Raw genomic sequence first — 72,089 nt, forward strand, 5'->3', positions numbered from 1 at the left:
TATATATATATATATATATATATATATATATATATAAAATACAGTCACCATACAAACAGAATTACAACCTGTTTTCATTATTATACAATTTCCTCCCTTTTTCCACATCACGCATCCCACGCACATTACGAAGGAGAAAGGGACATAGCAGAGCAGCCGACATCAGCAGAGACCAGACCACCGACGACGAAGGAAGGCACCTTGAGGAAACCAGCCCCGCCCAAGCTTACCACTAGCTATCTCAGAAAACCGACTTCCGGGGTGCTCTCGAGTTGAACATCCCTGGAGTTTGTACACTCACTACAATGAATATTGATGTATTCAACTACATAAAGTATAAGGGCTGCTTTTTACAAGTCCAATTATTAAATTAAAGTGACCATTTTACGTGTTTTTAGGCTATTATAGTAATAATAACTTTTTAATCCAAACCAGAATGAGAATAATGCAATCTCCATCGTCCATATAAATCTAATATATAATTCCGAAAGAGACTTTGTAAGTTTGTATCTTTGGTTGGGAACTTCGTAAACAAGACAAAGTTTCTATAACGAAAATTTAATTGGTTGAATATTATATGTTTTTCGATTAAAATAAATTTAATAAATAAACAAATGAAAATTTACTATGAGATTCGCCATGTTTAAGCTGTTTATATTACAAATACTGAGCGAAGCCGGGTAAAACAACTAGTGATATATGTATATAGATAATACAATGAATGATAAAATAAATAATAAATCTAATATATAATTTCGAAAAAGACTTTGTATGTATGTAAGGATTGGTTGGGAGCATCGAAAACAAATCAAAGTTTCTATGACGACGATATCGATTCTGTTTTCGATTTCGATTCCGTTTCCGGATTACTTTTTCAATTCTTTTTTATTCAGGTTTTAAGATTTTAAATTTTTCAAGTTCTAAGATTTCGTCCATCCAAAATCATGTTGGGAACAAAATGAAGACCTAGACCGTATAGGAAAATCAAAACCATTGATTTACTCGTATTATACTGTATGTTATGTTCTGCATCACAACACGAGCAAACTTCCAGAAGTCGATCCAAAACCAGGACATTTTTTCAAAAGAATGTTTCTAAATACTTGAATTATTAAAAACGATAATGAACATTAGAAAATCATGATTGCACATTTATAGAAATAAAAAAAAACAATGTCAATAATTATAAACAGGCCCATCCCAAGGATTCTGCAGGACAGATACCCAAAAAACCAGAACTGTACTGGTAGAACCAGTATGAACGGTCACTTAATATTAGAAGCAATCATACTTCAAAACTTATTCTATCCATCTAGTATTGCCATGCCACACTTATCAAGTTCTTACAAGTAAAGCAAAGAAGTAAGCAACACCTTCCCATGATGATGCTGGCACAACCTGGATGAGTTGAAAGTGAACCATTAAGAATGCGTACCCTATCAGATGATGAGTGACGCGGATGGGACTGCGCACCACAGTTTGGATACCACTCTCAAATATCCACCCAGCATTGAGCGGCTATATAATACGAAGAGGTGGTTTCCAAGCGAGTGACAAATGCACCAACATTCTCCGACAGTGGATTGGTCAGTTCTGTGCAACGGTCATGTTCAACGCAACACTCTACCACAAGGCCAACAGTCTTCAGCGTCGCGACGCCACCGACGTCCTCGACAAATATCTGCATCTCGTCCAATGGAGGAAAGATGGTAAAGATGTGGTGCTGGACGTCAGATGCGGAGAGGGTGACGTCACTATTAACATCTTGCTGAAAAGGCTTCCGATTGATTTCCACTCGTTGACCGGTGGCGATTTGTCCGTCGAGATGGTGGACTACGCCAAGAGCTTCTACGCCACTGATAAAATTGATTTCGTTCTCATGGATATCGTGGCCGAGCCAAGCCTGAACACATTAATAAATACGATCATCTATTCTCGTTCAACTGTTTGCATTGGGTGCAAGATCAGGCGTGAGTTTTCAAATGGCAATTCCGTTGATTCCTTTCATCTAATATATCATTCAATGTTTATATCTATTGCAAACAACCGAAATACATTTTGCAGTATTTGAATTAAATTTCTTGATTGTTTATTAACATTTGAACTATTACTAAGATGAGTCTAATTTCAGTCCTTCAATTAAGGTCAGCTTAATTTTAAAAAATTAAATCAATATGTAGTAAAATTGATAGTTTTTGTCACATCTATTTAAACTGTTTTTCTTTTTTCAAAAGTAATGTAATATTTTTAATGTTTATATGGCCAATTTATTACATACATAAACCAATTTTTTTTACAAATCATTTATCCGTTTATTACTTAGTCATAATAATAAAATAAATAAAAATGCATATCTTATCAGAATTGAAATAGGTTTTTCATTCCAAATTGACCATTTTTCATTTCAAATTGACCCCTTTTTACTGTCTATTTGGAATGAAAAACCTATATTAATTTATTCTAACTACAGTATGAAATGTTGACTTTTATTTCATATATTTTTGTTTTTAGTTTTTCGGTAAGTACATGCGTACATACTTTTTGATAAAAGCCTGTCTTTCTATGAAGAATGTAGTATAAAATTGAAATATTCAAAAATTAAATTCAGATTTTCTAAATTTATTTAAAATGCTGAAATACTATAATAATTTTATTGTTCATTAATCATAAATTCAATTATGCTGAACATATATTTAACTGTGTATAATTCTATATTACATGTACAATTATTTATTTTCAATAAATAATAAATAATTTCCATGAATTGAATATATTTTCAGATCTGCTTTACGATCGATGTACAATATGCTAAACCACACGGGCGATTGTGTAATAACTTTTATAGCAAAAAGTAGTATTTTTGATATACGGAAACTTATGTCGGAAGATCCAAGGTGGGAACAGTACATGAGAAATCATGAAATCTACGGATCACCATATAATAATTCCTTAAACCCTGTGGCAGAATTTAGGAAATTACTATTTGGAGCTGGATTTAAGAATGTGAAAGTGCAAATTAAACATAAAACAGACGATATCATCGGATTGAAAAATTTACGAGGTATTTAAAAAAATGTTACAAAAACAATTTTTAATATAATGAATCATCAAATATATTTCGATGTTGTAAATACATATTTCACACATCTGTATGTATCTTCATTTCACCCAGTTTATTTTTTCATAGATTTTGCAGCAGCAGTTGACCCATTCTTAAAAGATATTCCAAAACATTTTTTTTTTTTTTTTGGTGCCATCTTATCGATTCCCGATAAATCATCACCAGCGATATCGTTGCTCTTCAGATCATGTACGGGCACTACGGAATCATCACTCCGTCCCCAAAATTGTGAATTGGGCTTCTGAATCTCTCACATTCAGAACACCAATTCATGAGGCTTTTTTCGCTTTAAACGCCTCTGCTGGTGAGTTGTGTCCAATAGCTGCAACGCTTCTATGTTAGGGTGACGGTGCAGTCTCAACTCGTGCCTCCCGGCGCATTCTCGAATGACTTCTTTTACTTTTTTGATTTTAAGGTCCTTGTGGATCTCTTCATTTGTGACGAAGCGATATGCATCGGTGATAATCCTCAAAAACTGGTTTTGACATCTTTGCATTTTTTCGATATTGGATGGCTTACTGCATCCCCACAGTTGTATGCCATATGTCCATATTGGCTTCACGATTGCCTGGTATATCAGTTTTTTGCATTGTAGGTCTAATTTGGAGTTTCTTCCTATTAGCCAATGCATTTCTCTTTGTTTAATTCGAATCTGTTCTATTTTTTTTTATGTGATGCCTCCACGTAAGCTTTGAGTCAAGATGCAGTCCTAAATATTTGGCTGACAAAGCTTGTGGAACTTGGATTCCGTTTATGAAAGTCCGAGTGCTGACACTATTTCGTCGCAGTGCAAATGTGACCTGCATTGATTTTAGCTCGTTGAGTTTCATTTTCCAGTCCTTGGTCCATTTGCTGATCTTGTCCAGTGCACGCTGCAGGCGTTCAAATGCTTCCTTCTGCGACTCGCTCGATGACATAATGACTGTGTCATCTGCAAATGTTCCAATGAATGTCTCTTCGCTTGTCGGAAAGTCAGCAGTGTATATCAGGTAGAGTATAGGCCCTATTACGCTTCCCTGTGGTACTCCTGCAGAGGCTGTGAAAAAGTTAGAGAATGCCTCCTCATGAGCAACTCTGAATTTGCGTCCGGATAAGTATGATTCCAGTAATTTGACATAATTTCCAGGTAATGACTTGCTGATTTTGTGGATAAGTCCTTCGTGCCATACCCTGTCGAAGGCCTGTGAGACATCAAGAAATACAGCCGGACAATACTTTTTTTCCTCTAGCGATTGCTCTATTTTTGAAATAACACGGTGCACTTGATCGATGGTAGAATGTTTCGACCTAAATCCAAATTGGAAGTCGGGAACATCGATTAAGGGCTTGAGTCTTTTTAATAATAGTTTTTCGAATAGCTTAGAGATCGCAGGCAACAAGGATATTGGTCTGTATGATGTTACTTGTTCGGGTGACTTTTCTGGTTTCTTCAACATTATGATTTGAGCAGTTTTGAAGCACTCTGGCACATGCTTGAGCCGGAAACATGAATTGTATAAGTATGTTAGCATGATAATAGCCTTTTTCGAAAGTTCCTTGAATAGTCCCGGTGAGATTTCGTCAATTCCAGGTGCCTTTTTAGGATTTATATTGTCATCTATTTCTTTAGCTACTTCCATAGGGGTGACAGTTTTGATTAGTTGCTGTGGTTGATACATTGGTGTATAATCAGCATCAGATTGAATATTGTGTGGTTGGAATACTGTCTCTAAGTGTTGTGCAAACAGCTCAGCTTTTTCTTTGTTGCTTCTTATCCACTCTCCTTGCGCATTTTTCAGAGGTGGTATTTGTAGAATTGGTCGTTTGAATTTCCTAGTTGCTTTCCATAGTGAATGATTTTTATCAGCTGCAGGGCCCAAACCTTCCAAATATTTTTCAAAACAATTTTGTTTGTGCTCTTTAATAAATCGGTTAACTTTGTTACTTATGTGGTTAAATTCTCTTTTGTCTGCAATATTTCTGGTTCTATGCCATATTCGTCTTGTTCTACGTCTTTCTTTAATCAATTGTCTAATTTCCATGGGGTAATTAATAATTTGGTCTGGTTTTTCTTTTGGTACAGGTGTAGCTTCTTTCGCAGCCTCTCGTACAGAGTCAATAAAATTTTGAGTGTGTAGTTCGAGATCTTCTATAGTTTTAAGTTTCACTATTAAATTTATTGATTGGTCTAGTTTTTTCCTGAACATATCCCAGTTAGTGCGTTTATTTGTCAGGTTCTGTCTCCTTATTCTTTGAATTACCAGTGTGCTCAGTGTCATTAGCACTGGTGTGTGATCAGAAGTAAGGTCCTCTATTCCTTCGACCTCAATGTGGTTTGGGGCTATTCCTTTGGATATAAAAAAGTCAATTAAATCTGGTACCTTTTTACTGTCGGTCGGCCAGAAGGTTGGTTTTTGTGAGGAATGATACTCGCACGAGGAGCTCTGAATCGCGTATAGAAGGTTGTTTCCTTTACCAGGAGTTATAAGTCGTGATCCCCAAGCTGTATGTTTAACGTTGAAGATGATAATAATATTAGTGAAAAAGTACTTATACACTCAAATTATAGATCCTTGATTGCATACGCCTCAAAAAGGTAAAGGTGGCCATCGGTTTTTGTTCAATTACAATTCAATATATAAGAATTTCTGCTATTTATTTATTATATTTACATTAATATTTATGTAATTGCCATAAACTCGAGTTTTGATAGAAATCTTGAATAATAGGTAGTATACATTTTATTATAAATAAAATAGAAAAATGTTTACTTCGAAAATTAAAGGCGAAAGTAACCGTCAACGCTTTAATAAGCAAATTCTTTTCAATGGTTTTTAATTTATGTCTGTTTTTTTGTTTGTTTGTGTTTTTAATTTTAATTTATAATTTGTAAATAAATCTATATCAAAATAAAACATGTATATTTAATTATCAAAAGGACTTTTATTTCTGTAATAATATGTGATGACCTTGATTCTATTCCGAGCGTATTAATAGTGTACGCATTTGATTTTTAAATGCTTTTTATTATTACTAAATTATGTTCACAATACATCTTATATCTATTTTAATAGCTACTGATCTACTGATCATTTTCTATTTTACAATTTTAAATTAATTTTGTTAGTAATCATAGTATTATAATGTTAATATGTACAGCGTAATAGGAAAAAGATATCGAAAACCTATGTAGTGTACGCATACAATATTGCGTAGTTATGAAAACGGTAGGCGTGTTATTGACACAAGAAATGTATTGGTAAATTGTATTAAAGGCACTTCTATTATTATAACATTTCTCTGCCCTCTGCAGTTACGAAACTACAAAAAAATGCATGAAACGCAAATCTTCAAATCCACATCTATGATTAAAAAAGCGAGATTGGCAATATATAATTAATTTCATCTAATATTAAAATAATAATAACTAAATAAACTGGAAAAAAAGAAAGGAAATACTAGCTTATAAAGGAAGGATTTTAAATGTTTGTTAAGTTTACGCTTTTTACAAGGTTTTTTTATAATTCTTGTAATATGCCTATGCATCTTCTTTAATTTTTGTTTTATTTTATATTTATTTCATAAGACTAAAACGCCAGAGCGCCCAAATCTTTTGTAAAAGGTAAAAAAGATTCATACAAGGAAATAAACAAATCTGGCAGCCCTAGTATATTATCATGGCTAGAGCGCGGATAGAGAGCGTGCTTTTTCCAGGAATCGGGGCGGTTTGGCTCTATTTACAAAGCTAGAGTGCAAAAAAAAAGGTTCGGTGAACCTTTAACAAAGCATTTACAACAATTGAACAATGGACGGCGCGCTTTGGGTCCGCTCACTAGTCATGGCTACTGCCAGCATTCTTCATAAACATTTCTGTGTAAAACATTTCTATGGGTGGCACCGAATATTCAATTATATTCATAACTAATTACACCGAGCAACAAAAAATCACGTTTTTGAGTTACCAGAGCGGAGACTAACCAATCTTTACTAAGTTTAACCCACTTAATTTGAATAATTGATAATGATTTTTGTTGATTAGTGATCGTTTACGAAATATGAGCGTTTAAAAAAATACGTGATTTTTTCATTTTTTTGGCTTGATTTCATCGTCATCATTGTTGGCTCAGAGAAGTGTTATACAATAGAAGTGCCTTTTTGAACAAATACCCTGTGTCAAACGCGTTCACAGTACTATAATAAGTAATAATAGTTGTCTCTGTCACGCTCGTAAGCGTGTCCGCGCGCGAGAAAGAGTCAGAACATCGTGTCTACGCGCCAGCTTTTAATTAACAGACCTTTTTTCACGAACGCAGTGTGGCTACAGCCACACCGCAACCGTCGACACTTTTGATGCCTTAGGGCACTTCTATTGTATAACACTTCTCTGGTTCAACTCCCGTATTTCACTTTCAATAATGTATTTATCGTATGCAGATTTTACTATCACGAATCTTAAATCGATTTGTGCGAGATCTCCAGGATTTTGTAGCAAATTGTGATAGTCATTAAATACCAGAGAAATGTAATGCGGGCTCTTCACTCGCGTGCGAACACAGCGCGAAATCGCGCCGCGAATCTGCGAGTGAAGTGACAGCTTTTTACTAACATATTTTTACTTTGTTCGTGCCAGTGGCGTAGCTAGAATTTTGGGCCCTGATGCAAAAATTTCTCCCCACTTCCTGGCCAGTTTGTTCGCTTCTGATTTTATTTATTCGTATGAATTTCGTAATTTACTAACATTCTCATATATACGATCAAACACCAAAGTGGCTTCGTCTAAACTTTAAAGTAAGATCTCGTTTTTGCAATCGATGTTCTACTCGAGGGCTACACGCCTGATTTGTTATTGACACGCCTACTTGCCACGCCTTAGCAGTGGTGTACGGTGAAATTGTTTCATATCGAGCATGGGCCGTATGCTTTGTATCATTTATGCACAATGGTAATTACGCCACTGGAAGTGTTGCAATTTGGAATTTCCCCGCTAAAAATGGGGCACGCCTCCAGCCGCGAAACGTAAACACTCACACACTCAAACACTCACATTTCCGGCTTACGGCGCGAGTGAAGCTTTCCAGTTTAGTTTGGGTGCTCAGAGTAGAGGTAGGATAGTCACAGTGCTATCCATTGTTCGACAAAATTTTAACAATGAATTTACAACCTTTGAACAATACACGGCCCCCTCAGGCTCCGGTGACTAGCTCAGAGAGAATGGAAATATTTGGGTGCTCAGCGAGAATGGAAACCAGTCGATTCAATATCTTTAACTTTATTTTTATTTGAGTTTCAATTCCTTTTCGAAACCACCCGTTGAAATCAACGGGCCCAGCACTAGTAATATATATAAAAACGGACTGTCGCTAAATATACATGTATATATGTATATATATTTGTATTTGACGGACGATCAACCATCAACCAGTATGGGGAACAATTTTTTTTCATTTTTTTCATATTTTTCATTTTTTTCAGTTTTTTCATTTTTTTCATTTTTGTGCTTCAGGGCGCCGAGGGCGAAGGCCCCGGGGTGCCGGAGACATCGGGGACGCTGGGGGCCCTGTGGGCGAAGCCCCCGGGGTGCCGAAGGCATCGGGGGCACTGGGGGCGAAGGCCCCGGGGTGCCGAAGGCATCGGGGGCGCTGGGGGCGAACCCCCTCGGGGTGCCGAAGGCATCGGGGGCGCTGGGGGCGCCAGAGGCATCGGCGGCGCTGGGGCCGAAGGCCCCGGAGCGACGGAGGCGCCGGGGGCGAAGGCCCCGGGGTGACGGAGGCATCGGGGGCGTTGGGGGCAAAGGCGTCGGGGCGTCGGCGATGCACAAAATGTAATTCGTAATCACTTCGCAATTTGTAATTCGTAATTTCTAATTCGTGCATCAATTTCTTTCCAAAACCAGTCGATTCAATATCTTTAACAACTATTTTTATTCGAGTTTCAATTCCTTTTTGAAACCGGTTCGGTGATTACTAGTCAAATGTGAACCTGTCACAGGACAACTGGTCGCTCTAGATCGGTCACTCGTGATCATCCGTCACGCTAAAACTGGTCACGAGAAAACAAGTCACACGCTAAAACTGGTCACGAGAAAACTGGTCACACGCTAAAATCGGTCAACCAGTTTTAGTGTGACGGGTGATCACGTGTGACCGATCTAGAGCGACCGGTTGTCCTGTGACCGGTTCACATTTGACTAGTAATCACCGAACCATATACTTGAAATCAAAATAAAACTATTTAAACATGTTTGCATAAATAATGAGTAGATATCGATTAATTATATTTATAGAAATTTTTTATGAACAACTCAATAATAACCGATAGCATTATATTGTGTAATTAACCGTCAATTATTTTATTCCAAATAGCCATAAATTGCATACCTTTAAATAATAAAACTGATTTCATACGTTATCCTAAACTAATGTTAAACTTTGATCCTGGAAACTAAACAATTGGTAATATGAGTGAAGAGTTCTATACTTCACGGTATCTTCTAATCTGCCATTAACTATATAAAAATGACAAATATTATAAATAAATATCATCCTTTTCTCATAATTATATCTACCGTTATTCGATTAAATATAACAAGCCATAAATATAAACAGTCAGCCGAATTCTTTAAATATGAAAAGAGAAACAAACTAGGTGTTGTGAATAGCACCGAGTGCATAAAATGTACAAATAAAATGTGGTAGCACTGCGGAGTATTTTACAAATGGCAGCAATATGCAACTTGACTAACAACCGACAAATAAAAGTATACAAAAAGAGATAAAAAATTAATATCATTTAACGGTGAGTGACGATGTGACGTCAGGTACCCGAGATTATCAGCTCGCGTTGCAGAACAGACGGAAATTGGTGTGGAGAACAAATACGTAGTCGATGAAAAAATCGTTAACTTCCTAAATCTGGAACTATCGGACTATAACTTTTAATAGATTGTTTTAAAACTACATAACGTTACAGATAGGGCTATTGTGTATTATTGAAAAACGTAAAGGAGGTATGTAAAAAGGTCAAGTTTGTTGTATTTTTAATGTAATGTTTTATAACCTTTGCCAGCTTGAATAAGAATTGCGACAGCAACCATTATGTTTCGAGATCTTGGAATCATCTATTTTGATCCTATTGTAACTATTACCTATGAACTATTGAATTTCCGTTTTGTGTACTGTTTTGTTTGCATAATTTAGATGAAATTGTCAATCCAAGGTGAGCTGGCGAAGGAATATTAGGATTCTAAGTGAAATTATTAAGTTCAAAATAAAAGTGAATGCTTTCAGAGATAATATTGATAATATTTTAAGAGATATATTATTAATATATGTAATTGCAAATAGCTCTGCAGAGGCAGAACGAGGATTTTCGCTCATGAATACTATTTGTTCAGAAAAAACAGGGCAAATTTAAGTATTAGACACATATCAGACTTAGGGCCGGGCCGCACCATAGTTGCGCGACACGAAAAAATGTATGGAAATGTGTGCGACGAACAAGTTGACGGGTGTGGCATGTCCCATCTACCTGCATGCATTGGTCTGGTCGCTCGCAAGTCGCACGGTGCGGCCCGGCCCTAAATGAACATTCATTTGATATATTTGCAACTAACTTCATGGGATTCCGCACCATTCGTTAAATCATAGCTCAGAAGTCACCATAACTTTCGAGTGAAAATCAAAACACTATTTGGAATGAATCTGATAAAACCAGTACGAATGGTCAACTTACATGTAATAGATGTAGTTATACGTCAAAACTTATTCAAAATTCTTTATAACGGTGAATTAAAATGTAAGGAACACCTTCTGGATAACTTGAAAGTGAACACCACAACCAGGATGAGTTGAAAGTGAAACAAAACGAAAGTGCACCCCATCGGGTGAGTGACGAGGGTGGGACTGCGCACCACAGTTTGGACACCACTCTCAAATTGAGCGGCTATATAATACGAAGAGGTGGTTTCCAGCGAGCGACAAATGCACCAACATCCTCCGACAGTGGATTGGTCAGTTCTGTGCAACGGTCATGTTCAACCCAACACTCTACCACAAGGCTAACAGTCTTCAGCGTCGCGACGCCACCGACGTCCTCGACAAATATCTACATCTGGTCGAGTGGAGGAAAGATGGTAAAGATGTGGTGCTGGACGTCGGATGCGGCGAGGGTGATGTCACCATTAACATCTTGCTGAAAAGGCTTCCGATTGATTTCCACTCGTTGACCGGTGGCGATTTGTCTGTCGAGATGGTGGACTACGCCAAGAACATCTACACCACTGATAAAATTAATTTCGTTCTCATGGATATCGTGGCCGAGCCCAAGCCTGAACACATTAATAAATACGATTAATAAATACAATCGAAATACATTTTGCAGTATTTTAATTAAATTTCTTGATTGTTTATTAACATTTGAATTATTACTAATATAAAATCTAAGATTATCTTAATTTTAAAAACTAAAACAATGTATGGTAAAATTTATAGTTTTTGTCACATCCTTATTTGAACATGTTTTTCCCTTTTTACTTTATCTATGTACGTAGTAACAATAGATGAAGTTTTATGATCATGCGAAAATTCGAAATCGAGATTTTGACTGATTCGAACTCAGAATCGATCACTGATCACGTTTTCATGATCTAGAAAAAATGTGTGTGTGTGTGTGTCTGTGTGGTTGTGTATTTTGGGGATATTTTTAACACCGTTAGTCCTATCGAACTGAAACTTAGTATCGGTTACTGAAATTCTTACTGACACGACGTAAATTTTTTTCAAATTTTTAAGTTGACCGGAAATGGTACCTCGCCTTATAGGTGTCCTCTTTTTTTAAGTTTTTGAATTCAATCATCTCCCAAACCACTAACTGAATCGGACTGAATTTTTTTTAAATATAATACAAATAATAATTTTTATAACCTCATATTTTTTAAATATTTCTGAATATATCTGAACCGGAAGCAGTACTTTTACTCTAGAGAATCGAAGTTTTTTATGTTTTTTTCAGAAACCTTTTGGTTTATTGAACTGAAATTTCATATCTAGAAGTTTAAGTTAAATACCAAGTTAATTATAAAATTTAGTTAGCATCCGTCAACCGGAAGTAGCAGTTTAGTCTTGTTCGATTTTTCTTCCACTATTTTTTTCGACCCTTTAAACATGTGTGTTCGTCACAAAAAAATTCAAGTATAATTCTTGTATCAATTTGATGAAAATAAAAAAAAATTATTATATTTTATAGACCGGAAGTGGGATTTTTTTCTCTTAGAAAGGTCGAAAATGTTGTGCCCACTACTCTGTCCACACCCCTGAACGTATTAAGCTGAAAATTTATATTTCTATCCTTTATGTACTAACTTAGAGCTGGTAGGGTTTTGGTCAGAATTCGTAAACCGGAAGTAGTATTTTTTTTTAAAACAATAATTCATTATTTTTCAATTATTTTATTTTGACCTTTTAAATTGTTTTAAGCTTCTTGATATTTATTGTGTATAATAAAAATAGTGGTTTTAAGTAAAAATAAAAAAAAAATTACTTAATTTAATGAACCGGAAGTGGGATTTTTTTCCTCGTAGAAAAGTCAAAAATGTTGTGCCCACTACTCTGTCCGCGCCCCTAAACGTATTAAGCTGAAAATTTATATTTCTATCCTTTATGTACTAACTTAGAGCTGGTAGGGTTTTGGTCAGAATTTGTAAACCGGAAGTAGTATTTTTTTTTAAAACAATATTTCATTGTTTTATTTTGACCTTTAAAATTATTTTTATTTTCTTGATATTTAATGAGTATAATATTGATAGTGATTTTTAGTAATAAAAAAATTTTGAACAAAATCTGACAACCGGAAGTAGATCTTTTGTTTTGTGCAAGTTTCCATATATTTGCGCTCAATTTGTATCGCTATCATAGTCATCAGTTCAATATCGAATTTTGTTTTGTAACCTTCTTATATTCATCAAATACATAGATAAAGTCATGGGTTGGTCACACCCGAATTTTTTCTTTTTGTAATCTAATCTATAATTTGGAATACATCTATATCAGACAAATTAAACATTCTATACATTATCAAAGATTTACTGCAAATGTCTTCTATCAATTTCACTATTCTCACGTTACATATTTTATATTTATTCAGAATCAGTTGGATCTAAAATTCAAATTACAAAACATGTTAAATATTTAATGACAATAAAAAATAATGTGAATGATTTTTATAAATTACATAATTGAAATAATACAAACAAATTCGACGCTCTTGATACAATTTGATAAAAATGAGTCGGAATCAACTGAGTTCCACTTAAATTTTAGCATTCCATCACTTATTTTTGCTAAACATTCCTGGAATTTATCTAAATTTTTAACAACATACTTACAGAAGAATGAGATAATGTATTCAATTCAACATTATTGTTGAACTCAATATAATGATAGCGTATTCAGTTCTACATTCTTGTCGTACTCATTACATTTTAATTTATTTTTTAATGCGGCATTTGATTCAAAATTTTAATTTAAGGTGTTTTTCTGTCATACACTTATTTTATATTAGTTTCAAGTAATATATGTGACAAAAACAATTAAATTAATCAAAGAAATGTAAAATAAAAATTGTATTAATGTATGGACAAGTTTAAAATTTAAAGATGAACAAGTGCTCATTCTATTTATTCACTGTCAATTTATTGAGAGTGAATAAATACAAACAATGAGTAGATATCGATTATTTACGTTTATAGAAATTTGCTATAAACAAATCAATAATAGCTGATAGCATTATATTATGTAATTAACCGTCAATTATTTTATTCCAAGCATCTATAAATTTTATACAACTGTATAAATCGTTATAACTGTAGGCGGGGTAGGTAGTGTTGATCGTATCCCAGCCTAACGAAACACTGTTGTGCTTGTTTTAAGTTGTTTTATTGTTTGCCTAAATATTGTACAAGTGTATTAGAATATTTGAGGAAGTTTTCTCGAAGCGGCTATTGGCTGTTGACTTGGTGTCGTGATGGCCGCTGAATCTGCAATGTGTCGTTGCTCTGGATCCGGCTATGTTCAGATGTCTCTGGATATGGCAGTGTGTTGCTGGCTCGGCATTCGGCTATGTTCAGAAGGTCTCTGGATATGGCAGTGTGTTGCTGGCTCGGCATTCGGCTGAGTTGCAAGCGTTCTTCCATTGTAGGGTAGTGTAGTGGTAGCTGTTCAGATGTTGGATGTCGACTGGTCCGCTACTGTGTGTCGACTCTTGTTGCTGTGGGTTGACTGAAGTTGTTTGGGTGGACCTCCTTTTATATTGTTTTTGGGGATCCACGTGACCTGTGTTTGGCGATTGATTCCGAGAAGTGCACGTGGTGTTTACGTGTGCAAGTTATGCGAGGAATATGGTTTGTTGTTTAGGGTGGACGTTTCTCGAATGTTTGGCGTCGTTCCACTCGATTTAGTTTAATGGATGCAGATGTTCTTCGTGTTGTTCTGCTTGGTTTGTTGGGGTGGAATATGCTCTAATGTTTGGCGTCGTTCCACTCGATTTAGTTTAATGGATGCAGGTGTTCTTCGACTTGGTGTCGTTCTGCTTGGTTCGTTGGGGTGGAATATGCTCGAATGTTTGGCGTCGTTCCACTCGATTTAGTTTAATGGATGCAGGTGTTCTTTGAATTGAGATGACGTCAATGGCTGAGTGTGAGAAAATGTATTCTCCGTCGCACTAGATGTTTCGATGGCGATGACGAGATTCCTACATAACTAAATTGATTTTAAAGTACTACTTCCGGTACAGGTAAAAATATTTTAAAAAAAGGTTCTATTACATGTAAAAAAAATCCAGTCCGATTCAGTTGGCAGTTTGGGAGATAATTGAATTCAAATAATTACACCTATAAGGGGAGGTAGCATTTCCGGTCAACTTAAAAATTTGAAAAAAAAATTATCTCGTGTCGATAAGAAATTCAGTAACCGATACTAAATTTCAGTTCGATAGGACTAACGGTGTTCAAAAAATCCCCAAAATACACAGAAACACAGACACACACATTTTTTCTAGATCACGAAAGCGTGATCAGTAGAGACACGTATTTTGGGCATTTTGCTTGTTCGAGCCAAAAGCCCACATGGCCGTGTTTTGGGCTCTAACGGGCTGCGCGCTCGTCTGCCGGTGCGCGCCAGTTGTCAAACCAGACGCTCGCGAAAGGCCAACCGAGAAGGTCTTGGTGTGGCTGGTCTACCTTTCCTGACCAGCCCCGCCATAAAGGGGCAGAGGCGCCGAGAAAAAAAGTGTAGTAGTTTTGGTGGTGTGGTTTTGGTGCGCTAATGACGCTTTACCCTTTTAAGTTTGCTTTTTTTCTTTTGTTTGCAATTGACGCTTTTCCCTTGTAGTAGTTGGTTTGTTTCCTGTCGGTGTGCTTGTGACGCTTTTTACCCTTGTAGTGTGGTGGCTGTCTTTAGTTCCTAAGAAAATGTTTGAAAATCACGTTAGAAATAGTACCTCCATATCCAATGCTTATGTCTTATGTACATACTGCTTATACGCATGTACTGCAATGTATTCATTTATCATTTAAATAGGCTTAAATAATATCCGTTCAAATTGAATGTAGTTTCAAGTGTGGAACTTATTTGTTAACAATTTATATACCTCCCAGGATGAAGATAAGAACATTTCTTTTAGTGAAAAATTCACATTTTGTATTTGTTGTGTATTCTTGTATAGAATGTTGATGTTTGTTATCATTGTTCGGACCTCAACGTGGACCTAAATATTGACTACTCGTTCGGAGGAGAATGAGTGTAATTAATTACCATGGAAATCTTTTGTATACGTGTTCAGGATAATCTATCACGGATGCGGAATGTACGCATATTTTTTCGATTCACATATTAGCTTTGCAAATAATTCTTTATCGATATATAATACATATTGATATTAAATAAGATATTTAATTGTAACATGTGTTTGGTTTTAAGTATATGAATAAAATATTTGAATCAATTGGGTTCGCACGCTGTAATGTTGAATTTATTTCGAATATTTTAAATAGATATAGTGTAATAATTTGACGATGTCCGTCATTAAATTTAAGCAAAGTCCACTATCTGAATCAAATGAATTGTATATTGAAATCTTTGTTAATATTCCAACCCGGGGAGATTGTTCGAGCCAAAAGCCCACATGGCCGTGTTTTGGGCTCTTACGGACTGCGCGCTCGTCTGCCGATGCGCGCCAGCTGTCAAACCAGACGCTCGCGAGACGCCAACCGAGAAGGTCTTGGTGTGGCTGGTCTACCCTTCCTGACCGGCCAGCGTACTCATCCACAGCCCCGCCATAAAGGGGCAGAGGCGCCGAGCAAAACTCCTCGGCTCGGCCATTCAACTGTCAATAAACAGGTTAAGCTAAACTGACTTTCTAATTCCCCCACGCCGCACCGTTCCAGAGCGAGCTGATCGAGACGACGACGACCACATACACAGTCGCTGGTCATCTACCCACACACACTCAGCCCCCGCAGCTATCGAAACATTGCTATTAATGCTTAATTGACGCTTCTCTACGCAGCACCGATCTGGGCGGATTCCATGGAAATAGAAAGGACGAGGAAAAAGTATGCCTCAGTACAGCGGAGGAGCGCACTCAGAGTAGCCACGGCGTACTCGACTGTCTCCGAGAACGCTGTTCTGGTAGTTGCAGGAATCAACCCGATCGATCTGCTCGCAAAGGAGAGGAAGCAACTCTTCGACGGCTCGAGAGGCAATGCATCGGAATCCCGAGAAGCAGCGACACGCAGGCGGAAGGAAATACGGCTAAAGCTGATGAGGTGCTGGCAGAGGCGGTGGGACGAAGAATGTAAAGGACGCTTTACCTACAGGATCATCCCATCCGTGGGCGACTGGGTCGAGAGGAAACACGGCGACACCAGTTTCCACTTGACACAGCTGCTGACGGACCACGGCTGCTTTGGCAAGCACATCCACAGGATACAAAAGGAGGCCGAAACAAAATGCTACCACTGCGAAGCCGTAGTGAACGACGCAGAGCATACCCTTTTTGAAACCCAAATTTATAAAATTAATAGACAATGTAGAAGGGTCTTCCTATCCCTTTGCCCATTTATTATGTGAAGAAATTGAAAGGATAAAACAGAGCTTGCAGTTTACTACAGACGATGTTTTTCCTGTCGAAACCAAGCGACTGCTTTTGTCTACTACTGCAAACAAAAGAAGACAATTGGAGCTGTGTATCCAAAAGGCTGCTCAAAAAAGCGTTTTAAAACTAGACTTGCACTCAAGACTAAATGAGAAATCTATTCCTCCGAACATTGAGTAAACTATTCAATCCATCTGTGGCAGGTTCAAAATCTAATATTAATGTTAAAGAAACAGTTTTGTTTTTTAGAAACCTGCCATTGTTTAATGTAATGTAACAGAGGCTGAATGTTTGGAAGGATATCAGCACTTGGAAAAGACTTCGATAATGGTTTGATGTAGTTTATTGAAATGTAAAATTTGCACGTGGTGGTTCAGCGGAGCGTACGGAACACAAGTTGTCCGTACGCCGTCTGCTCGAACTCTGTCGACCGTCGCGTATTTCCGCTTGGGCCGACACTAATGCCAACTCGTCAATAATGCCAATCGACAATCAGTTAATAAGACTGTTTGCCACACGTCATTACAAAAGTCGGAACATAGTCCCACATAGGAAAACTGTTGAACAATACAGTTATTCTACAGAGTTACAGCATTACTGACGAGTCGTTTACAATAAATCATAGCTCTTAAAATAATTAAATAGAGGGTGAATAATGAAACCTTTGCCTCATCCAGTGTGAGGATAAAATCAATTTATTGGTTCAGTAATATTTCAACTTATAGGTATACCTCTGGTGAATGTTGTTTCTATTTACATTAAAGTTTTTGAAATCTCCTTTGAAGCTGTGAATAAGCATTACAAGATAAGTTTACTTTAAAGAAGAGAGAGTGGACTGTATATGGTTTAAAACTTAAGCATTCCTCATCTTGATGTTAACTTAGACAATACAATGTTGACACTGTTACAGTTGTCACGACAGATCAGCTATTACCGATCAATTAAACTTGATTAATGAGTGTAATGCTCCTAAGTTAACTTGATTTCATCAACAAGTAGCATAAACATTGCTAAATTAAAAGTAAATTGGAAAGTCATTCATTCATTCCTACAAGCAGGAAATGAAGGCGAACTATGATTATAGATGTCTCTACGTTAAACATCGAAATGTTCAGTATTATAATATTTACTTATTCTATGATTCACATAAATACTATAAACAGTAAGAGTTAACTTATGTTTTCATAACAAGAAACATAAGACCTGCGGATGACTCCCGGCAGGTTATAATTAAGTAGACATGAAATAATTTAAGATGCTCCATTAAGTGTGGCTTGGAGACTAACATTAACAAATCATGAATCTAATTTTAACTGTCAAATTTGAACAGTTTATTTTAAACTCGGATATAATCCTTCCGAGTGATGACATGAGACAAGTCTTATATTATAAAGACAAAATGATTAGATTAAATTCGGAGATATATACTGCCGAATGTTAAAATGAAAATAGCTTAAATTATACACACGACACAATTAAAGTGAATTACGGAGTACTACTATTAACATTGAATGATTTAAACTCATGATTACATCTAATAAGTAATATGAGTTGGGGGTAATGTCTTCGGGTTAAACTAAGCTACCGAAGTTGACGGAATTGAAGCTGCTGTTTCTCCTCCCTCTTGCTGATCTTCCTTCCTGTCAAGTGGTCCTTGTGGTAGAATCGGCAATGGCGCCACTAGATGACTGGACCGACGAAACTCTCCGCTGGCAGTAAAGACGTCGACGACTCGAACTCTGCCATCTGGTCCGGGATACAATTTAGTGACTCGACCCAAGACCCATCGGGTTGGCAGCATGTGTTCCTCCTTTAACAGGACCATTTGACCCACACTCAGATTGTTGCTCGAGTCCTTCTTCCATTTGTGTCGTAACTGCAAAGAATGTAAATATTCCGCCGACCAACGTTTCCAAAATGCTGCTGTGGTCAATTGTATCTGAAGCAGATTGGCATGGACATTAGTGTTATATTTAACCTCCATTGGAAGAGCGAGTAAGGATCTGCCAATTAAGAAATGTCCAGGTGTGAGGGGTAAAAGGTCTAGTGGATCCGAAGACAAGGGACTAAGAGGACGGGAATTCATGCAAGCTTCTATTTGAGTCAATACCGTACAAAATGATTCGAAATTTAAGGTGGTGGCCTTTAACACCTTGTTTAAATGAATCTTCATGGATTTAACCGCTGCTTCCCACAGCCCTCCCATGTGAGGCGCCCTTGGCGGGTTAAACTTCCAACGAATCCCTTCGGAGGCTACATACCGTAGTAGCTTCTCCTCATGAGGACGTTCGTAAATTAATTTTACTAAATTAACGAGTTCACGACTTGCACCGACAAAATTAGTAGCATTGTCGGAATATATCGTATTGGGCCTGCCACGTCTGGCTACGAATCTTCTTAAACAATTTAAGAAATTTGAACTCGTTAAGTCTCCGACAAGTTCCAAGTGAACTGCCTTACTGGAAAAACACACAAAGACACAAACGTAACCCTTAATTATCTTAGAATTCTTATTGCAACCACTCTTCACAGGAAAAGGTCCTGCGAAATCTATCCCCACATGACTGAAAGGAAAATTCGCAGTGGTACGTTCAAGCGGGAGTAATCCCATTAATCTATTGTGTGACAGTGGTTTATTTCTGAAACAAATGACACATGAACGCACCACTCCTTTGACAGTATTATGTCCGGCCAATGGCCAATAGGTCTGCCGCAATAACGACAGTAAGGCTTGAGTACCCAAGTGAATATATTTCAAATGCGCATCTCGGACAATCATGTGTGTAAGTTTATGCTTATTTGACAAGATAATGGGTGACGTTGATAGAGTTGTTCCCAGAGGAAGTCTACTTCCAACACAAATTAAATTCTCGTGGAATAGAGGGGACAATTTAGCTAATTTACTGCTACTGGGAATTGGATGTCCCTTGCTCAGCAAACGATATTCCAATGGAAATGATTCCATTTGCGATAACCTTATCAAATTATTTAAAGCATCTTTTAATTCTAAAGCGGACGGTTCGTTATTTTCTTTAACGTTTAATTGTTTATTCCTTAGTGGCCGACGAACATATGATAAAACTCGAAGGAGTCTTGGAAGATGAGAATATTTATCTATCCAATTATTTTCCCTCACAAGGGTAGCGTTAGTGACTACCCTTCTCTCTGGAAGATCTATTGTGATCTCAGGAGGTCTTCGAGGCCATCGTGATTCGTCTAATTTCAACCAACTAGGGCCGTCCCACCATAACGAATTATGATTTAATTCTGATGGTTGAGTCCCTCGAGAAATTAAATCTGCTGGATTGTCTGTAGAGGAGACATGGTACCACTCAATGGGTTGAGATATTGATTGGATTTCGGCCACTCGATTGGCAACGAAGGTGGTCCATTTACATGACTCTCCTCTAATCCAATGCAATGCGACGGTTGAATCCGTCCAATAATATTTTTCATTAATATGAATTGTTAATTGGTCTATTGTTGACTTCATTAACTTTGATAATAACATAGCGGAGCACAGCTCTAAACGCGGAATAGTTACAAAACTGAGCGGAGCGACTCTCGAACGAGAACACACAAGATGACATTTGGAATTTCCCAATTGATCAGTACATTTTACATAAATACAAGCACCATAAGCTTTCTCGGATGCGTCACAAAATCCGTGTGCCTGTATATTAATGACATTATTTAGTATTATCAATCTAGGAATTTTATAAAGTTTCATGACTGTATTGGATAATTGACAATCTTTCCATTTTTTGAAGATTGTCTGAGGAATGAATTCATCCCAACCAATGGTTTGTTGCCAGACAGATTGCATTAATATCTTATAATTAATTAACAATGGAGATAATAGTCCTAATGGGTCGAAGATCTGACTAATTACTGATAAAAAGTTTCTTTTTGTTATATTTTCAGTCTCGACTTCGGTTTGAACCTTAAATACAAAAACGTCTTCCCGCGGTTTCCAAAATAAACCTAAAGTTTTGTGTGATTCGTTAGAGAAGTTAAAATCTGAACAATCGTCAGCTTTAACATCCGTGATTATATCGGAGTTGTTCGATGTCCATTTGCTTAAGGGCATACCGGCTGATAATAATATGGTTTCCAGTTGAACCTTTAATAATTTACCAGCTTCAATAGTATTAGTTCCCGTGAGCAAATCATCAACATAAAAATCACGTTCGATCACTTTACTAGCGATGGGATATTTGTTTCTATTCTCCTCTGCTAACTGATTTAGACATCTAGTAGCTAAAAATGGGGCTGAAGCAGTTCCGAATGTTACTGTATTAAGCTTGTAATGCTTGAATTTACTCTGGGGATCTGTTCGCCAAATGATTCGTTGTACATTTTTATTTTTCTCTGCTATTTGAATCTGTCGGTACATCTGCTTAATATCCGCAGTAATCACGTATTTATGGAGTCGAAAGTTGAGTAGTAAACTTAACAAATCTGATTGGACATTAGGTCCCACCATCAAAATATTATTTAGTGAGATATTAGACGTTGTCTTTGCGGACGCATCAAAAACTACACGATATTTAGTGGTAAGGCTAGACTCCTTAACCACGACGTGATGAGGTAAATAACAATGAACCTCATGTGCCTCCGGAGGTTCACACTCTGACATATGTCCTAAATTTATGTACTCTTCTAAAACTTTATTGTATTCCATTTTTAAATTATTATTGGCTAAAAAACGTCTTTCCAAAGTTTTGTGTCTTTTCTCCGCAATGTGTAATGAACTTCCTAATACTACCGGGGAATTTTTATATGGTAAAGCTACACAAAATCTACCGTTTTTATCTCGTGATGTGTGTGCTTGGAAATGTTCCTCACATCTTTTCTCCTCAAGAGATTGATGTTTTACCATAGGAACCTGGTCGATCATCCAAAGGTTTTGAATGTGACTGTCTAATTGACTTAAGCCTATGTGGCTCTTCCCTGGAGCATTATTTACTTCGGGATATGGACCAACTATTGTCCATCCGAATTCGGTATCCTTTAAGATAGGCATACCTTTTCCTAACTGGATGGTTCCTGCTTTCATAGCATGAACGCAAATCTCGGCGCCGAGCAAGAAATCGATTGGCGTCGGTTTATTCCAAAGGGGATCTGATAACTTGATTCCCGCTGGTATTGAAATTAACTGTTGATCCAGTTTCACAGTTGGAATTTCGCCAGTAATTTCTGGTAATACCAAACACAACACTTTGGTTGAGTAATTAGTGGTTGAAGACCTTATGGTCACCTTGGTGATGTGACGAATGCTACTTTCTTGATTAGCGATACCTACAATTTTTTGAGAGATTTTCTCTAACTTGAAGTTATTCTTCTTAGCGAAAGATGTGGTAACATAGTTGACTTGTGAGCCGGAATCTAATAATGTGCGACCCTTAACGACCGTTCCATTGGACGTTATAATGTCTACTTGTACCGTCGGTAAAATTATCTCCCTTTGAGAGAAATGAGTAGAATGAGCATTAATTGACTTCCTTCCCGTATTATTGGAACTAAATGTATCGTCCTGATGCAACAAAGTGTGATGGTTTTGTTTGCACCTTAAGCAATTATAGTTAGACTTGCAATTTGTTATCTTATGCGATGAATTTAAACATTTAAAACACATGTTATTAGATTTAACGAATTCATTTCTTTCCATACTGGATTTTGCTTTGAATTTATCACATTTGCCTATGAAATGATTATTTCGACAGAATGCGCATGCGTTTACCTTACTTGATGGGTTTTTGTTCGCGACATGAGTTCTCATGATTCTTTGACGACTATGAGGGAATTCCTTCACCGTAGTTACAGATGCAGTAGATTGTAATACATTACATCTATTCTGCAAGAATGTCTCTAAACTTTCATATGGTGGCATTTCTCTGCTAACCAGCGATATTTCCCAGTCTCTTACTATATTAAAAGGTAATTTCCTTAGAACTAAACATGTTACCCATGGATCTAAAATTTCTCTCGCGTAACCCAACGATTCAATGTTTTTAATACACACTGTTACCTGATTCAATAGATTTCTCAATTCGATATGTGATTCTCTTGTGATTAATTTTAAGTCACAAAGTGAATTAATCCTAGTTTTGAGATTAAGTCTTGGTAAATTATATTGCTTGTCTAAAATACTCCAAGCTATTTCGTAATTGTCTGAGCTAATATCTAAACCTGATACAGCTGCCAAAGCGGGACCGATTAAGGATTGATGCAAATATTGCAATTTCGTGACATTCGAATATTCCGTTTTGTTTCCTATTATATTCTTAAAAGCTTGTTGAAACGATTGCCATTCAGATGGATCTCCCTGAAATGTGGGAATGGTTAACGTCGGTAACTTATCTCTAGCAAATTTAATTGTTGCTTGCTCTACCTTTAGTTTACTATCTTGAAAGGATTGGCAATCTAATGCTGCTTTAAGATTTTTAACTGTTATTGTAATTGCATCGTACTCTTCGTCTATTTTGGCCGCTTTCGATATGTCTGTAAGGTTATCTAAATACTCGTAATGGAGTTTTCGGACATAATCGTATGCTTCTTTAATGGTTTGATACTGTCCTTCATCTAATTCGGAGGATTTATCTATTTTTCCTTTTAGTCTTTGTACCGCGCCTGAATACCTTAATTCTATTGACGTCATTATGACTTCTACTTTATTTTCCTTCGCTAATATTTCTATCGATTGAGTCTGACTTCGAGTCTGATGTATTCTAGAGCTTGACCTGTCTCTAATAGGTTCTACGTCCCTAGTTGGATTTCGACCTTTATGCGACTTGGAAGTCGAAGCTTCTATTTCCTCGTTTTCAGCACTTGACATTTGTTTCAGAAAGTTGCACTATTTCGTCTCATAAATACAGTTGTTCTCTACTATAGCTGTCAATTGAACTATTCGTAGAGATAAGGTAATAATATTCAATGATTAACCGTGAATCTTAATATTCTACTTTAACTATTATCACCAGAATCTATCCAACATATTTTGGAAGAAATTACAACCCTAAATTGGTGGGTGCTTGATTTAAACCACTTTGGGGCTACAAGTCTTGTGATTTATTTTAAATCACCACTGTTTCATCACACATTATGAAACAAAGAGATCTACCGATGTATGAATATGCCGGTATGTACTTGATTTAATCCACTTTGGGGCTACAAGTGTAATTCCACATTTATCGTGGAAGGGGGGGGGGGGGAGGGTGTTTCTACACACATTAAGAAACAAAGATCTACCGATATGAATATACCGGTATGTACTTGGTTTAAGCCACTTTGGGGCTACAAGTATAATTCCACATTTATCGTGGAAGGGGGGGGGGGGAGGGTGTTTCTACACACATTAAGAAACAAAGATCTACCGATATGAATATACCGGTATGTACTTGGTTTAAGCCACTTTGGGGCTACAAGTATAATTCCACATTTATTGTGGAGGGGGGAGGGGGGAGAAAGTTTCTACACACATTAAGAAACAAAGAGATCTGCCGGTATATGAATATACCGGTATGTACTTGGTTTAAGCCACTTTGGGGCTACAAGTATAATTCCCCACGTGCTTTGCTAATTTTACACTACATCTGATTTTACACTTTTAATACGAAATTCGATGCGACCGATGAAACATTCCTTCGTAGCGCGATATTATTTTATACAATCGCGTTAATTAATTGTTATACTTTAAAACATATTTTAAAAACTGACCTACCCACATGATTGCCTTTTGAACAGATTGCCTGAGATTGAATACATTCACTTACTTGAATATCCTTTACGATGTTTATGTGATCGTTCCGATAATTTTGGATTACCTCTGTGTCCCATGCGTCTTTGTAGGTTATGTTTTTATTTATATATTTTCTGCGTCAATCACGCGGTCATGTACCTCTGTACATCAATCAATATATTGCTGAAATAGAAGCAAACATGTTATTAGTATTGGAAAGGTATGGATAGTAACAAAGGAACGATACCGATTTCTTAATTGACATCCATTTTTTCTCGACCACGTTTTTTCCTATTGGTTTGTCCGTTTGGTGTTGTGGCCTAGGTTACTGGTGTCCGGTTCGAAGTGACCATCATGGAAAAGACTTCGATAATGGTTTGATGTAGTTTATTGAAATGTAAAATTTGCACGTGGTGGTTCAGCGGAGCGTACGGAACACAAGTTGTCCGTACGCCGTCTGCTCGAACTCTGTCGACCGTCGCGTATTTCCGCTTGGGCCGACACTAATGCCAACTCGTCAATAATGCCAATCGACAATCAGTTAATAAGACTGTTTGCCACACGTCATTACAAAAGTCGGAACAGCACTTTTTAGACAATTAATAGAGAATATAAAAAAGTTGATCCACGCCGGATATATCGCTATTATTGACGACAACAAAAATTAAATATGAAGAGTTTGGTTGTGTCGTTCTAAAATCTATTTGGAGTCCCGTTAATAGTGTGGATGCTGAATGGTATTTTAGTAAATACAATATAATTGTTACCGTTCGTTGCACGAATCTGAAAAAATAATCTGTAGAAATATGCTCCATTTTAAGTTTTAATCAATTTTAATTGGTATTATATTTTTATATTCATATTTTTTCTTTGTATTTTTATATTCATGTTTTTTTTATTGTAATTTTAATTTCAAAATATTTTTGAATTTTTCTAATATTTTTTAATGGTTGTGTTGTCTTTAAATTGAATATGTACATAAATTTTGTTAAAATTCATCGAAATTTTTTATTATTTAAAATTAAACTCTTCATAAAAACAGATGCTAAATTGAACAATTTTAATGCCCAAAAACGCTAAAATGCAAAATGAAAATGTTAAAAATTGACAAAAATAGATGCCCAAAATACGGGTCTCTACCGATGACCATCTATACATATTAAAATACTTAAACAAAATTATTTACTCGTTAATAAGAATATAAATCAGTTAGTTTATTGAAAAAAACGTGTAGTGATAAATTTAAAATATTCTCGATATTTTCGAGATTGTAATTAACGTTTTCTCGAGAAACAAGAATCTCGAATTTTCATAATAAAATATTCTCGAGAAATGAGAATCTCGAAATTTCACATCAAAATTTCACGAGATTTCTCGATCACAACCTCTAGGCGTGCTGTCAATTATGGTGAAATAAATGAATCCTTATTCATAATCATAAATTGAGATTTTGGCTTCCTTAGAAGCATAGTAAGAATTTTATACTTACTCTACTGTGGATATTCTGCTATTTAATCATTTATTCTTCTACTTTTGGGAACACATTGTAAGAGATATAATTAAAAGAATCAGGGTGAAAAAAATACGATAGTGTTCTTTTTTTGTAAATTCAATTTTATTTACATTTATAAAAGCAAAACATCATTTCTGAACAATTAACGGTGAAAATATAATGAAAAACATCAGACTACAAATAATACGACATTGTACTTTTTTTTTGACAAATTCAATTTTATTAACAAATATAAATGTAAAACATCAAGTAAAATTGGACACACGGGGACAACTGCGATCAAACTCACACCACATTTACAAAATATAAATTCAAAACCCATTACAAATAAAATGTAAATTGCAAACGCTATTTTTACTTGAAATTAAATAGGTTACGCTCTTTTGCAAATTTTATTTTTATTTATTTATTTAAATTAATCATGCACAATCTTCTTCCAGATTACTCCAAATCAACTAGTGGACTACATAGATCAAGATATGTACAAAAATTATAAATAAAAACATGATTATTATACATTTTTACAATTACCATATATGTAGATTGCCATCAAACCCATACCAAATAAATTTCTTTTATATTTTGAATAAAATTATACATGCTGTTTTGCAAATGGAATGAACTCTACCTCAAACACATAAATAAGAGATACACATACGTATATATTCATACATAAATACACGAAGAGAAATCGTACACACCTACGTGTAAATTTAATTAGTGGAAAATGTACAGGTCTTTAAAGTTCCATTTGCAGACGAATACAACTTTTTATATACGTAGGTATATTTGTTCACATCTATTAACCACAAAATCTTCATACAAATATAATATATAATATGTATATTATAAAGAATTTGTTTGGTGAGTAGTTGGGAAATAAATATAAGGTTTTGGTACAACTGTTGTGTCACTATGACCCAGTGTGACAAAAACTACATACAAATATTACATATATGATAATATAAGAGGCATGGCGACCGCAACTCCATCACTGATCTTATTCACAATGGCAATGTTTAACTGATATACTCTTTTTTTCTTCAAAAACATATTATTCAACATTAAATCTATGAATGTAATGTAATTTAAAATTAAGTGAAAACTGTTTGGCAACAGTTCCATAACATTAAATAATCGTTTATTTTCTATTACGGTAGATGAATGGACAGATTGCACATTAAGTAGATAATAAAACGTGACAGTTCATGTTATTGGAGACGATAATGATAATTTTGAAAATTATGTATTTGGATTGGTGAATATTAAAGGCAAAGCAAACGCAGAAAACATCAAAATGTTAGTGGAACTTACACTTTATACAAACTTTACACAAAAATTTACAAATATATACGAAGAGTACACATGTATGTAGGTACATATTTATGTATATGTAGGCTATATTACCAACTTGCACTATCGTCATCTCCAGCATCGGTAATACCGGCTCCGGCTTTTATCTGGTTGTGTAAACGATGTTCTTTTTTCTGGCTTTTATCTTGTTGTATAGCCGACAAGTATAAAATATAAAAAATTACTCCGCAAGCCCAAATATCTACTGGCTTTCTGTACTGTTCATTCTTAAGAAATTTTTACACACATAAGTGTAAGTTCGATGAACTCCAAACCTAATCCGCCTACTGTATTCGCTACAAAAGACAAACCGTCGGCAATGTTATCTGTAAAATCCAATGCAAATACCCAACGAGAAGCTCATGTGGGAACATTTTGAAAGCACAACCAAATGAACATCAATTTTGAAAGCGAATATTCTATTGGCATTCATTTTAAAAGTAAACAATTCCGACGGTTCGAACATTTGAAACCTGAGAATTTACTGCTAGCGAGCAAAGCAAGGGAGCTGCTGTAAAATTAGCGGATTTTGGTTCGGCAATTGAAGTTCTTTTGAAAAATTTATAATTGTCTGCTATCCTCCGTTTTGGGATGTGAGCAGCAACATCGTTTATACAATCAGATAAAAGCCAGAGCCGGTATTACCGATGTTGGAGAGGACGATAGTCCAAGTTAGTAATTGAGCCTACATATACATAAATATGTACCTACATGTATCTAGAGATATAAATATGTACCTACATGTACCACTCTATCTAGAGATTTCGTCGGTTGATCTTCTATCAGCCTCGCCAGGTGGTCTATATTCGTCCTGTAGCTGAAAATATATATAATATATATACACATCAATATATTGGCGACGTAATAAGAGACTATTTTCAGCCTTTCACGGCGAGGGATTAATCAATGTTGGCGCCAGCGTTCCGATTGAATTTTCCGTGTGGAGTATTACGGAAAAGGTAATTGAAAAGTCTCGCGATGAAATTTCCTTTCAAGGATCGCCTTTATTGAAAGGAAAAATTAAATCACGATGAGCCCATATCGGAATGGATAGTATTATACAATAAAAAAATCGATAATAGGATTATGAGAAAATTTACGGAAATTATTCTGAATACATTATGTGTACATATTTTATGTATGTACATACATATACATATAATAGCTTTGAAAAACATACATATGTTTAATGAAAATATAATGAATTTACAAATTCAATGTTGAACAATTATGTTTTACAACAGCGTATGGGTGGCAAAAATGCGTGCCGGAATAGCCAGCTGTCATCGCGTCGATCTGACAGATGATTTTGATGTAATTTTTAATGATAAAATTCCAGGGAAATGTAATAATTAGAGACCGGAACTAGTTTGCGCCGTTCATTGTTCATTTGCTCAATGTACCTAGATACATGAGTACATGGCACAGTTCGCAGTTCGAACGATGGCACAGTTCGCCTTTGGGATTTGGCAAAATTAGAAGGAATAAGCTTAGTTAATAGGTAAGCTGTTTGTTATTATAATATTGCCACTGAGATATACATTATAATAAACATAAAGTTATCAAGAAATATATGTGTTTAGATCGAAATCGATGTTTAATCGTGGCGCAGGACCCGTCATCGGTATGGCTCCTTGCGAAAACAATCAATCGTTCGCCGCAGCCACTCAAGACGGTTCAGTATTCATACTCTGAGCCATTAAAGACTGGAAATAATAAGGATTAGTGTGATGCCAAGCGTGTTTCGTAGCCTCAAAAAGGTATGTGTAGTCACTAGTCACACTGCTTGTGTAATGTGCTGGGGAGATTCAGAATAGATATGCGGTATCTACATACATATATAACATATCTCGGACGAGCTAACATATCTCATTTGGCAGAAGAGGAACGAAGAGGGCCAAATCAAAGGACACGTCTACAATAACGCCCTCTAATGATTTTAAATTAAAGCCCTCTAAATGATTTTAAAACAATAGATTTTTTTACATATGTAAACAACATATTATTGTATGGGCTATGGTGAATTTTTTTAGTCATATATACAAATAATAAAAACAAATACTATAGCAAATGATTTAACCAAAATAAATATTTACTTTTCTTATATTGCTCTTATGTGACAAATTGGAATCAGAAGACAGTGTGATTTTTTGTCTAGTCAAACATGCGATCAATCGTAATGATTTACATTCCAAAAGTGAGCAAACTTTTTTGCACAGATTCAAAGCTGAACATTCAATAATTGGCACAAGCCACCGCTATTTGCAGTCGGATAAGTTGTAAAAAAGAACTAATTACACAAAATCACCAACAAACTGATTTTGCAGGCGTCCTTAGTCCAACTATTATAATATCGCGTATGCAAAAAATATAATATAGTAAAACTCTTGTGTGCAATTTAAAGAAGTTTTCCATACCTAGCGGTATGCAACATGAAAATTTCAGCGAATTTTAAAACGGCGGTTTAAGAATGATACGTCAAAAAGACTTTCGTGTTGAAACACGCAACATCAGACTTTCCGACCAAAATATTAACGATGATGTAGATCGTCTATCTGTGTGCAGTAATAGAATTTGCATAGATGATGACGACGTTTATGACGATTGTTACATCGAGCCGTCAATTGTATTTGAACCGAGTATTGCGAGAAGATTAGTTGAAGCCGATTATATACCGTCCCCATGTTCGGTAAACTGCAATCTATGTAACATATAACAGCTTTTAGACGTGAGAAATTTTTTTAAGATAAAAAAAAATAAAATTATGTACTAATTAGGTACATGGACACGATTGACATCCATCGATGAATGATTCAACGCGTTCTCGTTCTAAATTTATTGGAAAAAGATACGTTAGTGATTTGAAGGTCGTCCATCGTGCCGTCGATTCGATTAGACATGAAAATGTGGCGGCAAAAAAATTTACCTAGACTGTTAATGATACATTATTATCACAAAAAAGATGGAAGACTGGTGTCGATAGAGAACAAATAAAAAGTAATTAAAGTAATAAAGGTGGCCACCGCAACTCCATCACTTTGGGATTTAAATGCTACTCCCTACAAACCAGAGGCTAGCAAAAATAGCGACGTACTTTTAATACCCATAGGGCAAAACATTTAGAAAGGAGAGCTTTCCTACAAGTGCCAGGACTACCGAACCATCGTAGAAAGTGCCAGGACCATACATATAGAATAACATATAGTTATTCTATGTCTATAGCCAGGACGATACTTCTTTCTAAAGAACTGTCAGAGAACCATATGAGTAGTCACCGGAGCCTGAGGGGGCCGTGTATTGTTCAAAGGTTGTAAATGCATTGTTAAAGGTTTGCCGAACAATGGATAGCACTGTGACTATCCTACCTCTACATATGAGGCATGGGTTGGAAAAGCTTCAGACCTATGTAAATAGCAACCGGTGAAGAGGCTCCTCAAAGTATCGTAATAGCTACTCGACAACAATACTCATTGCCAAATGATGCCATAGTTTCTTGTAAGTTTAATCAGCTTTATAAGATAGAGCCAATAACGCCGAGTATGTGGGAGAACATTTTGAAAAATATTCCGTAGTTGTGTCTGTGGCTTTTAAAATTTCCTGCTGCCGGTGAAGCAAATATTAAAATTGGTAGCCCAACAATTAGGACGTCCAGGAGGACGAATCATATTTTCCAATGTAGTAGCGAAAAAAGAACATGTGTGACGAGGACAATTAGACACTCCTCTTTGTAATGGATATACTCACAACCACGTAGTATGGATGGTCTCTAGACTGGTACTCAAACTCTAGACTGGAGTATAAAATTCCTTAAAAAAGACAATGCGCGATAAGATACTGTCGAGAGGATAAAAAAAGTATTTCGAATGCCACAATTTTCAAAATAACAATTTCCAAAATCGCTGACAATGGCAGTTTCGAAATGATGCAATATTTGACGAGCAATCTAGGTGAAAAAGTATCTGGTTTCAAGCGCGAATGAAAGGTGACAACCATATTAAGATATGTAGTACATTAAAAGTACCAAAGACCCAATGACACGTTTCAATATTACTTTTATAATGAGCTGTTCCCACTATGTGGATTCACACAGTAGATTTATATATAGTAATAGTAATATAATTGGTCGTATTGGCGTCTCACGACATACGAATCGATTTACTAATATGCAGGTAACTGTACATTTCATTGTACAAATTAATTGCACAAAAACTTTGGAAATAAAATAGACCACACGTGAATGGGTGCGGCACCTCGCAGATACCAAATTCTAAATTATAAAAGAAAAATGCAGCGAATTCACTGGAGAATACGATGAAACGATGACAATGATGGACGTGTGTCGTTTTTGACGTACATACAGCGATGGTACAAACCTCATCACGAGCGAGAATGCATCGGCAGTTCTGGATCGGCTGGCAGTACAGGTTAATTTTCAGGAAAAGACCGCCTTTTTTCCGGTCTCCTTCTGGTATCAGAAACGATCTGAAATAGAAACGTCAATCAAATGAGTACAAAGCCAAAGTCAAACTAAAACACACAATTAAGTTTAACAATATTTGGACTTTCGAAAATACCTGGTGATATTTGGATACAACTTCGGGAAATTTTATCAGCAGTTCAGGATCGGCTAGCAGTACAGCTTCATTTCAGGAAAAGACTGCATTTTTTCCAGTCTCCGTTTGTTATCAGCAACGATCTGAAATAAAAACGTCACTCGAATGAGTACAAATAAAAAGTCAAACTAAAACACATAGGAAAGTTAATCAATCTCTGGATTTTCGAAAATACCTGATGATATTTGGACACAACTTCAGCAAATTGTATCGGCAGTTCTGGATCGGCTGGAAGTACAGCTTCATTTTCAGGAAATGACCGCGTTCTTTCGAGACTCTGTTGGGTGTCAGCAAAAAACTATAATTTTTGACTAGGGTAACCAGCTTTTTTATACAACTTTTTGAAGAGAAAAAAATCTAAAAATATATCCTATGCTATAAACTATGGCAAAATTTAAAATAAAATTGATTTTTTGACGAATAAATTTATTCGCATTTATGAAATTATCAGAGAGCATTTATGAAATTATGTAGATATGACCGACAATTTCAATACAGTAATTATTTTTATACTAGTGTTGGGCCCGTTGATTTCAACGGGTGGTTTCAAAAAGGAAATGAAACTCGAATAAAAATAAAGTTAAAGATATTGAATCGACTGGTTTCGGAAAGAAATTGATGCACGAATTAGAAGTTACGATTGACAAATTACGAAGTGAATACGAATTACGAATTATGTTTTGTGCATCGCCGACGTCTCGACGCCTTTGCCCCCAGCGCCCCCGTTGCTTTCGGCACCCCGGGGCCTTTGCCCCCGGCGCCCCCGGGGCCTTCGCCCCCAGTGCTCCGGACGCCTCTGGCGCCCGTAGCACAAAAATATGATAAATATGAAAAAAACTGAAAAAAATGAAAAATATGAAAAAAATGAAAAATATGAAAAAAGCGGGAAAAACTGAAAAAAATGAAAAATATGACAAAAATGAGAAATATGAAAAAAACTGAAAAATATGAAAAAAGCTGAAAAAATGAGAAATATGAAAAAAGCTGAAAAAACTGAAAAAAATGAAAAAAAAATTTTTTGTTCCGCATACTGGTTGACGGTTGATCGTCCAATATACAAATATATATATTTAGCGACAGTCCGTTTTTATATATAGTATATTTCGAGGCATTCGTCGAAGCGCGCAAACGACACGGAAAGGAAACGACGCCACAGTCGAGGGGGATGACGAGACGCGATTCCAAGGTCGCGGTGGCTCTGATTGTTTGGTGGCAAATGTGCAATCAATCGACGAGCACTTGTGCAATCGATCGACGAAAGCAATCAATCCACGGCAAACGCGACCAACCGATTGAAACGCGGCAACAATGGCTATTTTCCATAACCAGTTCCTAAATAGCAACCACGGGTTGCAATAAAGGAACTGGATATGGAAAATTCGAAAATGTCGGGTGTAGATATCGGTAGTGTGAACGTAGCCAATAAAGCTACAATAATAGCGTTGGGGGAGGGGAGGGGCGGGGAGGGGCAGCTCAGGGCTCAGCGTTGTGCACTCACCGCGATGGCCGTACCACTTCTGCCGGAAAATGGCGGCGAACATTGCGATCTGCATTAGCACAAAATGTAAAATGCGATTGTGGTAATATTGATAGAGAGAGAGAAACGGAAAGGAAACGACGCCACAGTCGAGGGGGATGACGAGACGCGATTCCAAGGTCGCGGTGGCTCTGATTGTTTGGTGGCAAATGTGCAATCAATCGACGAGCACTTGTGCAATCGATCGACGAAAGCAATCAACCCCACCCCACGGCAAACGCGACCAACGATCGAAAGGGCAACAATAAAGCTACAATAATAGCGTACCTGCGGGGGGTTGGGGGTGGTGGTGGGGGGGGGGCGGGTAGCGGCAGCTCAGAGCTCAGCGACGCGCACCCGCCGCGATGGCCGCTGCACTTCTGCCGGAAAATGGCGGCGAACATTGCGGTCCGCATTGGCACGAGCTCAGAGCTGAGAGCCCAGCGACGTGCACTCACCGCGATGGGCGCACCACTTCTGCCGACTGCGAGCAGCGCTTCCGATGTAATGGCTGGGAGTGGGGGTTCACCCACGGCGATAGCGATTGGTCGAATATGCGAACGACGCAGCTCATTTCGACGCACACGCCAACACCACTAATCGACATGCCCGTACACTAGGGCTGCCATACGTCCGCGTTGACAGGGACATGTCCCAGTAGGCTTGGGCATAGTAGTTCGCAAATCAGATCTCTCAGTTTAGTTCGCCGCTCCTAAACGAACTAGTTCGCTCTTCTAGTTCGTCAGCTCCCAGCTCGAATCAGTGAAAGGCAGATCGTTCGCTCGTTCGTTCGCTCGCAGATCGTTCACTCGCAGATTGTTCGCTCGTTTTGGCTCGATGAAAGAATAACACATGACGCAAAAAAGAAAACAAAAATAATCAAATTTTTTATATTTTTTTAGAAATAATCAACAATTATATTACTATTAGGTACTGGTTAGTTCTTGTAAAAAATATCACTTACACTTATAAAGTTGTTACCTAACAATTAAACATAATGACTTGTTTGAGTGAGATCGTATGTATAAAAAAAAAATAAAATGGAAAAATAATATTACATATTACTGTGTAAAAATATCAATTTGGACACTTTATTCGATGACAATAGTGTTCTACGTTCATTAAGGACTTGACCCGTCGCTGAAAAAACGCGTTCGCAGGGCACAGATGTTGCTACGGCACAAAATCTTTTCAAAACATACGCGTAAACGTGAGGGTATATCAAACGACGTTCATGCCACCATTGAAGCGGATCTTCTTTACGATTTAGATACTCTTCATTTAGGTATTTATCTAATTCGCGAATGCCAGCAGCAAGCTGGTTATCTGGCCTAGTAATTTTTTGTATTTCTTGGTCGTATTCATCCCATATGCAGCTATTTTTATTACTAGGTATAGATGTTGATGCGTCGCTGGAAGTAGGAACAGCCTCTGGAGTACCCCCTTGAACTAATTGTACTTGGCCGATTTTATTTCTAAGGGCTTGTACTACCATTTCACAGGCTCTTTGATTTTTGAATCCCCTCGTCTTAAATCGAGGATCCAAAATCGTACACTCTGCGTATAACATATTCTTCTCTATATCTTTTAAACGATCTTCCATGCCTTTCTTTAGCAGAGACTGCACATCAACTATTTTTGTATTGTAAGAAACATGTTTTTGTAAAAAATTTGTTAGTAAATTACACAAAATTATTATTTTAGATAAAGTGACGTTTTTCTCGGCACTTATTTCTAAGGTAATCTCGTAGAATGGACTGAGTAACGGTAAAACTTCCTCTATGACTTCCCAGTCCCCTTCATTTAAAGTTAAATCAGGGCGTAGAAGTGCAACGGTAGCAATCACTGCATCCTTTACCTGTACTATTCGCTTGAGCATGTCAAAAGTGGAATTCCAGCAGGTTTGTACATCCTGCTTGAGCTTAAGAACAGGCAAATTCATTTGCTGCTGCGTAGCAGTCAATTTATGTTTTCCTTGTGTGCTACGAATAAAAAACTCGACAATATTTTTAACTCTTCCCAAAACGTCACATATCTTTTTCGTAGCTTCTTGTACAACAAGATTTAGAGAGTGAGCGAAACATGAGATGGACCGCCAATCACCAAGTCTAACAGCAGATAAGATATTTGCTGCATTATCGCTAACAATGGCAGCAACTGTGTGTGAAATGTTCCACTCCGCCATAACAACTTTCATAAAGTCGCACAAGTTTTGACTAGTATGTCGCTCTTTATAATTGATACAACCAAGTAATACTGAGTGAAGTTTAGTCTCTTCATTTATAAAATGAGCTACAATAGCTATATAGCTGTCGTTATTTCTAGACGTCCAACCATCAGTACTAAGAGACAACGCTGGTGCTGCTTGTACCTTTATTTTTGCTTCAGCCATGACGTCATTGTGAATTCTTGACATTAAATTTTCCGATAACGTTTTTCTTGATGGTAGTTTATAGCCTGGGCATTGAGAAACTAATTCAATAAGTTTACGAAATTCTGTTTCTTCTACGATTCTTAAGGCGTGATGCCCTTTAGCTACCATCTTGACAAGTTGTTTATCAATTTGCTCAATCTTTGGAACTGGCGGTGGTCTACGAATGTATTGGGTCATCGATTGTTGGGAGTCTACTATATTTGATGATGCTGAAATTATATTCTCCGATTCGCATGTGCTTTGACTTGATTGAAGTGAGTTTAAACTAGGTAATATCGGTGTTTGTCTTTCAGCAGTTAATGGGATCAAAAGGTGTTTTGTTTTCATATGTCGGGTTAAATTACCATTCGATCCGCCCGCAATACTTATTATTGTTGAACAATGGTTACATTTCGCTTTTTTATTATCAATGTCTTCTGTAAAATGAGTCCACAAGGGGCTATGTTTTCTTTTTGATGACATCGTAACAAATACCCTATAACAAAACACATTAACCCTATACGTAAACTATTTTTAAAGTATATTAAAGAAATTAATTAATTGTTAATAGTAATTGTTATTATACATTAGAAGCATAAGCTACTTGATAACGACAGTGTCTTATTATTTTAAAATTTATTTAACGTTCGGTTAACGTCACTCTCGTTCATTCGGTCACAAACTAATGAAATTCTTGTGTAGTTCGCGAACGAACTGTCTTGTGTAGTTCGCGAACGAACTAGATCGTAAGAGTGAACAAGACGCGCATGTGCAGTGAGCGAGCGGCAGTATTAGTGTAGTGCCGTCCCACTCTCACTCATTCGGTCACGAACTAGTGAACTATGGAACTATGGAACGAGGAGTGAGGGAACTAGTTCGACTAGTTCACCTGTGGGAGCGCTCTTACGACCTAGTTCGTTCGCGAACTACACAAGCCTATGTCCCAGTTTCGAGGTCTGTGTCCCGGTGTCCCAGTCCGAGAGTCATTTGTCCCCGTCAATTTCAAAATTTAGACATTTAAAAAAATTATTCAATTATTTTTTAATATCTATCGAACAAGACCTTTTGAACCAAGAAATCTCAGGATGCACTCTCTATACTGTGGTCCTAAAAGGAAAGACGTTTACACGTCAAAAATTGTACCCACTTAATATCTAATATAATTGTTGTGTTCGTTGTCGCGTTCGGTCGTGTCGCCAAAGTGTGTTTTTGCTACTTCTTCATTGTTAATAAATAAAATATAAAATGGCCAAGTACGTGCAAAGTGTCTCCAAAATATTAGAGAGTATGGTCCAAGTCCTCATGGACCCTGTCAATAGATTTAGCAAGGACCAAATGGCCAAATTGATGCCTTTCACCTCTGATATCTCGCAAACTGTAGGCGAAATGTCCTGTAATATTGCAATGCTGGAAGGAGAGCTGTCAGCTACCAAAATGTATATGTCTAAAGATACACCCACCACGATTGAATCGACATTGGAACTTGTTAGTGAAATGGAAGAAAGAAAAAATAGAAAAAACAATGTTATCATATTTGACATTACTGAAACAGGTAATAATGACGACAATAATGTAATCGCAAATTTATTGTCAAAAGCCGAGCTACCTAACCACAAATTCACCGCTCATAGAATCGGATTAAAACAAGGTACGAAGCCAAGGCCCCTAAAAGTTAAACTCGATGTACAGCAAACAGCAATATCATTACTTAGAAAAGGACCCAAACTAGGAATTAAAATAAAAAACGACCTAACGTACATGCAAAGACTACATATAAACAATTTGTGGAACGAAATGAATACCAGAAAAGACAAAGGTGAAAGTGACTTAATAATAAAATATTTTAACGGAGTGCCTAAAATAATAAATAAAAATAGTACAAAAAACTAACAATATATTACCAAAATGTCAGAAGCATTATATCTAAAATACAATTCCTTAAAAATGCTATAGCTGCTTCCGCATATGACATCATATTATTAACAGAAACGTGGCTACACAACCTTATAAATGATTCCGAACTAAACTTTCATACATACAATATGTATAGATATGATAGAAACATAAACACCAGTACGAAGACTCGAGGCGGTGGCGTGGCAATTCTTATTAAAAAAGTTCATTCATCATCTGTCATCATCAACACAAACAATTCCATCGAACAAATATTTATATCAACCAAAATTTTCAATGTAAAGTGCATATTCGGTTGTGTTTACATCCCTCCATCCTCTGACATTAGTGTATATAATAATTTTATAAATAATATTGAAACAATCAGATTAAAATATCCTGATTCAAAATTCTTAATAACTGGTGATTTTAATCTACCAAATTTGGACTGGCAAAACCTTGAAATGAATGAAAATTCTCCAATTCATCAAGAAATTATAAATTTATCTTTAAATTTAGGTCTTAAACAATTTAATACTATTTCCAACTTGAATGATCGTGTCTTAGATTTAGTTTTTTCCAATTTCAAAAACACTAACGTTATGAAATCTCATGATGTTCTATCTCCAGTGGATGGCCATCATCCACCCCTAGATATTATTATTACTTTAAATAAATCTACTAATCTACCTTTAATTCAGCAAAATATTTTTGATTTTCACAGAGCCGATTATAACGAAATCATGAACCAATTAAATGTCACTAATTGGTCGTTCTTAAACGATAACATTAACTTTGAATCAAAAGTCATTATGCTGAATGAATTATTAATCTCTTGTATATACAACCATGTTCCTCAATATAAAAATAAGTTGCATTTTTTTCCAAAATGGTTTAGTCCCGAATTAAAAAACCTAATACATAAAAAAAAAAGTGTGCACAAATTATTCAAAATTTATAACTCTACATACATATATATTGAATTCAAAAAACTAAGAGCTTTGTGTAAACTACATATATCCAAATGTTTTAAACTTTATATTAAAAAAACAGAATCATTCATTGATTCAAATTCCAAATATTTTTGGTCATTTACTAAAGAATTAAACAGCAATAAAACATATATACCAGAAAACATTCAATTTAACGGTAAATTTGTTGACAATACTAATGATTCAGTCAATCTTTTTGCTGATTTTTTCAAATCGATCTATGTCAAAAACAACAACAATAATTCTAATTATAGCATTGTAAATAATAATGTCCTGATTTCACCTTTACATTCTATAAATATATCTATTCAAAAATTGATTAACAAAATAAATGCCTTAGATATATCTAAATCTGCGGGTCCTGACAACATACCCCCAATTTTTATCAAGAATTGTGCCAATGTATTAACTTATCCTCTTTTTAATCTCTTTAATCAATCTATTTCCACTGGTATATTTCCCAATTCTTGGAAGTCTGGCTATTTAATGCCTCTCCATAAAAATGGGGATAAACATAATGTAATGAACTATAGAGCCATCTGTCAACTATCAACTATTCCAAAACTTTTTGAAAGTTTAGTATTAGACGAATTTATTCCTTTCATTAATAACATTATTATTCCACAACAACATGGTTTTACTTCTGGTAGATCTACCTTATCCAATTTATTATTATATGAAAATTTTATTTCTAGTGCCTTATCTGTTAAATTGCAAGTTGACTCAATTTACACTGATTTCAGTAAAGCATTTGACAAAGTTGATATTGAGATTTTATTATATAAACTAAACAGTATCGGAATCAGCGGTGTATTACTAAACTGGTTTCGGAGCTATTTGTCCAATAGATCATTATTAGTTAAAATCGGCCATTCTAAATCTTACTCCTTTAATCCAACTAGTGGCGTTCCCCAAGGATCTCACATGGGACCAGTCCTATTCAATATTTTTATAAATGATATTATAAATATATTTAATGATGTTAAAGTGCTCTTATTTGCAGACGATTTAAAAATATTTAAATGCATAAAAGACACTAACGATTGTGCTACTTTACAAACTAATTTAAACTCATTAAACGATTGGTGTTCTTTTAATAAATTATATTTAAACATTAAGAAGTGTTCTGTTGTCAGGTTCAGTAGGTCAAATAACAAAATTATTTATAATTATCATATAAATAATGAATCATTACCATCATCATCGCTAATTAAAGATCTAGGAGTTATTTTTGACGACAAATTAACTTTTAATTCTCATATAAATTTTATCACAAAAAATGCCATCAAAACACTTGGTTTCTTAATAAGAAATAGTACTCACTTCAAAAATGTAAATACGATTAAAATTTTATACACCACTCTGGTTAGAAACCAATTAGAGTACAATTCTATCATTTGGTCTCCTTATTTAATGAAACAAATTAACATAATAGAGTCAGTGCAAATAAAGTTCATTAGATTCATTAAATTTAAATTTTTTAAAAGTCATAATCATTATGTCAGTAACGTTATTATTTATAGGAAACTTAATTTGCTAAAATTATATGACAGAAGGAAAATTAACGATATTTCAGTTCTGTGTGGTCTTCTTAATGGCACTATTAAATGCTCTGACTTGGTGAGTTTAGTGTGCTTCCATGTGCCGGGTAGATCAATTAGATGTAACCATCTTTTTGATATGCCCAGGTTTACCACTAATTACTCATTGAACTCAGCTATGTTGAGACTGCACAGAGTTGGAAACGAATTGTCCATGGTCGATTTATTCATTGTTAGTAAATATAACATGAAATCTATTTTATTTAAATATTTTTTTAATATAATGTAATTTATTTTGTAGTATATGAATGTATGTGTTTTTTTCTTTTATATTTCATTTTAATTTTTTTTTTCTTTTTCTATCTCTATTTCCAACATGTAAAATGGTCAATTTTTTCTTGACCGTAAAATAAAAATAAATAAATAAATAAATATGGATACGCGCGCGCATATTGGCAACACTGACAACGAGAGCGGCGGATGCCCACTGCCGGCCACTGCCCAATTTCGCCAGCTGGCAACACCGACAATGACACTGACAAGTACGAAGCGCGCGCAGTTCGTTTACTGTCTGCTGATAATATCCGTTTGTTCTGTTTGTTTCTGATCGAAGAGGACTGATATTTTGATGTAAGTTTTTCAATACATAGATATATATAATAATTTTCAATAATAGTAAATATCTAGGTAATCAAGCAACCCAGGCATACAATAAACTGAAAAAACACATGGACATTACGACGACACAAGTAGAAGCATTTGAAAAAGATGTAGAGAATTTTTACAACGTTGGAATTAATTATTTGGCAAAGTGGTCAGTTCCACTGGCGAAATATGATGTTTTTTCATGGATGCTTCTCCATGAAGTACCCGAATGGGAACATGTTGAAAAAACTATTGCTTATTTAAGTGAAATGGGAATATTGTTCACGGATTCAATTTATGAGGAAGTAAAGTATATGAAGACATTTATCGAAAATAAAAAAGCCGAAGAATGGAAAACGAAAGATGTGCATGATAAATGGTTATACTATTTCAAAAAAACTGAAGAGACAGAAAGAAAAGCTAATCTACTGAAAATGTGCCAATACTTGTTCGCCATCCCACCGCACAATGCACATGTTGAACGTGTGTTGTCATTAATTAAAAATCAATGGACAGATGAGCGCAATTCGCTTTCTATTGACACAGTAAAAAGCATAATTCAATGTACTTTAAATTATAAAATGTCATGCATTGAATTCTATAATGATATTAAAGGGGAAAAAGAGTTACTTCAAAAAACGAAAACATCGGAAAAATATGATTGGGCAAAGAAGAGCGATGATAATGAAGTCACGGAAATCAGAGAAGAGTGAAGGCGATAGAAGAATAGGCTACAGTACATGAAATACAATGTTAATGTAAGGTTTCATTTAGTTAAATTTATTTGAATCGTCCAATTATCTATATTTATTTATTTTAGATTTGGTACAGACGCTTCCACAAAAAAAACCTATTATCAATCTTTAAATTTTTCTTTCAATTCAATTTTTGTTTAGTTCCAATTACTTGTTGAAATGTTGTATATTTTTTTTATAATACAGCTATGAATATCGATAAAAATGTTTTGTTTTGTTTGTTTTTTTTTTTTTTTTTTAGGGGGCTGTCCCCGTTGGTGCTCCGACACTTATGGCAGCCCTACCGTACACGAAACATACCTAGCCGTTGGTACATACCTACATACATACATATGCATGTATGTCTCAAATGGCCTTTTACATGTACGAAAACGCAAAAATACCTGTTCTGTACGTATCATATTATATATGTATGTAGATATTTACTGTGCATAATCAACACATCGCAATCAAATAAAATAATCGGTGTTGTTTCATTCAAAATAAGCACTACGGTGTTGCAATACGGTCTATTTGAATTTACTGATTATGTACAGCGCAAGGGACTTCATACAACTGAAGAAGAGAAAGGGACATGCACCCACCCCATTGCGATGTTGATGTTGGAGACATTAAACATTCCTGTACAATAGATATGCTAGATACAATATTCAATATTTTCATATTACATTTTACTCGGCGAAACGACTTTTACTCAGCAACGAGTTTCCAGACAGTGTACGTACCCAAACAGCGGTGGTTAGTCTTTTTACGTGCGCGTGCAAAGTTCCAAATATTCATTTACTTGAGCGAAAAATACGCAATTTTTTTTTAAATAAAAACTAAATATTATCTATGCTCAGTTATTTTGGGACTATCTGTTACTCTCCAATTGTGACCATAATAACATGATGTTTATTTTGGGATAGCATTTTTCGAATATAGTTACTAAATTCAATTATTTCAAACCATCATAATTACCAAATCGAACTAAATGATGAGTTTTACACTTCTTGTATTATTTATGACAGCAGTTTTGTATAATAAATGAAAGGTTAAGGTAAACCGTCGTGGATCAAATCGGAATCCGGTTTCCTGGAACGCGATTTAAATATTGAATAGTGTTTCATAGAAGCAATCGCAATTTTATTTTATTAACATACAAATTAAATTTAACATTGAAAACCTCTGTCAACTGCACCTATTGACATAAAAGACGAATAGGATAAGACTACAAAAATGAACTACGCCCAAATGTTGCTCGCGTGGGGAACACCGCTGTGCGTAGATTCAAACAACCTCTGTTTTGTCTCAAGGGCAAGAACATTTGACACGTGTACAGGTAATAGTACGCATTTATGCATGTGTGAACCAGCGTTTCTCGAGCCAGCCGCCTCCGTCTGCCATGTACACACGTATGTACATACCAGTGGCGTGCCGTGACTTTTAAATCAAGGGAACAAGAAAAATAAAAATTATAAAATACATTTTTAATTACAAGTAGGTACAAAATTATATTATATATTATGAAATTTCACAATGATTTTTCAAATTTGTTTCATTTGTATACGAAAGCAATTTTTCTATCGCTTTTTTGTACAAATTTTTGAACTACCATATCATATATTTTTTTTATTGATATCATTGAAAGCATCTAAAGTTTTTTTTCACCCTGAGCATTGCGAATCAACGTTTTTGTGCGCTTTAAAGATGGAAAAGTGCGTTAAACTGTTGACGTACTAGCTAACAAACGCCTCTTGTCGAGCTAACAAACGTCAATCAGCCATTTCATAATATATCTGTTCGAATCAACTTCGGCGATTTGTTTTATAATATCTATTCTGAGCTGATTGTTTGATTGAATGTCAATTCTAAATTTTCCAACAATTTTCAATTTGGTCATTGAAAACAAATGAAATTTAGTTTTTTCGTGACATATTTTCGTTTTAAAAAAATTGTTGATTTCGCAAAAATCAGTGCTATTCTACACACCATTATCTGTTTCAAACAGAATGCAAGACCAACCAAGAAGTTTCTTCTCGATTTACATACAGTCAGCAATTTAGTTGAATTATAATAATAATGGGTGAGTAAGGTGACAAATATAATTTTTTGTTTTCGTGCTAATAGAAATGTTCGGGGTAAGTCTTTATCTTGAAAACTTAATCTTTCGAATGATTTTTCTAGCAATCGGTCGATAATGCAACATTCTGTGCATTATCGTTCTGTGACTTTGAGCCCGCTCCACCGTGAGCGTACATACATATGTACATATGTTTCGCCAAGCTGTTCCATTTCTGTGTGTAAATAAACGTTATTTAAACTCAATATTTTTCCAGAATAATACGTGATGATTATTAATGATACTAAACTGACTTATTTTTCCGTTAATCGAGTAAACGAAACGAGTTAATCGGAATATGATTTGTGTTAGACGCAACGCCTGTGCATTGCGACTGCCTGTATCGTTTACCGTGTAGGCATGGGAAGCGAATCCAGGAAACCAGGAATATCGTCTGACTAATACATGCATGCGCGCACACAGTCGTATAAACCGGTTTCCGAACTTCGCTAACTTCCCGAACAACGTCATTCGCCAATTGTATTTACATATACATATGTACATATCACTTTTTTTACTCATTAATATACATCAATTTTTATAATTATTACCAAAAATTTAAGGGAACAGCCTGTTCCCTCTGTTCCAATGACGGCACGCCACTTATTTCAAATGAATAATTTACTTTTTATCGTACACATCGCGGGCGTTATTAAATTCGTATAAATGACAGGGGTTCTCAACCGTATCCAAAATTTACTTTATTTCAAATGAATAATTTACTTTTTATCGTACACATCGCGGGCGTTATTAAATTCGTATAAATGACAGGGGTTCTCAACCGTATCCAATATTTACGTATTTAAATTGAAAAAAAAAACTTTCTAAGCGTATGAACTGCAGATTACATTGAATTAGTTTATATGGCAGGGCTTCTCAACCGTCTCCAAAATTTACTTTATTTCAAATGAATAATTTATTTTTTATCGTACACATCGCGGGCGTTATTAAATTAGTATGAATGACAGGGGTTCTCAACCGTATCCAATTTTTTCTTATTTAAATTGAAAAAAAAAAGTTTTTATGCGTATTGCAGATGTCAATGAATTAGTTTAAATGTCAGGGGTTCTAAACCGTATCCAATGTTTACTTATTTAAATTGAAAAAATTACTTTTTAAGCGTATGTCATTGAATTAGTTTAACACCTCTTCTTCGCACCTCTGTGAGGGACAGTACATATAAGATAATTATAAATTTTAGAGTTATTTAGAGTTAAGTAATTAAGATGTATTTTTAAAATTAGCTTTATAGCTAAGATAATATATAAATAAATAAACGTCGAACGCCACGTTTTATTTTGATAAAACAGTTCCCAGCCAGCGGTCACGTGTACTTCGAGTTTTAACATTGAATGTGACCTTTACGGCGTTTCTAAATCAAATTCACATAATTTTTTTCCAAAATTTTGTTTAAAAATGCAATTATTTTATTTCTTCTGCAAATAAGTCTTCTAGTGTACATTCGCAAGCTATATGTATAATGAAAGTTTTTTTTAAACTTAATATTTCATTATACAATTATAAGGCAAGAATATCAAATATTAATTTAGATAAATTTAATGTATTATTTTACAGTCAAGTCTCGAATTACGACTATTTGGATTAACGATGGAGAGATTTTACTTAGTGTTTAGCAAAAAACAAATGTATGAATCGGACATTGTATTGTAGAAAAAAGGAGGTATGTAAAAAAGGCAGACATTAGAAATTTACAGCTAAAATTATTTTTACATACCTCCTTTATGTTTCACATTAATATTGCATCATTTACAATTAACTATTTTGCGTAAGGGTTGCATACAAAATTTAATTTTGACATGTAAAAGACAATTAAAATGTAAATGTAAAAAAAATCACGCGCGTTGAATAGAGATGGCAAAACAATAATATATTTTGAAATTAGTTCTATGATTGACAGATGAATTGTCTACACAAATGGACGAAAATATGTAAAAAGACAAATGGGTTATAAAATTTTACTACCCTCATGTTAGAGGCTATTGAATGCATTTTTTTCTTTGCGTAAAACCCTAGGACAATAGGCAAATGGTGGGTTCGAAATCTCTTCAATGTCCTCTTCAACTTCGTAGCAATGGAATAATAATTTTTAGCTATTCACAGTTGATAAGCTCGATCACATTTATTATAGAAAAATATACATATATGTATGTAATTAATTTATAATTACTCTGGTATTATAAAGTTCTAATAAGGTTATCAAGTTAACAATACCAAGTTATATATAAAATTTAGTAAGTATCTGTCAACCGGAAGTGGCAGTTTACTTTTGTACGATTTTTCTTCCACTATTTTTTTCGACCCCTTAAACATGTGTTTTCGTCACAAAAAATTCAAGTATAATTCTTGTAGCAATGTGATGAAAAGAAAAAAAAATTATTAAATTTTATAAACCGGAAGTGGGTTTTTTTCTCTTAGAAAGGTTGAAAATGTTGTGCCCACTACTCTGTCCACACCCCTGAACGTATTAGGCTGAAAATTTATATTTCTATCCTTTATGTACTAACTTAGAGCTCGTAGGGTTTTGGTCAGAATTTGTAAACCGGAAGTAGTATTTTTTTTTAAAACAATATTTCATTATTTTATTTTGACCCTTAAAATTATTTTTATTTTCTTGATATTTAATGAGTATAATACTGATTTTTAGTAATAAAAAAAATTTGAACAAAATCTGACAACCGGAAGTAGAACTTTTTTTGTTTTGTGCAAGTTTCCATACATTTGCGCTCAATTTGTATCGCTATCATAGTCATCAGTTCAATATCGAATTTTGTTTTGTTACCTTCTTATATTCCTCAAATACATAGATAAAGTCATGGGTTGGTCACACCCGAATTTTTTTTAGTAAAAAAAAACCGAGGGGGAGGGTCATAAAAATTAAACACCGACCTGGTTCTTTTTAATTTAGCACTAACAGCACCCTGAGCTTCAATGAATATAGAAAAAACCTTATCTTGCAATATGCAAACCGTACTTGACCAGTTTACGAAAAATTATTTTATAGGCTTTAAAATTATGGCAAATAAGCTAGAACCACAATATTTATCAAGAAGACTATCTTTCAAGCAATGTATTATAATTTTCAACCATAATTAATTTTGTTTTTAAGGTCATTCCGTAGTCCGGTTTTGTGTTACATCGGCATTTTAGGATGGACTGTACATATGTTAATAGATAATTAATATATCAATAATTTATATGAATATTAAAACATGGAAATGTCTACTGTCTTCTTTTTATTATATACTGATAATGATAAATTTTTAAATAATTACATTTATTATTTATTACGTATTCACTCCTTTGTAAATCAAATTCAACTTTTTTGCTAATCAAATTCACACGTTGAGAAAAAAAATGCAGGGTTAAAATAAAATGATTGTAAATCGAATTTTATTTTTCAGCTCAAAAGAACCTATTGTCTTCGAAGTATTGAAGCGCATATGCTTCGACAAAATCTTTTTCTAGGAATCTTAACATTTTTTATGTAGTAAGGGTTGGTTAAATGATTTTCCCAATGTAATTTACCTCAAAATACATGAGGAAATCATCGACCTTCTGTTGGATTTCTCGTTCTTGTGCCAATAGCCATGGGTTGAGAATTTGGAGGAGTTCCTCCCAGCTTTCGACTACATTTTCTGGAGGAACAAATGCTAATGCCAATACCATTTTAAATTTAATTGCATTTTCCTGATTATCGTAAAATTCAGATAATCCCAATTCCTGGATTTTTCTGTAGGTACTTTGGGACAGATGGAAAAAGCAACCCGTTACTTGCGCATTTGGCCATATGTCAGACGTGAACCTCGTGTAGCTTCCATAGACATATGGAATGTTCGAGACCGAATATTACATAATTATGGAAAAACGGACAACGAAGTGGAAGGCTTCCATATGAAAGTTGGCTATACAATTGGAGCCCAATTTCCAAACCTGTGGAAGTTCTTGAAAGCCCTTCAAGGTCTCCAAGCCAAAACCGAGAAGTTAGTACAAGAACTAAACTCCGGAGTTATTCTCGAAACTGTGTTTACCGAAACACTCTGTTCTGGCAATTTTTCGCATGGACACCTTCTTCGCTTTCAAATACGCAGCAATCAAAGTTTTTTTTCGGCGGAAATATCCCTGCAGCGACCAATTTCTGAAGAATCGAATTGTTAATTTAAAAATTCAAAATTAAATATTAAATCCATCAATTTTATAAAATAAAAACTATTAAACCCATAATTACCCTTAGAACAATCATACAGCAAAAGGTCTCAGCTGAGCATGATCTTTTCAATGTTTGAAAGCATTTGACGCACAATGAACAAAGGCGTACCCTTAGCAGGTATATTACGGGTTTTTTGTACCTAATGCTGTTTTATTTTGCATACATACAAGATAACTGTATTTTGTACATAGTTAAAGAGAATTACGTTTTTTTACCAATATACAGAAGAAATAACTAAGATAAATTTACAAATAACGAAGTGATGATTAGAACAAACACGTATGTCGCAAAATTCACAAGCGTTCCGTTTTATGCTGCTGGTGGTGTATATATATATATATATATATATATATATATACATATAATTCAATGACATCTGCAATACGATTAAAAAGTTTTTTTTTTTTTCAATTTAAATACGTATTTTTCAATTTAAATATTGGATATGGTTGAGAACCCCTGACATTTATACTAATTTAATAACGCCCGCGATGTGTACGATGAAAAGTAGATTATTCATTTGAAATAAAGTAAATTTTGGAGACGGTTGAGAAGCCCTGCCATATAAACTAATGCAATGTAATCTGCAGTTCATACGCTAAGAAAGTTTTTTTTTTCAATTTTAATACGTAAATATTGGATACGGTTGAGAACCCCTGACATTTATACTAATTTAATAACGCCCGCGATGTATACGATGAAAAGTAGATTATTCATTTGAAATAAAGTAAATTTTGGAGACGGTTGATAAGCCCTGCCATATAAACTAATGCAATGTAATCTGCAGTTCATACGCTCAGAAAGTTTTTTTTTTCAATTTTAATACGTAAATATTGGATACGGTTGAGAACCCCTGACATTTATACTAATTTAATAACGCCCGCGATGTGTACGATGAAAAGTAGATTATTCATTTGAAATAAAGTAAATTTTGGAGACGGTTGATAAGCCCTGCCATATAAACTAATGCAATGTAATCTGCAGTTCATACGCTCAGAAAGTTTTTTTTTTCAATTTTAATACGTAAATATTGGATACGGTTGAGAACCCCTGACATTTATACTAATTTAATAACGCCCGCGATGTATACGATGAAAAGTAGATTATTCATTTGAAATAAAGTAAATTTTGGAGACGGTTGATAAGCCCTGCCATATAAACTAATGCAATGTAATCTGCAGTTCATACGCTCAGAAAGTTTTTTTTTTCAATTTTAATACGTAAATATTGGATACGGTTGAGAACCCCTGACATTTATACTAATTTAATAACGCCCGCGATGTGTACGATGAAAAGTAGATTATTCATTTGAAATAAAGAAAATTTTGGAGACGGTTGATAAGCCCTGCCATATAAACTAATGCAATGTAATCTGCAGTTCATACGCTCAGAAAGTTTTTTTTTTCAATTTTAATACGTAAATATTGGATACGGTTGAGAACCCCTGACATTTATACTAATTTAATAACGCCCGCGATGTGTACGATGAAAAGTAGATTATTCATTTGAAATAAAGTAAATTTTGGAGACGGTTGAGAAGCCCTGCCATATAAACTAATGCAATGTAATCTGCAGTTCATACGCTCAGAAAGTTTTTTTTTTCAATTTTAATACGTTAATATTGGATACGGTTGAGAACCCCTGACATTTATACTAATTTAATAACGCCCGCGATGTGTACGATGAAAAGTAGATTATTCATTTGAAATAAAGAAAATTTTGGAGACAGTTGATAAGCCCTGCCATATAAACTAATGCAATGTAATCTGCAGTTCATACGCTCAGAAAGTTTTTTTTTTCAATTTTAATACGTAAATATTGGATACGGTTGAGAACCCCTGACATTTATACTAATTTAATAACGCCCGCGATGTGTACGATGAAAAGTAGATTATTCATTTGAAATAAAGTAAATTTTGGAGACGGTTGAGAAGCCCTGCCATATAAACTAATGCAATGTAATCTGCAGTTCATACGCTCAGAAAGTTTTTTTTTTCAATTTTAATACGTTAATATTGGATACGGTTGAGAACCCCTGACATTTATACTAATTTAATAACGCCCGCGATGTGTACGATGAAAAGTAGATTATTCATTTGAAATAAAGAAAATTTTGGAGACGGTTGATAAGCCCTGCCATATAAACTAATGCAATGTAATCTGCAGTTCATACGCTCAGAAAGTTTTTTTTTTCAATTTTAATACGTAAATATTGGATACGGTTGAGAACCCCTGACATTTATACTAATTTAATAACGCCCGCGATGTGTACGATGAAAAGTAGATTATTCATTTGAAATAAAGAAAATTTTGGAGACGGTTGATAAGCCCTGCCATATAAACTAATGCAATGTAATCTGCAGTTCATACGCTCGGAAAGTTTTTTTTTTCAATTTAAATAAGAAAATATTAGATACGGTTGAACATTTTGAACATTTTTGAACATTTTGTCGCTTGAACATTTTTTCCGTTTACATTTTGTCGCGGGTACATTTTGTCGCGGGTACATTTTGTCGCGGGTACATTTTGTCAGTGCACTAATTTTCGGGTACATTTTGTCGTTGAACATTTTGGACTTGCACCAATTGTCGTGTAACCAAAATTATCCAGCGCCCCCCCTCCCCCCCCACAAAAAATTACTCTTCTTTCTATGTATGTATTTCATGCAATGATTTTCTTTACAAATAAAAAATTATAAGAAAAACAAATAAAAAACATGATAAATAATTCAATGGAAATGTGATTTTTTTATTGAGCCTCATGTGACTGCGCTATTTTCGTAATATTAGGTTCAAGTTTAGTTAAATACAGTCTCAAATCTCCTCTTTGGCTTATCTGTAATCGATTTCGGGATTTTTTTAATATATGTGTTACTGCGCTAAAACCCTTTTCTACTAAATATGATGAAGGAAATGCTACGATGATTTTACGATGATTTTACCTCTTTCCACAGAAGAGGGTATCGATGGCGAAAACGGACCCAAAAAACATCATAAACACATTGATTGAATACTATTTTAGCTTCACAGTCATTTTGTAGCTCAATAAACTGCTCTTTAAAATTTTGACGGACACTTTCTACATCTGATAAAAATGGATTAATTATCCAATCTGGTATTAAAAGTTCATACAAGTCTTTGAATGTCTTTCGTCTTGAACGAATAATGAAAGCCACTATAGTGGTTTTCGGATATTCGGCTGCCAGCTCGGAAAGCCAGTATAGTGGCTTTGTTAAGCGGCAGCCGAATAGGCAGCGGTTAAGCGGTTTTGAAGGTTTTATTTTACAATAGTGTACTTAAAGGATACGAGATGCTAGAAAATGTATAAATAGGATAATTACAGTAAAGGCTTACCCTTAACTAATCCGTACGCTGCTAAACGTCCGAAATTATATGCGAACCAGGCAGTATATGTCGGAGTATTTCATCAGGTAACATTCGAGTTAAATCAGGGCACGGCAATACTAGAGTAGTCGCAAAGAGCAACCAATGAGAGGAAGGAGCGGGTCGACCGAGCCTCGCTTCCGAGCCGGATTTTGTATATAAAAGAAAGATGTTTTATAAAAGAAATTCAAAAGTAGAGAAATGAAGGAAGGCCTATCATCTACACCGATGAAACGTATGTGTACAATACATACATATTTTTCTTCTATGTCATGGGGCGATTCATCAAGCAAAGGCATTAGGAAGCCAATATCAAAAGGGTCCAGATTCATAATTGTTCATGCTGGCGGTGAGGCAGAATTTATATCAAATGCCTTATTAATATACAAATCTTATTTGTTGTAAGTGTTCTTAAATAAAATATAATAATAATACATGAGTTGGGAACCAGTGTATGATTCGAGTTTTGCTGACATCTACAAATTCATTGTGATACTAGTATTCTCCGTTTAAGGTAGGTTTAATTTAAACAAAAATTCTCCATATTTGAAGTGAGATTTATTAATGCCATCTATGAAAAACTAAAAAAAGCTGGCAGAAAATTTACTTTTTATTGAATTATTTGTGTTTTTTTTACTGAAAGACTTGCATTTTGAATTTCATTACCATAAAATAATACAAACAAATTTAATTTGGGGAGGGAGAGGGGAAGATTTATGGATACAATTTTGTTTTTAAATTCAATAATTCTTTTGGTGGTAATAAGAATTTTCTCAAAGAATAAAAACCAGTTTTGTTTTGTTATTACAAGCCTCTTGAATAACTTGGTCGTGGTTTTTTTAAACAATTGTTGTATTTCATCTTGATTTTGATTTTCAGATATAATCTTTGAGCAAGATTTACCACAATGGTACCTTCATTTGAAATTCAGAAAATATGTATGTAGGCACAGTGGCGGACTGGCCATAAAAGCGAACATGCCCGATGGCATGTGGGCCCCACTATCTGTTAGAAAATATGGGCCCTCAGTAAAATTAAATAACTTTTTAACTATTTCACGTGTGTAAAAATTTATAGGATATTGCACTTTGGGACCTAAAGTTTGGGTATTTCAACAAAATAAATTTCTTACAATATACACAAACAACTAATACCTGCTTTAACAGCCCAAGGATCGGTTAACTTTTTTTATTAGGCTCGAAATGTAAGTTTCAACATTTGCGTGGGCCCTTTTGCCGGGCCCATTTCTAACCTCAATATTATGTATATACCAATACCTATGTAACAACTACCTACTGAAATAAAAATGGGAAAAAAACAAATTGCCGTGAATAATATAAACTGAATTGCTTAAAACAATTTCGATTCATCATCAACCAGCGATTTAAATTTACTTCATACTTTCAAAATAACATTTTATTATAATTCGACGATATAGTAAGATTTAAATACACAATTTTAAACAGTTTCCGAATATAAAATCTATTCCTAATCTAGACACATCCATGTATATAGAAATATAGGATAGGGGCCCCCTCCCCAAAATCCAAATTTTCGATTAACATTAATTAAAAATATTATGCATTTTTTTCAGGGACGTAATTTGGGGGGGGGGTCATAGGGGGGCATTCGCCCCCCTAAATTAAGGAATAGTGTGAATTTAGAAAATATTATGAACTTAATGATTAATGAGATACTATGGATCTGTGAATGCTACGTTTATTTCTTATGTATGTTACTTTTGGGTAAATAATAAAATAAAAAAAAATTTATTATTTTAAAGCAAGTATATTTTGTTTTTTAAGTGGTATGCTTGGGTAAAATTCTTAGAGATTGTTCATCTTATGGAGCGAATCGTTAGAAAGGTCCCCTTTACTTTATTTTGTCTCAAAAACAGATGTGTAACGTTTATTTTTACGAAATTTCGTATATTTTTTGTTTTCAAGAAAGATTTTAAATTAATATTTTACTGAATCGGTTCAATCACAAATGATTTTATTTCTCGTATTTTTATTTTATTTATTTGCAGACGTCCATTCTCTCACAAAACAACGAATGAGATGGATTTAAACTTCATGTGTAACGAATTCGGTCCAAAAAAAGTTTTAGTTATTTAATAAAATTGCTTTCTGACCAAAACCTTTAGTACATAAAGAACACAAATATAAATTTTCAGCTTGATACGATCAGGGGTGTGGTAAAATTTTTTTTTACTTTTTTAAGAGGAAAAAATCCCACTTCTGGTTAATTAAATTTGATGATTTTTTTATTATATTTTCATCACATTGATACAAGGAATTACACATTGGACACTTCGTGTGACGAGGTTTTGACTCACGTTAGTGCCATCTGTGGATTAAAGGATGGCATTGTGGTTTCCCCTCTTAATGCACGAGGATCTTATACATCCTTTAAGGTATCTGTTCCTGCTTCTGTCGCTGGCCTGTTATTTTCTGCTGGTTCTTGGCCTGCTGGTGTTCATTTTGGTAGATTTAAAGATTGGGGAATGAGCATTAAGAATATAAAATCGAATACTAATACTACTTCTATGTCTGCCACTGACGTTGTTTCATCATTAGAGCTGCGCCCAAGTGTTTCATTTGCTGATGTTTGTTCGGGAGCTGCTAAATGTTTGAAGCCTGATATTAAAACTACGTCTGCAAGTATTGGTGAATCTTCTATGGAAACGGTCGCAGTGACGTCTATGTATGCCTCTTCTCCTACATTTGCCTCTTCTCCTACATCTGCCTGCTTAAATGGTCCTGATAGTCGTGATGCTGTTGTGACTGTGTTGGCTTCTTCTTCTGCTTCCTCTTCCGTTTCGTCTCCGTTGGCTCAATCAAAACTGCCATTTCTTGTCTCAAAGAAAGTCACGCGCCAAACTGGGAAACCGAAAATTGGTAATTTATTACCAAAATGTACGAGGTCTCAGGACAAAGCTGGCTGCGTTTAATTCAGCCGTTTCTACTATTTGTGATGATATGGTAGCACTAACGGAAACATGTTTGACTTCATCATTTTTTGATGCTGAACTTTTTGATTCTTCCTGGAGGGTGCATCGTCGCGATAGAGTTGATCGACGTGGTGGTGGTGTATTATTTGCTTGTCGTGATTGGTTTCGGTCAGTCCGGATGACAAATTTTGAAACTCTATCTGGTGAGGACTTATGGGTGAGAGTTGATTTTATATTTTTGATAATGTTTATATGTGTGGTTTACATTCCGCCTGCTGCGAAAGAGGACGTATACGAGTTATTGTTTGTGAATATGATGAATTTGCGTGATTTTATGAATGAACGTGATATATTGTTAATAATGGGTGATTTTAATCTACCTAGTGGTAATATTCATGTCCGCAATAAATTTAATTTTGTGATTTCCTATTGCGACATAATACAGATTGGTTCACCCATTAATCCAAGTATGCTTGATATTATGTTAGTGAATGAATGTAATGTGTCAGCAACGATGATCCAATGCCCAAAAGGAACAGCGATCATCCCTGAGGACCTATATCATGATGCATTACATATTGAGCTTTTGTTTATTTCTTCTGTGAGAGCTGCTTCAGCTTGTTCATCGGTTGGGGTTTCCTCACTGCGATGGAATTTTGCTCGTGTTGATTCTGAATTGGTTTATAATGAGGTTCGTTCAATTGACTGGCGCCAAATGTACCTCATGAATACTGGTGATGCTGTTGAATATTTGTATTATACACTTTATAATATTTTTTAGCTCTGTCTTTGACCAGAGAAAACCATCCCTTAATGCTAGTTTGGCTTCACAAATTGGTACTGAGGGTGTCGGTATAGACATTCCGCGGGTATCGCTGGGAGATGTTAGGATGGCTATTATGAAGCTGAAGGGGTCTGTTGGGCCTGACGGTGTGCCCCCTGACGTATTAAAGGTATGCTGTAATTCGCTTTTAGAGCCTCTTCAGTTTATTTTTAACCTTATTCTTGCTTGTGGTAATTATCCTGAAAAATGGAAATTATCTAGAGTCATTCCTATTCATAAGAGTGGCTCTAAAAATGAGGTTGAAAATTATAGACCTATTGCTATTATCTCGGCTATTCCCAAAATTTTTGACATCATCCTTCACCGTTTGATTCTTGCGCAGTTTAAAAGATTATTGTGTGATGAGCAACATGGTTTTACACCCTGTCGTTCCACTACCACTAATCTCGCCTGCTTCACACATTTGATCATGTCTAAAGTTGACGTTGGTCAGCAAGTTGATGTAGCCTACTTTGACTTTCGTAAAGCCTTTGATCAAGTCAATAATGACGCTCTTTTGATCAGGTTAGCTGAAGTGGGTTTTTCAACGCGTCTTCTTAAACTCTTTGCTTCTTATCTTAGTGATAGGAAGCAATTTGTTAGATATGGTCTTTATGAATCTCCTTCATTTTTTACTCGATCTGGTGTTACTCAGGGGTCCACTTTAGGCCCATTACTATTTACAATTCTTATTAATAACCTCCCTAGAGTTTTATGTAATGCATCATGTCTCTTGTTTGCTGACGACGTTAAATTATTTTTTGCTGTCAAGGATGAGAGGCAAGCCTCTCTCCTTCAAGCTGATATTAACGCTGTCTTGGAGTTCAGTTCTAGTTTAGGCCTTGAACTTAATTTAAACAAATGTGCAATTATGAGCTATGGACGTGCACATTCACTCTATTGTCACGGATATTCCATTAGATCCGTCTTGTTGAAGCGTGTGGAATCTATTGTCGATTTGGGTATCACTTTTGATCCTCAGCTCACCTTTCACAACCATATCAAAAAAGTCGCTGACGTTTCCTTTCGTCGACTTGGATTTGTTTTGAGATATGCAAGATTATTCTCCAATCCTTTGTCTTCTCGCTTGCTTTTCAATTCGCTTGTGAGAAGTAAGCTAGAGTATAATGCGATTGTGTGGAATCCGCATGAAGCAAATTACTCTCTGATGATTGAGAAAGTGCAAAAAGCATTTCTTCGTTTCCTATATAGGAAAGAATATGGGTATTACCCATATCTCTACCCCACTCCTTTCCTTTTGGGCATGCTTGGGTATAATTCCCTTGAACTTCGGAGAAACTTCTCATTAATTCGTTTCGTTCTCCTGCTCTTACGTGGTAATACGTCATGCCCGTTGTTGCTGGAGCAGTTGGGACTTTATGTCCCTAATCACTATGTGCGTGGTAGACATCATCATTTGCTGGCTGTACCTCCTGCCCGCACAGTCCTTTTTCGAATGGCTCCTATTCCAAGAGCTATCCGACTTCTTAATGAAATCGTTGCTGCCGAGACTGAATGTGATATTTTCCACCTTAGTGAGCGTAAATTGTCGGAAATTACTCTAACCCATTTATCTGGTAGTCTGCGCTCATCATTGTTTTCATGATTGATTGTGATTTATGAGTGAAATTTTGATTAACTCTCTTCCATTTGGGCCTTACAGGGATGTTTTGTATTTGTAGTTGTTTCTTACATATTTATTGAAACTGGCTGTAGGTGCAAGGCATTCCTTATGCTATATTTTATTTGATATTTTTACTTTATCTGTTATTATAAATGCTATTTTTTATGTATGTATGGATGTATTTATGTTTATGTTTAATTGTTATTTTGTTTTTTTTCTTTTTTGTGTTATATTTTTTGACCATTGTGGCGCTTTAGGAATTCCTGTTATGCCACAATGGTCTGTTTAAAATAAATAAATAAATAAATAAATAAATTAATCAGTCAGTGTCGATCTGCATCAATTGGTGAGCGTCATACTTGTATTATAATTACGACTCCGGCATGCTGCAAATTATCAACTTACATATCTGTCTCTTAATTAAAAATTAGTATTGAAAAAATACATGTTTATACGTTATATTGTTATATACAGATGAACAGTAAAGGCCCAATGGACAAATTTTTAAATAAGAAACACACAGATACAGAACATCGAAATACTTCTAAGTCTTCAGACGCGGATGGTGAACTCACACAAACTGAAGACAATGTAACCGCTGGATCACCCAAAAAATTTCGCCATGTTTATATTCGTAAATATGATCCCTCTTACATTCAGTTTGGATTAATTGTTGTGAGTGATGATAAAGCTGACTCACCAAAACCTCAGTGTGTGATATGTGGTGAGGTTTTGTCTAACGAAGCGACGAAGCCCTCGAAGTTAAAAAGACATTTAAATACAAAAATTAAAATCTAGTTTCAAAACCGAGAGAGTTCTTTAAAAGAAAGCGTGCTGATTTTAAATCTCAACAGAAAAATATATTTACTGCATCCCACATAAATACTAATGCTATGCGAGCCTCATACAAAGTTGTCCTTCGTATTGCTAAAGGAAAAAATCCATACATAATATGTGAGGATTTTGTGATGGGCTGTATTAAGGATGTCTGTTTTGAAGTATTAGGTGAGTTGGCAGCAAAGAAAGTTGATTGTGTTCCACTGTCCAATGACACAATAGCTCGAAGAATTCATGATATTGCTAACGATATGGAAGACATAGACGAAATAAAATTGGCAAAGTACTTTTCTTTGTTAAGTCTTTAAAATTCTTGGTTAAGTCTTTATTCTTATCTATTTATCTTATAAGTTACAGTTAAAATGTATCTCTACTAGTTGTAATAAATTTTGAATACATATGTAGTTGGAATATTTTATTTTTATAAACAAATGTAAGTGTCTTCACAAGTTACCCCAATATGAAACTGTAGCCAGACAATATGTACATACATATTTATTTATACGGTCTTAAAAATAGACCATTATATATATAAAAACGGCAATCTGTGTGTGTGTGAGTGTGTCCCAAACATAATGAATGAATCGATAAATAGCCTAAACTTTTGTATAAATTCTCATTCGGAGTCGAACCGGCGAAACCTTACGCGAACACAAATATCCTCTTATAAGTATACCCGAGTTCAGAGACATAGCCGTGAAACCATCGTCGAATATTCGAATAGTCCTTTTTTTTAAACATTCCTTAAAGTTTTCGAATTAATTGAAATTTGAATTAAAAAAGATATATTTTTTAATTAAAATTAATTATATTTTATTATTAAAATAAAATTAATATTAATAATAATAAATTATTAAAAATAAGATTAATACGTTGTCTCGAATCGAACCTAGGCCGCTCGGTTGCTTGACTGGGCTTTAATCCAATACACCACGACGGCTGACAAAGGAGTTGTTCTTAATTTAATTTATAATATTCGAGGTTGCGAGGTCAATGACCGGGGTTTGATTACACATCATTGTGGGCATTGAGTTTTATAAATTAAACATACATTTTTGCTTACGTCCCGCGATGTAAAATACGTACTTTTCATATTATCCGATTCTGATTCGGATTTCGACTTCGGGTTTTATAATTTTACAATTATTTTTGGTTGTGGCTATTTGCAGGTACTGTATCTGCGAATAATTGGTTATTTCCAGGTACTGTATATGCGAATAATTGGCTATTTTCAGGTACTGCATCTACGAATAATTGGTTATTTGCAGGTACTGTATCTGAGAATTATTGGCTATTTGCAAGTACTATATCTGCGAAATATGGGCTATTTGCAGGTATTATATCTTTGAAATCAGGTACAATGCATGAGAAATAATCAAATGACTTGTCTATTTAACAACATCAAAATGTGTTCTAAACAGTTAACGCAAAATTGTTCTGAATTATCGTAATAGTTCTAAAAATTTTATTTTACTCGAAGATACAGTATTTGTTTATAGAATTATTAGAATATTTTCACATGCCAATCTCTTATGCTGCGTACGGACCAAACCAACGACGATTTTGGGCCAACGTTTTAACCAGAAGGATAAAACCAGTAGCGTACAAAATATCGAAATAAAAATTAAATTTAAAAATTGAAATTCAATATAAAAATTAACACTATTATTATTATATTAAAATTAAATTCAAATATCAAAATAAAATTATAATAAATATATTAAAATTAAAATAAAATATTGAAAGTTAAAACAGAACATGCCCAATTTAAATAAATTTTTGAGATTGACCTAATATTAGATCATCAACAATCACATACAGGTAATCCTTGACTTTTGTTTGTCGAAGATGTTTTGAATTACGAAGATACGCACTAAGATCAAAAAAAAATCTAAGAATTATTATTTTTACGTCCCCGTAATGCACAGTTACTGAGAATATATCATGTATTAGTATGGGTGACCGAGCGATCGTTGCAATCCGGTGCGTTGTCGGTACATCAATCGAAATTTTTTTAGTCTTCAATTGTTTCTCTCGTCAAAATAAATCAATTAATGAAATCATTTCAGAGGTAAAATTTATTTATTTAGAAATCAAATATTACAATAAAAATTCATGTTTATTTAAATCATAAAAGACAATATACAAAAACATAAAAAATAAAAAAGGAACATATTTAAAAAATGATGGCGTGCCGTGATTTGATATTATATCAGCTAAATCTTTGAGTGAATTAAGTACTTTATTATCTTGTTTATCTTGTTCATCTTTATCTTTATTATCTGTTCATCTGTATTATCTTGTTCATCTTTATTATCTTGTTTTAGGTATCTGTTGTGAAAACATTCTGTGAATGTATCGATTTTTCGTTACATCTATTCCATTTTTATTGCATAATTTAATTGGCATAACCCATTCGGAATTTCTGTTTCAGTTCCGATTCTGATTAATTATTACTATTCGTATTGTAACTTTATTTTAAATCATGTATCAATCCAAAAGCACCTGTTGAAATTTCAACTTAGTAAAAAATAAATAAGAATTTGTACACATACATAGGTATATATACGTTCATAACATATGTACACACATATATTTATGCACGCATACATGCACACAAAAATGTATACATAAAAGTAAAAATAAATTACATTAGATTGAAAAAGTGTTTAAATAGAACGGATTTCATCTTGCATCTGCTGACATTGAATAAGTCGATCTAAATGGGACTATCCACTTTGTTTTAAGTATTATTATGAATTCGAATTAAAATACTAAACCAACCAAAATAGAATATGTATTGAAATTATTTAGAACACTGTAAGTTACGTCACGGTTTCGGAAACCGGAACACCATAGAAAAATGTGATTTTGCGTGAAATTTCAGTGAACTTAAATAAAATAAACACCCAAAGTCATAAAAATGGTAGATTATATCACAGTGGTTTATTTTAATGACAATTGTTAAGAAAAGAAACAACAACAAAAAAGGTAGGGAGAATTTTAGTCCGAGACGGTTTTTATGACCAAACGCAGTCTCCACAGTTGAATGAAATTTTGAATGAAAAAAGACAATTGAGCGCAAACTTTTAATTTTATTAATCACATGGTATTATTTACGAATTATAAAAACTTAATTAATATTTTGTTGCGGCTCCTTTTAATTTTATGACGGCTTTTATACGGTTAGTCATAGAATCTATAAAGTTTCTTAAAATGTCGATGGAGAAGTCTTCATACTATACTTTTTCAATGGTCTCTTTTAATGATTGATGGCTAGACACATTTGTTTTACTAATCCTATATTTAATAGCCATCCATACATTTTCAATTGGGTTTAAATCGGGATTATTCCCAGGCCATGTTAATTTCTTTACACCCAATTCCTGCAAATAAACCCGAACCTAATAAAAAGTAACAAAAATATTTCAGTTTTTTGATCGAAATATTATTAATTACATTCAATATCATTAAATAAAATTAATACTCATTAATTTAGCTCGATGACAAGGGGCAGAGTCATCTTGGAATATGACATCATCAGAATTTGAAAGATGGTTTTCCATTGATGGGATAAAACTTTCTTCTAGAATTTTTTTATATGCTATTCCATTAATGGAACCTTGCACAAACTGTATTCGACCAATTCCATAATAATAAAAACATCCCCAAATCATGTGGCTTGGGGGATGCTTCACTGTCTCAGGGTACATTTTTGGTCGAATCTTTCTCCAACTTTTCTTCGAACATACGGAAAACCATTGGAGCTGAAGAGGTTAAATTTCGACTCATCAGAAAATATGACTTGTCTTCAATCCGATTTCGTCCAATTTTTGTGATATTTCGACCACTCTAATCGTTTTTTCATCATTGTCTTCGTAAGTAATGGTTTTTTCGCAGGTTTCCGAGCGTGCAGTCCAGCTTCTCTGAGTCGTTTTCTTAAGGTTACATCACTAATTTCAATTGAAAATTGATCCAAGATATCTTTTCTTATCTCTACAGCAGTTGTGAACCGTTGCTGTAAAGATAATAGAGTTATCAGGCGATCTTGTCTCTCGGATGTGCATCTTTTCGGTCCTGTCCCCTTCTTACGATGAAAAGTTCCAGAATCCTTTTTCTTTTTCATTATTCTTGACAAAGTAGATACAGATCGTCCCATTTGTTGAGAAATTGATCGCAATGAATGTCCAGAGTCTGCCAAAGCCGCGATTTTTATATTCTCCTCCAATGATAGTTGAGTATATTGTCGCATGGTATTTTTATTTTCAACGATTTCGATCCGTACACCTCGAAAACTCACACTAAACTGAATTCAAATTGTAGAAAACAATCACATTTAAAAGACCCGATCGTTAAAAACCACACACCTAAAGGGACAATATTTTTAGTGCCCAAAAATCGTAAGATCACAAGTGTTCCGGTTTCCGAAATCGTGACGGTATATGTATAGGTACATAATATAAACACATCGATTTTTCACAGAAAAAAATGTTAACTAAAAATGTTGATTGTCTTGCTTTGAAAGATATTTGCAAAACTCGTTTATCCTTTAAAATTATTTAACTATTACTTTTATTGATAAAAATATATAAATAAAAAATGAAATAGTTAAAATTCATGTATGTACTCATTATACATAATACACCCCCCACAAATTTTGCCTCCCCTCCCCCATGGGAAAAGCTGAAATAACGCCCCTGCTTATATAATAATAAACATGATAGATATATACCTATATTTTTTTTTTTTATGAATTATACATATGTATTAATTTATGTATAGTTTGTTTCTTTTGTGTTATATTTTGTTGACCATTGTGGCGCATTAGGAATTCATGTAATGCCACAATGGTCTCAACTTTAAAAATAAAATATATATACTTGTGTTTTTTTAAAGAGAAAACTATTCTGGTGTAAAAATCTTTTCAAAACAGTAGACTAGGCTAAAATATTCCATCTCGTATCCAAATGATTTTTCAAGCTAACAACGATGATATTATTTGGGGACGCGACAATTGGTGCAAGTCCAAAAGGTTCCCATCTATTTATTAAGTGGTGAAATAAAATTAAAAACAGTTTGTAAGGTTCCAAAAATAGAACTCAAAACTCAAAAGTATTAAAATTAAAACATGCATAACGATGCCTCGAACAAACTACATATCTAATCGAAAAATATAAAATGGATATTTGAAAAACACATCGAATTCAACTTAAAATTAAAATGTTTTATTAAAAAATGAAATAGATGAGCTCCCATTTGCCAAGGCCTCGCTACGGTGATGTTTGAAACCTATAAAACAGGTGTTTAACATTTTTTCGCATTGATCGTTTGTTTAGAGCTCCTTTAAAACGATTTTGATATACAATTCCATCCAACGGACATTGCTATTTGTTCTGGCGAATTTACTTGTGACATGAAAAATTAAATTATATAAGTTGTAATATGAAAAATTACAATCTTAAATGAAATTAATGAATAATAATATTTAAATTCGTCCAAGGTGGGTGACTGGCACCCCCTTGGATCCGCCAGTAACTCCTAGGGTATAAATAAGAAAGTTTAAACAGACATATCTACTTACATACATTTTTTTGTATTTGTTTCGGGAAGAGGAAAGTATGATCCATCGGACTTTTGCTAAGATAACAACAGACATTGCTATGTATTTGTTCTGGCGAATGTACTTCAGATTTTTATACTCTCCATTTTTTATTAACACTGACATTTAATATTATATGTAATACGGAACATTCCGATAGTAAAATACTTGCCGAAAACTGATTTGTATACCAACAAAATTGATTAAATTGCTGGCCTTTTGATTTGTTGCCATTAAGAACTCCTTAATAATAAATATCAGTTCCACTCCTTGTCTCACTCTTCATTGGCGGTTGCCTCGTCCTCCCACCCACTCCCACCCACTCCACCCACTCCCACCCACCCAGTCTTCTGTTGCCACGCCACAGGTATGTGCGACTGCGATTGCTTGTTACACAAACACTAATTAGTCTTTTCAATAAAAAGTTAACCAATCCAACAAATGTAATGTAATCTAAGATTCAAATGTAATGTAAGACTGCCGAAATGTAATCCACTGCACGATTCCCCGACTCTCGCCTTCAGCTCCAAATTGTGCAGATCCAACCGACTTTTGCTAAAATAACGATTTTCTTATTTTGCTCATTTAATTATTATTCCAAATGCCATTTCTGAATAGAGCCGAGTCATTGAACTTTTTAAAATAATAATTTCAGAATTTTGCATCGCTTTCTTGTCGAATAGCAATATGTATGTGTTATCTCGAGACGGGTTTTTAATCTCTAGCAGGTTCCAATTACAGTATGCCAATTTTGTATTCAACCATTATCGTTATACATATACAACCACATATATCGTTATGATATACAACCACATATGTATTTATACACAGTGGCGGACTGGGACTGAAATTAGTGCATGCCAGGCTGAGTCAAAGGGGGCCCACCCAGGGTTAAAAAAATGTGTCCCCCCCCCCCATATAACAAAATGTTCTGCTTTCAATCACGCTAAAAATCAAGGGTAAAAAAATAAATGAAAAATTTTCAAAAATGGGAATAAACAAATTTAGGTACACGAAAAATGGCAAAAGCAAAATAGATCCATAAATTACATTGTATACTTCATTTTAACCTTGTCCTAGGTAAATATAATGCATCATAAAAGAATGCGGCATAAAAGCGGCTTTTAATTTCGGTAGAAAACACTCAGGGACGTCATTTCAGCTTTTTCTTGGGGGGGCAGGCAAAGATTGGTCAGATTTCAAAAAATCTTTTTTATATCGGAATAAAAATGGAAAATATTCTTTGCATACACCTTATTGAGTTATAAAATATGAAAAAAATAAGCTTATTTTTTGAAAAAATAATTATAAAAAAATATTACGTAAAAAGCGCCGCAGACGATATTTTTTTTCCAAAAATCTTCACATGATCAACAAAAATCGACCATCTAACTGAGTCACTAAAAAACTATCTTAATTTCTACCGAATATCTTTTCACTTTATCTATGTACATATGTACGTAATAACAATAGATAAAGTTTTGTGATCATGCAAAAATTTGAACTCAGAATCGATCACTGATCACGTTAATATACGAACTTTCGGAAAAATAAACGTTACACATTGTTTTTGAGACAAAACAAAGTAAAGGGGACCTTTCTCACGATTCGCTCTATAGGATGAACAATTTCTAAGAATTTTACCCAACTTGTTTCGAAATAATAAAATCTTTTTTTTTCAAAGCACATAGCAGCGATTATTTTATTAGTTAACCAAAAGTAACATACATAAGAAATAAACGTAGACCCATAGTATCTCATTAATCATTGAATTCATAATATTCACACTATTCCTTAATTTAGGGGGGTGAGTGCCCCCTATAAAAAATCCATAATACTTTCAATTAATGTTAATCGAAAATCAGAATTTTGGGGAGGGGGCTCCTATCCTATATTTCTATATATGTACATGGATGTGTCTAGATTAGGAATAGATTTTATATTCGGAAACTGTTTAAAATTGTGTATTTAAATCTTACTATATCGTCGAAGCATACTCAAATGTTATTTTGAAAGTATGAAGTAAATTTAAATCGCTGGTTGATGATGAATCGTCCTATCAAAATTGTTTTAAGCAATTCAGTTTATATTATTCACGGAAATTTGTTTATTCCCATTTTTATTGCAGTAGGTAGTTGTTATATATGTAGGTATTGGTATATGCATAATCTTGAGGTTGGAAATGGGCCCGGCAAAAGCGCCCACGCAAATTTTGAAACTTACATATCGAGTCTAATAAAAAAAGTTAACCGATCCTTGGGCTGTTAAAGCAGGTATTAGTTTTTTAAATTGTTTTGTTGAAATGCCCAAACTTTAGGTCCCAAAGTGCAATATCCTATAAATTTTTACACACGTGAAATAATGAAAAAGTTATTTAATTTTACTGAGGGCCCATATTTTCTAACAGTCGGTGGGGCCCACATGCCATCGGGCATGTTCGCTTGTATGGCCAGTCCGCCACTGTTTATACACAATTCATTCGCACAATATCTAATACCATCTAAACACTGTTTACAGACCAACCAAAGGACGCGTGTTGGCGCCACAGCTTGGAATGGGTCATATCTACCTGCAGAGGTGTTAAATTCAACGAGTCCGTCCTCCGATTGAGCGAACATCCCATCTGGCCATCTCGATTTGGGCCTTCCGATTTGCTGGACCCTTTTGTTTCGAAACTCTCTTTTTTTAGATTTAATCTGCCGAAGATTGTTCTATTAAGCTAAATCTTACCTTTTTCAAAAAAGAAAAATCATCATGCAAATACAGGATGTCATAAAATCATTTAATCTTATTGCCATTACAAGATTCAATTCCCATCGATCTAATTTGCAAAATGGTGTCGTTTATTTAAAAGAAGATCTCGAATTTACATTTTATTTTATCTAATTTGCACCTATGTATGTACATATGTAGATACATACATATGTAAAGCTGCGTTCAATTTTATTTGTAAAAAAAAATATATTTCGTAATTATTTATATTTGTAAATAAAATTGAATTTATAAAAAAAATATTTCTTTATATTTCCTACAACAGTGTTCTGTTTCTTACCAAGTGAGCAGTTTTTAAGCGTAGTTTATATTTTGAGAGTGAACCTTTTTTTATCGACTAATAAAGAACGAATACTAGTCAAGAAAGTGATATTGTTCTTGCATCTTTTGAAAGGAAATAGCTGCAATAAATCTTTATGGTATTTTAGTACCATAAGTACTAATTTAACCAAAAAAATATCGGTTCGGTTTCGGTTTTGGTTCCGGCAAATATAACGGTTTGTCCGGTTTTCGGTTCAGTTCCAGTTCGGGTCACTGATTTTAAGTAATAAAAAAAATTTGAACAATATTTAATAACCGGTACTAGAACCTTTGTCTTGTGTAAATTTCCCTACATTTGTATTCAATTTGTATTGAAAATGCTCTCATAGCCGGTATGTGTAAACATGTATGTACTTTCAGTTATCGATTTTTTTTTTTATCATTATATCAAAAAGTCATTATTAATTTTTTTTTGCGTTATTTCTTATTCTACATTTGCTTACACAGTTCTGAATACATACGACTGGCCAAATTTTAAATCCTTCGCGTGCGAGCTAAATTTTTATAATTAGGTTCGTCGTTCCTGAACTTAATGCATTATGTGAAAAGATTGTCATCCATCGGCATTCGTTTGCAGTACGATAAAGTAGAAATCAGCTTTACCGACTGTCACTTCTAATAATGCCATCTAGCGGTACTTTAGTTGCATTTAACATTTAAAAAAAGAGAAATAATTTATTTTTCGTGTCATAAATTTGAAACCGAGTATGATTAATTATCACTCTCAAATAATTCTGAAACGTAAATAAAAAAAAAAATGATGAACAGGAGAGGGGGAAGAAATAAATTTTTAGAAAGGCATTAATAGGTATGCTCATCGATTGTGGTGCTAGCGTCAATTCAATTGTCATTTGACAGATGTCATCGTTCACATAACCTCAAAATGTCATTCGGCAATAGGTAATTAGCACTTGTTTTGATTCGGTTCACATCATTTTCTTACACGCTACAATCTAAAACCACTTCGCAATATATTTGAATCTTTGTGTATATTTTATCTCTATTATATTTACGTATGTACATATACGAAAATTTTGGTATAAAGATATCAATGAAAAGATACAAAATTGAGGTTTCGATACAATTCTAAAATACTTTAGTATTTGTATGCTATTTAGATCTCTTACTTTTCAATCAAACTTCTATCTATGTATGTCCGTGTATACAACTTTTTTAATATCAACAGGAATTCCAGTTCAGAGATTTCATACAAATTCAAATTGAATTTGTATAATTTTTTGTAAAGGAGAAAAATAACCATTCAGGCACAATTTTAGAGCATTGTGACGATTATGTGACGTTAGTTTTAATTAGATTTATTTTTATATTTCAGTGAAGTTTATGATGTGGTAGTAATTGATGGCGGACCGGCTGGTCTCACCAAGCTTTTTGAAAATGGGTAGGAAGCTTTGCCGTTGGAGGCCGGCAATCCGATAGACGAACGAGCAAACAGCTTGCCACTCGGAGACGCTATTACAGATCTCGGAGCTGAATGGTTATTATAAATTGTTATTTATATTGATATGCATTTATTTACTTTACTATATAGTCTTCATTGTCAAATGGCTCGGTGTCACGGTGAAGAAAATAATGTCATATTTGAAATGGTCAATGATAATAACCATGTAGAGACTTCCGGGATGGCCGGATTGAACGATGATTCCACTGGGAGTTAATTATTCAATGAAATATCGGAAAAGATGAGCTTACTGTGTTATGATATGACCAGGGTTGCCAGACTTCCCCATCTGAGCGGGAGTTCAACAGACAAATCCCGAGTCCCGCACTGCCTCTGAAAATCCTGACTTCTTAAAACAAAATGTAATTCTTGTAATTGTATCCAAAATATTTTATTAACTGTGATTCCTGTGGATTATTAAGTAACTATTTTTTATATGTTCTCTTCTACATATATATATATATATATATATATATATATATATATATATATATATATATATATATATATATATATATATATATATGTGTGTGTTTGTACTTATTTATATACATTATAATTTAATTAAAAATATTTTTTCCTTTATATCTTCATTAATTCGTAAGCTTCTTTGTTTTTCATTGTTCGAAATAGTGAATGTTCCGATCTGTGATTTTGGAAATCTGGCAACCTAGGATATAGCGTATGAGGAATTGGAAAGAGTAGCCACTGATTCCGAATCACTCGGTGATAACTGAACAGTCGTGTGACTGGCTTGAAGGGACCTCCAATCTAGAATATGTACTTCCAAGATATTTCTGCATCAAAATTTTACTGTGTCAAAGCAAATAGCAACAAAGAACTCTGATGATGGCTTATATTGTCAGAAAAAAAAAACACTGACATACATCCTTGAATAGTATATTTTTCGAAAAATTTCCCTTGCAAAAGTTTATATGGTATTACAAAAAACTGCTAAAAATCAACGAACTTATAACTTGAATTCAGTCTGCCCTGATCTTCACTTTCAGCTTATTTCGGTATTAATAAACGAGAAAAGGATCCAGCATACCAGCATGAGAAAAGAATCCACAAAAAAGACTACAAAGTATGAAAAAGACCCGCCTAATGTTTCTACTGCATCCTTCAGATGTAATTCTTCAGATAGTGAATAGAGTCAAAATTATTTTTATTTCTATTATTATATGGACATTAGGTACAACAAACGAACATTTGCTGAGCGGCGTACTTTGCTGCTCGAAAATCAACAACTACATAAAAATGAAAGGCGATTTGGATTTATTAAAGAAGTTGAACAAAATAGTTGACTTTATAATTACCATCATCAAGATTACAGCAATAGAAGAATGACAGAATTGATATGGACTAATATTGGCGAAAAGTTTAATGAATCTGGGAAGATATAACATTTATTATTTGCATAAATATATGAATTAATGGGCTAACTGTGTTTTGTGAAATGCTCACATAAATATTCCCTGTTTTGAATGGCATCATTACCCGGCCTTCTTTGATAATTGTCATGATAGCGACTAGAACTCGCCGTTATTGTTTTCAGTTTTTGAAGTAAACTGATATTTTTCGTTCATCTTAATGAAGTTGTGAAGTATGCAAGTAGTTTTAACAATTTTAACAGATTTATCCAATGAACAGGACAAATACACGGTGTTTCAAATACACGAAACTTTGATACAAGTACGAGTATACAAAAAGCGCATTCGACCTCTAGATAAACGGTAGTTAAATATTGTTCAAGACTCTTCCATTATGCAGTCTCATAATATTGGTGCAAAGGGGAAATCCTTCATCCGCCACAAAATAAAAATTGAATGGTCGTCCAAATTCTTCTTCTCCTATTAATGGCATCGACTCTGGGATTTTTTAAGTATTATTTGAAAGTGCTTGGCCTAATCTGCAGTTACGAAATACTCCAGAATCACTATTTCTGCCATAATCTCCTACGTCAATACTTGTAAATAGTCCATCTGCATCTGCGCATGCCATAAGATGAAAAGAGAAGTACTCTTTATGATTAAAGTAACTACTTCCTGAATTCGCTGGCGAATGTGTTTGCCATCATGTTATGACTGCAAATGTAGTGAAACCCCGGTGTGCGTGTTTACGTCGCATTTAACGTTAAGTGCTAAATGTGACGAAGCAAATACAGTGAAGCATTTACAGTGTGCATGCTGATTGATGCATCTTTGGTGTGCGGCCTGACTAAGGAGTTCAAAAATTGGCATAAAATACTGTTCAAAGGCATTTAAGTCATGTTTTTAAAGATTGCCAATGAAATTGTCTCTCATCAATGAGTAATCGTTTTGTGAATGTTAATTTTCAGATACAAAGACCCGTTGAATGCTGAAAATTATGTTGGCGTGCCGAGATCAATCATGGATCAGACGCTGGAATGGTTTCACGAATTGGAGAATTCGCTCAAAGCATCCGATACTTGGTTCGACATAGCCGTCAGTACTTACTCTTACTCTTAATGTAATATTGAACACTTCATTATAAATTACGTTCAACAAAAATACTCACCTTTATTGGTTTATTCTTATTGTATTATTTTTATTTTTACTTTATTTTATTTCCATCAGTACCTAATGGTTTTTTGTTTTATATTATACTAGCTGTATTACCCGGCTTCGCTCAGTATTTATAATATAAACCACTTAAACATGACTAAGCAAATAGTAAACATTTAATTAAAAAAAAAAAAAAAAACATTTTTTTTTTGCCTTCTAGGGCTTCGCCCTCGGCGCCCCTCTGAGCCTTTGCCTTCTAGGGCTTCGTCCCTCCACGCCCCCATGAGCAATTGCCGTTTAGGGCTACGCCCCCATGATCAGTTGCCTTTTAGGGCTTCGCCCCTCCGCACCCCCATGATTAAATGCCGTCTAGGGCTTCGCCCCCATGATCAGTTGCCGATAAGGGCTTCGCCCCTCCACGTCCCCATGATTAATTGCCGTCTAGGGCTTCGCCCCCATTATCAGTTGCCTTTTAGGGCTTCGCCCCTCCGCGCCCCCATTATTAAATGCCGTTTAGGGCTTCGCCCCATGATCAGTTGCCGTTTAGGGCTTCGCCTCATAAGGCTGCGCCCCATGGGGCTGCGACCGATAAGGCTGCGCGCCATAAAGTTGCGCCCCATCGATTTTTTGTATAATTGTTTCTTTTCTTTTCCACTACTGGTTTTATTCTTCAATCGTGTTTCTCAGACTAACAAATGCGTCGTTATTAACACTTTGTCGTCGGGTAACGGAGATTACAGTCCTCAGTGAATTGTTGCTAAACGTCGGGTGACTGTAATCTACATTTTGAAATCGTGTTCACCGATCGTGATTTACGTGAAGATTTTTTATATAACCAACATTTTTTATACAAATAAATTTTTAAGGAGAATTTTTTTTTAAATTTGCCCAACTTCTATATAATTGCAAAATTTAAAATACAATGATTTTTAATATTTTTCTAGCAAATAAAATTTCATGATAGAAAAATATTAAAAACTATTTCCATCGTCTTTCTGATGGACATGATTGCAAAATTTAAAATATTGTTGCGTAGGGGTGGGTGGAGGATCCAAGTAAAAGGCCAACAGTCGTTTCACAGCATTTATTGATGATTCAGGAGATACACGCAGTGTCACTGCTAAGTCCAGAATGACATGATATCGCCTACGTACCGCCTTATAAGGGGTAGATCTCTCAGGACGTCTAATCTGTTTACCTACTGTATAGTCACGTATTCGGATATGTATTCCCACGGT

General features: G+C 34.7%; 3 protein-coding genes and 1 long non-coding RNA gene across 4 annotated transcripts in view; 2 read left to right on the top strand and 2 right to left on the bottom strand.

Moving 5' to 3' along the window:
• Window positions 1-17,562: 17,562 nt before the first annotated feature.
• LOC143921249 (uncharacterized) lies at window positions 17,563-25,468 on the bottom strand. The gene is made up of 2 exons (XM_077444461.1): window positions 24,524-25,468; window positions 17,563-24,396 (listed from the first exon to the last, which is right to left on the bottom strand). Exon 2 carries the CDS (start codon window positions 24,084-24,086, stop codon window positions 18,825-18,827), a length of 5,262 nt encoding a protein of 1,753 aa, XP_077300587.1. The 5' UTR covers window positions 24,087-24,396; window positions 24,524-25,468; the 3' UTR covers window positions 17,563-18,824.
• Window positions 25,469-34,743: 9,275 nt separating this feature from the next.
• Window positions 34,744-36,880, bottom strand: LOC143922384 (E3 SUMO-protein ligase ZBED1-like). Its single transcript, XM_077445609.1, has 3 exons — window positions 35,699-36,880; window positions 35,050-35,605; window positions 34,744-34,817 (listed from the first exon to the last, which is right to left on the bottom strand). The coding sequence occupies exons 1-3, from the start codon at window positions 36,878-36,880 to the stop codon at window positions 34,744-34,746; spliced, it is 1,812 nt and encodes a 603-aa protein (XP_077301735.1).
• LOC143922385 (uncharacterized) lies at window positions 36,336-42,855 on the top strand. Its single transcript, XM_077445610.1, has 4 exons — window positions 36,336-37,095; window positions 37,312-37,949; window positions 42,465-42,529; window positions 42,760-42,855. Exons 2-4 carry the CDS (start codon window positions 37,643-37,645, stop codon window positions 42,853-42,855), a joined length of 468 nt encoding a protein of 155 aa, XP_077301736.1. The 5' UTR covers window positions 36,336-37,095; window positions 37,312-37,642.
• A 24,846-nt stretch (window positions 42,856-67,701) lies between these two features.
• The window catches only part of LOC143921425 (uncharacterized), a 5,109-nt gene continuing 721 nt past the window's right edge, over window positions 67,702-72,089 (top strand). Inside the window, exons 1-3 of the long non-coding RNA XR_013261434.1 lie at window positions 67,702-67,764; window positions 68,198-68,359; window positions 70,665-72,089. The exon at window positions 70,665-72,089 is cut by the window's right edge and continues 721 nt beyond it. This is a non-coding gene — a long non-coding RNA (uncharacterized LOC143921425). The remainder of the gene's footprint in view (window positions 67,765-68,197; window positions 68,360-70,664) is intronic.

The sequence above is a fragment of the Arctopsyche grandis genome, chromosome 2 (genome assembly GCF_051622035.1).
Source record: "Arctopsyche grandis isolate Sample6627 chromosome 2, ASM5162203v2, whole genome shotgun sequence".
NCBI lineage: Eukaryota > Metazoa > Arthropoda > Insecta > Trichoptera > Hydropsychidae > Arctopsyche > Arctopsyche grandis.

Excerpts from the sequence above, each read along its gene's own strand:
- LOC143921249 (XM_077444461.1), bottom strand. The coding sequence starts at position 24,086 with ATGTCAAGTGCTGAAAACGAGGAAATAGAAGCTTCGACTTCCAAGTCG.
- LOC143922384 (XM_077445609.1), bottom strand. The coding sequence starts at position 36,880 with ATGTCATCAAAAAGAAAACATAGCCCCTTGTGGACTCATTTTACAGAA. Across the intron at positions 35,606-35,698 it reads AAATAAGTGCCGAGAAAAAC|TCTCTGCTAAAGAAAGGCAT; the intron begins GTCACTTTATCT and ends GTTGATGTGCAG. Across the intron at positions 34,818-35,049 it reads CAAATTGATATTTTTACACA|CCAAAACGAGCGAACAATCT; the intron begins GTAATATGTAAT and ends TCTTTCATCGAG.
- LOC143922385 (XM_077445610.1), top strand. The coding sequence starts at position 37,643 with ATGGCCAAGTACGTGCAAAGTGTCTCCAAAATATTAGAGAGTATGGTC. Across the intron at positions 37,950-42,464 it reads ATTTGACATTACTGAAACAG|GGGGCTGTCCCCGTTGGTGC; the intron begins GTAATAATGACG and ends TTTTTTTTTTAG. Across the intron at positions 42,530-42,759 it reads TACACGAAACATACCTAGCC|CGCAAGGGACTTCATACAAC; the intron begins GTTGGTACATAC and ends GATTATGTACAG.